General features: G+C 39.5%; 3 protein-coding genes across 3 annotated transcripts in view; 2 read left to right on the forward strand and 1 right to left on the reverse strand.

Moving 5' to 3' along the window:
- The first annotated feature begins 7666 nt into the window (after positions 1-7666).
- Positions 7667-15758, forward strand: chrna2b (cholinergic receptor, nicotinic, alpha 2b (neuronal)). The gene is made up of 6 exons (XM_062436793.1): positions 7667-7733; positions 12605-12756; positions 13034-13078; positions 13264-13373; positions 14218-15385; positions 15633-15758. Exons 1-6 carry the CDS (start codon positions 7667-7669, stop codon positions 15756-15758), a joined length of 1668 nt encoding a protein of 555 aa, XP_062292777.1.
- A 2376-nt stretch (positions 15759-18134) lies between these two features.
- On the reverse strand, positions 18135-37371 carry ptk2bb (protein tyrosine kinase 2 beta, b). The gene is made up of 31 exons (XM_062436906.1): positions 37247-37371; positions 31892-32127; positions 31345-31523; positions 31134-31221; positions 30713-30792; positions 30328-30390; positions 30040-30094; positions 29774-29914; positions 29528-29602; positions 28292-28393; positions 28014-28131; positions 27827-27866; positions 27565-27599; positions 27377-27421; positions 27183-27280; positions 26880-26961; positions 26698-26798; positions 26381-26496; positions 25128-25228; positions 24561-24650; positions 23606-23810; positions 22642-22750; positions 22483-22542; positions 22273-22395; positions 21962-22114; positions 21686-21721; positions 21263-21287; positions 21086-21120; positions 20566-20700; positions 20332-20412; positions 18135-19120 (listed from the first exon to the last, which is right to left on the reverse strand). Exons 2-31 carry the CDS (start codon positions 32087-32089, stop codon positions 18905-18907), a joined length of 2985 nt encoding a protein of 994 aa, XP_062292890.1. The 5' UTR covers positions 32090-32127; positions 37247-37371; the 3' UTR covers positions 18135-18904.
- Positions 37372-65355: 27984 nt separating this feature from the next.
- bmf2 (BCL2 modifying factor 2) overlaps positions 65356-72089 on the forward strand; it is a 10427-nt gene continuing 3693 nt past the window's right edge. The window contains exons 1-3 of the mRNA XM_062437682.1: positions 65356-65454; positions 68202-68444; positions 69774-69991. Of these exons, the coding sequence (XP_062293666.1) occupies positions 68225-68444; positions 69774-69991 (438 nt within the window). The 5' untranslated portion in view covers positions 65356-65454; positions 68202-68224. The remainder of the gene's footprint in view (positions 65455-68201; positions 68445-69773; positions 69992-72089) is intronic.

Raw genomic sequence — 72089 nt, forward strand, 5'->3', positions numbered from 1 at the left:
TCCCTCCTCATTTCCCCCACCAGAGCCCACAGATGTGAAGTAGATTACACCCCCTCTTCACCCCTCCTTTTGCCAGCCCTTCTTTCCACTGCAAAGAAAGAAATCATTCAGTTTCAGCCTTTTTCTACAAACATCCCCCTCCCTTACCGTCCCCTTCCCACAGCAGACAGGGGCACACAGACGACCACACTCTCCTGCCAAACCCTGATTGTGTGTGCGTGTGTCTGCATTTTTTTTCCCTGACATGAAGAAGGAAACGGAGTGAGTATTTGTTCTTTGTGCTTGTGAATGGTAGTCCTGAACCCTTTGAATCGTTTTTGCTTGACTGAAAAAGTGGAAGTGGCAGAATTTAGCTGTGAAAAATAGTTTGGTAAGTTTGTCTTTTGGATTTACGAAACTTTTAGTGTGAGTTTAATGGGAGGCAGGGGCTTTCTTGTCTTGCACTGCATTGGCAAAAGTACTTGAATTTACAACCAGACTACTATTAAAATTGTATGACCTTTGTACTTAATTATATGCAGCTGATTAAATTATTATATATATTATTAAGTTTTAAATATGTTTTTGATGTGGATAGTTGCTTTAAACTTTTAAAGATTTAAGTAAGAACACATAGATGACTTTTTCTGTCAGATGATTTCATACATACTCATATGTATATATATGCATATATACACACACACACACACACACACACACACACATATATATTTATATATTTATATAGTATCTAGCTGTGTATATGTGTGTGTATGCATGTTTCCACCTTACATGGTTCCCTATAATTTAACTGTATATCATCACTGAACCTGCAAGGCGTCTCTGAGCTCTAATGGCTCACTGCCAAAAACCTTGTTGTCATAGTGACATTAAAGCGGTTGAGTGTTGTGACGCCTGTGAAACACACCTGTTCTGACTATGACAAGAGGTGCCATAGGGCCAAGCTTCAGCCCACCACAAATACTCAAATTATCTCTGACCCACAACTAAGGAGGCTGACACTGAGCATAAGAATCAATCAAAGTCAAGATGCATGTTTACAACTAAAAGATTGGAATACACAGATTTGATTGGCAGATTTAGCAAATTACATCATTTATACATTAATAGTTTTAATCACTTCATTCAAATTGGGAAAATTAGATTTCTTCAATCAATCACATTTTAAAAGATTCTCTTTATGGCAATTTACCTTTGTTAGATACAGAAAGGAAATGTGGGGTCAGAGAGGTATGGCAGGCAACAAAGGTCCTTGGCCAGACTCAAACCGAAAACTTAAGAATGTCCATCACAGTTTCCCAGAGCACAAGCTGACATATTCATTTGTTTTGTCCAACCACCAGTCCAAAACCCTACTTAAAAGATTAATCAATTATGAAAATTGTTGCAGATATACTATCCTCTGTCAATGAACTGATCAATAGTTTTCCCTCTACTTTTTTTTAATGATTAAAATCAAGAACAAACAAGAACTGAAATCTCCTAATGGTGTTCTGAGCTTGTGGTGGCAAAATGCTTTCCTTCTGCAAGCGAGCTTCTGCTATTTTAAGCCAAAAGAAAAGTCAGCCTATAAAAGCTCCTTCACAATGACAGAACCTTCACAGCGAAGCCAAGAAAAAAAGGCCACTACGAGCCACAGAGAGTCTAACGCAAACACTGTTTCAACTCAACCATAAGACGCCTGTTTGGAAATTATGCAGCTATTTTTCCAAAGACAAAGGCGACTGCTCCTGCCAATCTGTGATACAGAGAGGAGCATGCATGCCTCTAGTTAGCGGGCCCTCCAGAGACTGAATTAATGTCACTAAATGTCCTTTGAATGTGCCTTTTACTGCTGAGATAGTAATTGAACACAGAGACAGTAAAGTTGTATTTTAATCTCTGTTCTCTATACTATCGTTGCTGGACATGTTGTCACTCTGTGCCATGAGGTTTTCATTTACCAACATCCAAGCGAGTGCAGTAAAAGTTCAGAGTAGTAAAAAGTTTTGGACATGCTTCGCTGCGGCTCCCCAATTAGGGAGGTGTATGACAGGTTTCACATTCAACTGACCCGTAAGTGTGTTTCCTGGACCTTATCAACTCATTTCAAACTTAGTTAAATGTAAAAGATTTGTACACTTGCTGGTGGGTTTAACGATACAGATTGTGGAGCACAATGCAGTGCAGTTTGTGTTAAATAATGTATATTTAAACTGACAAAATATTTATATCCCATTCAAACAATATGAGATGTTTACTGATGCATTGCATACTCTCAAGATGGCATGTGCCACCTCTGGAAAAACTCATTAAATCATTTTTCACTAGAGGGAGATATCAGTCTTCCACACTGTACACATAAATAAAAAAATAAAGAGCAAACTTATTATGCTAACGCCATGATGCAAGGCTCCTGGATTGTGTCTCTACTTGCAGTCAGGTTTGTTTTGAGGGTTTCTGCAAATCCTTTTCTTACAGCTGCTGCAGCATATGTGAGGTCACCATTTAAAGTAATCAGAAACAGAGGGAGGAAGGGAGAGATAGAGAGCAGCCAACAGTTGGTTGTTTTATAGGTTTGGGACACACCAAAACTCATCTTAAAATAAATAGGCAATTTTACAGTGCCCATTCTATCAGCAGGCATGACGGGCATTCATTCTGTGTTTCTCAAAAAAAACAACAACATGGCAATAGGTGCAGGTCGACTGACTGAAATTTTCACTTCAGCAACGAGGAGCAGAAATAGTTTCTAGGGCTAGGCTGCTGTAAAAGTAAACTGGGTTACAGTTTAAACCAAATGTGCTCTGACAGCAGAAAGATCTCTTCAATCCCTGTCGCTCGCAGACCTGGTTTTGTGTTTTTAAATATATTTCCAGATCGAGAGGAGAGACGCGTGGATAGCAGTGTGGAAAATGACAAAGTGACACTGATGTTTGACTGAACACGTAGAGGAGAAGTCACCGGATATGAGGAAAATAAAGATTTAGCAAAAGCAGCTCACTCACTCTCTGCCCTCTCATGTGTTGTCTTACTTCACAAGTGAATAGATGTTTTGAAAGATCCCCAGACAGACAGTTACCAAAAACAACACAAATACTGCTAAAAGGGGCTAAGTCAGCTTTTACAGCCCCAGCATGAGACAACTCAAGCTAACCAACGAGTCTCAAAGGCCCTGGCCAGTATATAACCATAAAACAAACATTTAAAAAAATGTTTACAGCAACAGTGTTGAAAAGCAGTCAAAAAAGCATGACTAAGCAATCGAACTTTCAAGGAAACACACGATTAAGAGGTGTTGATGTGGATTTCCCTCTAGTATAAAGCTCTTTTTTCTTTTTGACATTTAAAGAGTGGTCCAGTATGATTCATAATCCATCTCTGCTACAGTAATGTGGGTCTTGATGAAAGCAAGATCACTTACTTCATTAGTAAAACAGCCTGCACAGCAGTTTTTTTTTCTTTAACTGAATACAATAGATTGCAATTTATTACATTAGGCATACTGCATGGCAGGAAAAGGAAATGCTAGCTGACAAAACACACATTGGTATGAATGATCACTGCTAAAATATGCAGTATGACATTCAAGGTGTCACATTTTTGAGCCACAACGATATTAAAGATCAATAGAAGACATTTCTATACTACTGGTAAGGTACAGTGTGACAGACAGCATGACGGCTGGGGGAATACAAACAATAAATGTCTAAAGGTCATGAAACAGATTTAAGCTTCCTACATTTATTTAGCCTTTGAAAGCACCAGAGCACCTTTTTTTCTGGCATAATAACTATGAGCAATGTTTGTGTGATTCAAATGAATCTGATTAACATGAGAAGATAGAGAAAGTACCATGGGAGGTGTTGTTTGTGGTTCTTTGAATCTAGCCAAATCATGCAAATATTTAAATGTTTGTCCTTCATGATTCAAGGAGCAGAGTGAAGGAGCATTGATTTAAAGAGGTGATAGTAGACAAATGAAGGTCTGTGCTGAGTAGTCCCTCGGTGCTTGAAGGCTCTGCAGAAACAGACTTTGTGAAGAAATGTACAAAATGTTTTGAGACACTAATTTACATTTCTTTTATCTTAGCATCTTGACATGTTTGGTGATTACCACAAGAGACACTGAGTAAATTAATTCATTTTGAAGGATGTAATAATTACACTTATGTCCATGGCTCTGTGTCATTGTAACAAAATCTGCTTAGCAGCACCTCTGAAGCTCATTAGTTTTTTGTTACATCTTGTTTGTTTAATCTGTACAGAAATGAAACAGGACAAACAGCAGATAAGAGTTTTTTGAGGGATTTTCTGTCAGATTATTTCTTGTCTTGATTTAGAGAGGTTTGGAGGTGCTTGTAGGTGTATTTTGTTATCTTTCAACACAGTCAGGCTTGCTGTTTCCCTTTTTCCAGTCTTTATGGAAAGCTAAACTAGCCGGCTGCAGGATTTGGCATTATATTTGAACTGATTGATATGAGAGTTTTATTGATCTTCTCATATAACTCTTGGCAAGAACGCAAATAAGTATATTTATTATTATTTCCCAAAATGCCAAACTGCTCCTTCATCTTTTGACGTCATGTGTAAAAGTTATACAGTCACTTACCTCCACATCTTTCCAGGTTACCATGTGGCGTTGTTGGATGCCCTTCATATTGGCCTGGGTATCCATGGCAACCCCAACACTCTGCCAAAGTGGGGATGGTGATTGGGGTTCAGGCTTTGACATTTACTCAGCGATAATGGCCACCAATGACACAGCCCAGGCAGTTCGTGATGAGCCTGTGAAGATGAGAAACAACCATGACTGGATCACATCAGCAGCATTCTCCCCATCGCCCTCACCGTCACCCATGTTGCACTACGATTCCCAACCGGACGAGTGCTCGGTCCACTTCAGCACCAACACAGCTTCAGCTCGAAGGCTGAAGGCTGAGAAAGAGGAGTTGGCCTATCTGCAGGCCATCCAGCATGGAAACCGGGCTGTGATGGAGAACCTGGTGCAGTTTGTGGGGGCGGAGCTGGGAGATCAGAGCTACGAAGGCGTGATCAAGGAAAATATTGTTGGCATCCAAGATGAAAGCAAGCACTGTCATGAGGTGGTCGAGAAAGCTGAAGTAGATCTAGAAAAGCAGCTGGCGGGGGATGTGTTGGACGCCCTCACTGGGATGCAGAAGTGAGTGCAGCAAATACATTTTTCCAAGTTAATAAGTCTGTGCACAGACAGGTCTGTGCTTAAATTATGGCAAAGAGAAGTAATATTTGCTGTTCATGAGATAGTTGGCAATTTCTTTGAAGGCTACAGTTTTTTGTTATTTCTGCCAGCCAACTCACATGAAAAGAGTTTAACATGTGAATACAGAGATGTGATGAGGCTTTGACAACAAGGCTTTGACCTCATCAGTGGCTGCAAACCTACACCAAGAGGGAACTGTAGGCACCTTACACTGTGAAGAGAATATATCTTCTAAGGTGGCAACTAACGATTACTTTCATTATTGATTAGTCTAACAAAAGTAGACAAACAGGAGCCATATGTATTGTCCCCCTTTAAAATGTACACTATACAATATAATGTCCTCAACTTTTCCATCATTTACTCTTTTTCTCTCCACATCTTTCATTTTTCTTACTTCCTATGTCTGGGGTTTCGTCCTCCCATCACTCCACCTCTGATGACCTGGACTGTTCGTCTTCGGGAGCAGAATTAGAGAAGAATCCTTGGCGTTTGAAAACATGCTTCGTGCTGCCACAGACATCGCCAGCCGGCTGGAGAGCTCATCCCAGGCCCTGCACGCCTCCTTCGCCAAGCAGCTGAAAGACATTGTCAAAATCCGTCGTTAAAGAAGCGCTGGACAGTGTTTACACGATGCCCACATAGCATCCTCTTACTTATGAAAGATGTTTTGTATCTGTTGCGAGATCCAAAATAATAAGTCATTCAAGGGAAATAAGACCTATGGCAATTATTTTACCTATACAGAGATATAACTTGAGTGTCATGATTGACCATTATATCAAAAATGTACGAGTCAACACAGTTTTAAAAAACAAGCTTTGAGAGAGCACAGACAACTAATAATTGTGGGATTAAGTCTAAATTTATAACCCTATAACCTATAAAATATTATTTTCTATCCAGGCATTAATCCAGGAATTTGGTCAGGTCAAAAGTGGCAACAGTATGTGGTGCAGGTTTGAGCCAAGTTGAGTGTTTATGGACAAGTTGAGCGTTTATCACACTAGATTGGCCTTCAGAGCCCAAACATAATGACTCTGTTAGTCTTCTCCAGAGGAAGCTATGGATCGGCCATCTGGTTCCAGGGCAAGGATGGAGGCCAGGATACGTTCAGGATGGCTAGTGTGTTGTTTTGTACTAAAAAAGGAGAAGATGGACACTCAGGCTGACATTGGGCTGAGCTATGAAGGGATATTTCTTATTTGGGGGGAAGATATCCAATCATCTGTTGATAAACGACAAAATATTGTATAAACTATAAGACAATTCCTGTCATTAGGGGGGAAAATGAGAAAAGACACACATAAATGCACCATAAGGAAATCTGATGAAGTTTTACATCCTGCTGTTTGAAACAATCTAAGAGAATCTAAACGTGTGTACAGCTTTAAGAAACAAACAAACGTGTCAGTTGGCTTTAACCATTCAAAAATGTGAGTCATGCTTTGGTTGGTGTGTCGAGGTCCATTCTTAATGTGCTATTCTCTCACAACCCTGCCAGGACTCATGGGATAAATGGCTTTTATAATTGCATTCATAAAATGTGTATTATTATGAATTTGCAATATACTGTATGATGTGTTTTATGTTTCATTTAATAAACAGCAATAAATAACAAACCAACATTATGTTTCATTGCTTCCGCAGCTTCTACTCATCTCAATACTTTAAGGGGAATCTAAAAGTTCACAATCATTTTCCATTCAGCTACTCTGCCCTCTAGCTGTTTTACACAGAAAGGAACAGTAGTTGAGCTGCATGTGTCACTCATCACTCATTTTTCAGTGTTTTACAGAATAAATACTGTATGTCTTTATTGGAGCAAGCAGGATCTAATACAAATTATTGAGAGAGAGAGAGAGAGAGAGAGAGAGAGAGAGAGAGAGAGAGAGAGAGAGAGAGAGAGAGAGAGAGAGAGAGAGAGACAGACTGTTACAGTATAGGTACCAGATGAAAGACACTAAGTGCTCAGATGTGTCCTGTCCTCTCAAGGTGGATGCTATTTTGCGAACCTAACAGACCAGAGTGGCCGATTAAAATGGCTCCTACTTATGGAAAATAACTAATTTCGTATTAAAACTGGCCATTCAGCACCGGATGATGGATAGCTCTCCGACTTCGTGCGCGGACCGGCTTTTGGAGCGCGGAAACAGAAGGTATAGTACCCGCTCCCACCGGGTCTGAACAGGGCTGACAGTGAGAAGTGTGACACCTCTATCAATGCAGGGCTTCAGGGGAAAAGACAGCAAAGTTATTGGTCATAATCACTCCTCCCCGCCCACTCATATAAAAGCAGCCGTAGTAAGTGGTGTGGTGAACTTGTCCTGATATGCCTCCCAGCTGCGAAGATGACACATTTTGCTCACACATCAAGCTTTCAAGATAACGTTGTGACAGCGGACTGCGTGCTCTCCGGTGAGGTTGGACTCTTTACAACCAGAAAATGGGACCCAACCACCTGTTCCCTGTGAGGACGACTATTCTCTGGTCGCTACTCTTATGTAAGTCAGGTAAGCAGTTTTTAAAAAATGTTGTCTTGGCTTCACAAAGAAGAAACATGTCCGTTGAAAAAACTAATAATTTGCCAGGGAACAATGCTTATTCTGTAATATACGGCAGTCCAAGTGTTACCACACATCTTTTCAGGTTGCTGATAAACTGATGTGCTGATAAACTTCGACTTTATATAGGGCAGAGGACCCAAAAATAACCAAAATTCGCTACCTGTCGCTCCTCTCACCTGTGCGCTTTCTCCCAAAATTCACATAATTCTTTTCTCATCTTTAGGTAGGCCTAAATCACCTCGTGTGGCCGAAAGATGTGTTTGTTTTTTACACCTTAGTATGATGCCCTACCAGTAGTAATGTTCTCTTAATACAGGACTTTGGCAGCCAAAAATTTGCTCTGAATTTACATTTTTGTCTCCATTGCATATAACTGTAGACAACGCTCTTTCTGTCACTTCAAAAACAGTCAATTTTTTAGTTTAACTGAAGCTAGCTAGCAGAATACTGAATGTGTAAAGTAAGGCTAAGCAATATATCGATATTATATCAATATCGTGACATGACACTGGATATCATGTTAGATTTTGGATATCTTAATATCGTGATATGCATGTGTGTCTTTCCCTGGTTTTAAAGGCTGCATTACAGTAAATTGGTGTAAAGGTTTCCAACTTCCAACGGACTGTTCTAGCTATTTTCTTTTACCCACTACATCAGTATATCCACATTACTGATGATTATTTATCAAACATCTCATTGTGTAAATATTTTGTGAAAGCACCAATAGTCATCCCTACAATATTGTCGCAACATCGATATCGAGACAATTGGTCAAATATATTGCAATATTTGATTTTGTCATATTGCCCAGCCCTGGTGTAAAATTTATGTGGGAGTTTTCCTTGACTGTGTCAATTGAGAAACGGCCAAGGAGATTGAAACATGCGTATCACTTTACTAAAATCGCACACAAGTTCCACAAAATGACAAAATATACCACTTAAAATGACTATAGTGAATCTTGATGCTCACAGATTTTCACAATTGTTACAATACATAGTAAATACCAGAATTAAATTCATGAACTCCACCATTAAAGTGTGAGAGTTGTAGAGCTGCAACAGTTAGATGATTTATCAATTAATTAGTTCATGAAAAATAAATGGGCAGCTAGGTCGATAATCGCATAATGTTTTTTGTCATTTTATATGCAAATATGCCACCAATTTTGCTAGTTTAAGCTGCTCAGATGTGTTAATTTAATGCTTTTCTTTGTCATTAACTATAATAAATTGATCATCTTTGGAGTTTTGGACTGTTGCTTGGATAAAACAAGACTTCACCATTGACTTTGGGAAATTATAATGAACATCTCTCACTATTTCGGACATTAACTGATTAATCGATGAATTGAAAAAATAATAAGCAGATTAAACAATAATGTAAATAAGCAGTAGCTGCAGCCCTTGAGAACTGGATTCAGCAGCTTTTACATGGACGTTCTTTTTTCCACTCAACTGCAAGCACTAATTGTATGCATAAACTAGTGCCTGCCATGTCTTTTTGTAAAATGTGTAAAAACACAGCCTACACTGAGATATTAAATGTAGCTTTACGTCCTCTCCCTCCATCTCTTCAGAAACAGTGCAGGTGCATTACATTCCAGTTATTTTCTCACTATTGTGCTGAGTGAGTTCAGCTGCTGAGTCTTGCAATTTTATTAAACTCACAGAAAATTGTTGCATGTTGTTTTTTTAGTCAACTTTTTACTTTAAGTATTTGACAGTCTAATTTCACCGAGAGCGCCTCTGGCCTGAGAAGCTGCTGACTCGATCATCCAAACTGGTCAGTGTTTCGTACACCTTGCCAAAAAGATACTGGCCACAGTCCAATATGCACGCCCCAGTGTTCTGGATGTTGGAGGTGTCATCTCATTTCAAGTCTGCGCTGGCAGGAGGCTTTGATCTATGGCACCCAAGAGCCTTTTTTCAAGCCCCACATCTGGTCCTTCCCAGATGCACAGACAGATGAACACATGCTACCCGACTGTCAAGAGAGCCGATTGAAGTCTCTGGTGCATGCTTGTTTGCCAGAATGAAATAAGCTCATGATGGTGGGAGATGAGCACAAGTGTACCTTGAGCAAATTAACCGTGAATTCACATACTTAACCATGTCTAGTACCTTTTTACTACCACTACTAAAACACTTTCATCCCAACTAAATAGTCACTAAGATACACAGACCTCCTTTTTAAGACAATCATTTAATTGGTTTGTTTGGCAATGCATCTGCCCATTGGGCCAGCCTTTCTCTGATAAAGCCCCTCAAGCAAAGCTATTAAAATGGACAATAAATCACCTCAGCAGATTAACAGATTTGCATGTATGCCTCAGGTTAGCACTGTGCAGCATTGAGACCCTCACTTGGTTACCCTCCATTGGACTGGCCTACAGTTATGGGTTATAAAGACTTGTCAGTGTGGTATTCAGAACCACAACTCACCTTTGGACAGGTAATGACGTGGCATTGGCTAAGCAACCATGACTGCTGCCAGATGTAGGTAGTCCAAGGTCTTGTTTTAAGATCCTTGATGGAAGCACACTTCATTGGGCTGTGGTATACCTTTACGCCGCCAAATTGAACTCCAGAGAAAGTGAGTGTTAATGGCATATAAACCCATTGGCATCTCAATAGATTTTTTTATAGTGATTTTTAAAGGTTTGGCTTTGGTTTGATGCTTTCAAATTACCTTAAAGTCTAGAGGAAAAAGAAGAGGATTTTGTTTTTTTCACATTCATTATGAAATGTTATCCAACTGTAAAAATATGATTACGTCATGTTATAGCAGGAGAATGAGTGACTAATGCGATTAACATGTAGGCCTACTGTATACACCAGATCCCGAACAATAAACTAGGATAAATAAAGAGGATTATTAAAATTTTTAATGAATCTGATTATTGCTTTTTTTGTCTAACACTCATTAGTTTTCACAGATATTCAGATAAATATCACTTAAAGAAATGCAGCAAATCCACACGTTTGAGAAGCTGGCACAAGGTAATGTTTTGCTTGAAAATGACTTAAACAACCTGTCAGTTATCAGAATAGTTGCCAAAGAAGTTTGCACAAGTCAATTAATCAACTAATCATTTTATCTCTAGTATCTGCTTTAAAAATCGGTATAAGTCAGGCTTTAGTACACACACACAGACACACACAAACAGACATCCAAGCACACACTAATGTGATTCTCCACTTAAAGTGAAAACTGTCAGTTAATTGTTTTATGCATCAGTTGAAACACAGAGTGACAGACAGCTCAACAATAAACACCTGTCATTACTGAGAAATGAGCTCACCTCCACTTAACACTCGCAGGTAATGATGTGTGTAATTGACTCTGACTACACTGATGGAGGGGGAAACCGTAATCCCCAAGGGAAGGGATTCCTGTCTATTTCCATGTTATTCATTCTGCAGAGAAATAATACACTGAGTAAGGTTGTATGCAAATCTGTCTAGACTGCATTTTCAAAATCAATTTGATTAAGCCACCTCTCACAGTGAAGCCACCTATAACAATAACACTTCAGAGATCAAGAGATAGCTGAAATGGTTGTTGATCCCGATTTGTAGAGAAAGATACTTCCTCGATCTCCACCTGCTCACCTTGAGAGATTTTAGAAAGCGACCCACATTGGGAGCTCAGATCAAGAGATCAAAAGATTTGCTAAGAAGCGAAAAAGTCGATGAGATTTTTCCAAGAAAAGTCTTGGATGTTCAGAGTAGGCTCCTGTGATTAAATGTGATACATTCACAGCACCAAAAGCCACAAGCCGCAGCCTGATTTGCTGAGAGGAGGCTAGTGGAAACACGGATGGGAACATGGATATGATTTCTACATACACTGCAACTTCCTCACTCCTGTCCTCTTCTGCATCACTCACTCTCCATTTGATCTTTACTTTCTCTATTTATCATCAATTGACTGCTGAATGGCAACAAAACTCAAGAGTTAAAAGTGGGCACCCGACCCTCTGGTTGCCATTCTAGGGGCAACAAGTGCCCTTTCTTCTGTTAATAAATTTGAAAGAAGAGCAGTTCAATTTGGGATGGTGATTGCTAAAAAGCTGATTTTACGAGTGTGGAAAACGGACTCTGTGCCTACCTATAACTTGTGGTTGGGAGAATTGTCAAACACTTTACATCTGGAGAGACTGAGATTCTACAATGAAGATAAAGGAGATAAATTTGATAAAACAGGGGACCCAGTACTGAATTACCTTAAAAATGTGAGCTCATAGACACTGGCTATTGTACAAAACCTCACAGTGAGAGTATGACCTTGTATATGTCTACCAACTTATTTATTTTACCATTATAATTTTTTTTTTTCTGTTCTTATATTCTGTCTATAGTAGATACTCATTTTATGACCATACAATATCATTGTAGTGCCTGATGTGCTGTGTTCTTTACATTTTTTTTCTCTTTTTCCTCTACTTATTTTCTCTCTCTTTTTTCTTTATTTTATATTATTTGTCTCTTTTCTCTATATTGAAAATCAATAAACATATTTCAAAAAAAAAAAGTTAAAAGTGTAAAAATGAATTACATGTCACATTTGTTCTAATATCAGTCATTTTAGTTTTGGATGATCTAAATGTTCATAAAACTTTTTTTTCAACAGTTTTTGAAAACAAATATTGCACAGAGAAATAACTTCAAGACTTATTTACATCTAATCTCGAATTTAATTTGTAGACTGTTAAAAATGTGACCAAGTTGTATCTGTTTCCTATAAATGTTTTAATATTGAAATAAGAAAATGGACTTTCTTTTATATTAAAAATTATGATGTATCCGCAGTTTTCTGTCATGAGAAGACCCACTCGCACGCTGAGGATGAGCTTTTCAAGACGCTGTTTGATGGTTACAACAAATGGTCGAGGCCTGTGCCAAATATTTCTGATGTGGTCATTGTCAAGTTTGGACTGTCCATAGCGCAACTCATTGATGTGGTGAGTCTTTACATTTAACTCACACTGTAACTCTATGGGTTTTACACTATGTGAGCTTTTCAACAGTAAGCATGTTGTACACCCTCTGCCCTGTCACAGCAGAAGCTGTTACAGAACACATCCATCAAGTTATTGAAGTAAAGTTGCTGCAAGCTATATTTGACTCTGCTTTGACAAACCTCCAGCAACTCACATACTATATATTCTTCTGTCTTGAACCCCGAGCTGACAGTCTTGACTCTACCTGTCTCTCTCCTGCTCCCTTCGTGTATATTAGGATGAGAAGAACCAAATGATGACAACCAATGTGTGGCTAAAACAGGTTAGAAAAAAACACATTGATTTATCTGTTTCTTCAATCTAAACAATGCTCAGTGATGATTTTGTTTTCCTATGAAAGCGTTTGGCAAAATATGAACAGCTGCTCTATCAGATTCTGTATGACATGATTTAAAAAGGTATTACAGGAACCAAAAACACCTACTGTATATTGTGTTTATCTTCCAGGAGTGGAACGACTACAAGCTTCGCTGGAGACCGTCTGACTATGACAACGTGACGTCCATAAGAGTGCCATCAGAGCTCATATGGGTACCGGACATCGTCCTCTATAATAAGTGAGTGAACATACCAAAAGTCAACAATAGCATAATCATATTAAAGAAACCTTTTTTCATTAGCAAAACAAGCCAGTGTTTCTGTTTACTGTACTATAAAGTTGGTAGAACTTTTTGGATATTCCTACTGTTCATTTTATTTTTTTATTATCATAAAATACTTGCTTTTTGCGCTCTAACATAAGTGAAGGGTTTACAGTGACTCATGTAAATGGATGCCTGTTGACTGGATGATATGTGGTTTGAGGATGGCGCCATCTAGTGGACTTCTTCACTTTCTGCTATGATTTTCATATTTTGACATTTTAAGACCGCTCTGGTTCAAACAATGATATTGCCTAAACAGTTCTTCCTGCCTCAATTCGTAAACTACGTTAAATATTTCTATTAAATTTTCAGTTTAAAATGTACTGTGTAATCCTTTTGAGAAATCTCATCTTTCTCCTAAATTCACCTCATGGTAGTCTCACACCTAACTCCACAGTGCTATGCGAGCGCTGGAGATTAAACCAAGGTTGATAATGGAGTTCTGCTCCACCAAGCCTGTGTAATTAAAATCTGTAAGTGAAATTAAAAAGTCGTGAGACTGATGAAATGATAAGGACTCATCATTACGTACAGAAGCTTTTACCACCATTAAAGCGATGAATGGAGAGAAGTTTGCTGAAAAATGTTAATTATTTTCACTGCTTGGTTTCTAAAAAGATAAGAAAAAGGGTAGTAAAACTCGTACTGCAGGATATGACTGCTTATCTTTTTTCCTAAATCAGCCTTTGTTCTCATACATTTAAAACAACGTTTTCATTTGTCACCATCACTCATACGACAATTTCTACCCTTCCAGTGCTGATGGTGAGTTTGCAGTGACTCATATGACGAAGGCTCATCTATTCTACACGGGCAAAATTCGCTGGGTCCCGCCTGCCATTTACAAGAGCTCCTGCAGCATCGACGTCACCTTCTTCCCTTTCGATCAGCAGAACTGCAAAATGAAGTTTGGCTCTTGGACCTATGACAAGGCCAAGATCGACCTGGAGCGGATTGAAAACACTGTGGACCTGAACAACTACTGGGAGAGCGGTGAATGGGCCATCATCAATGCTGTGGGGACTTACAATACAAAGAAGTACGACTGCTGCCATGAGATCTACCCAGACATCACCTACTTCTTCATCATCCGAAGGCTTCCCTTGTTTTACACCATAAACCTCATTATCCCCTGTTTGTTGATCTCCTGCCTCACTGTGTTGGTTTTTTATCTGCCGTCAGACTGTGGTGAGAAGATCACCCTGTGTATCTCTGTGCTGCTGTCCCTCACTGTCTTTCTCCTCCTCATCACTGAGATCATTCCATCCACGTCCCTCGTCATCCCGCTCATTGGCGAGTACCTCCTCTTCACTATGATTTTCGTCACCCTGTCCATCGTCATCACTGTCTTTGTGCTCAATGTGCACCATCGCTCTCCCAGCACTCACAAGATGCCCCGTTGGGTCCACTCCGTGTTCCTGGACCTGATCCCGCGCTGGTTGTTCATGCGACGACCTGCGCCAGATGGCCGGCGACGTAGGCTGTTGCTGCTCCAGCAGGAAGCAGCAGTAGAGCGGCGGCAGGGCCGGATAACCGGGTACAAAACCAGCAATTGCCTCAGCACCTCAGCTAACTGGTTAAGAGACGGGAATATGTCGGAGGACCCTGAAAGAAGCTGCTACGAGGATTTAGAGCTGGGAACATTGACGTCATATTTCTCCTTCCGTCCACCTTCACCCAGACCTCCAGGTTCAACTCCACCGCCACTACAGAAAAACCCACAGAACAGCCAGACCCGGCAGGAGGGGGCTGGAGGGACGAACAGACAGTTAACGGGGACCAGAGTAAATCCCACTCAGCGGCCAACTAAAGTTGATAATACAGTATCAGACTCAGCATTCCTGCTTTCACCAAGTGTTATGCGTGCTCTGGAAGGAGTACACTACATTGCAGACCACCTGAGGGCCGAGGATGCAGACTTCAGTGTGAGTATCAATTTTTTTTTAAAACATCTGTTATGAGGGGGGTACTTGAAACACAAGTCAATAATTTGCATCACTGTTGGTCTGCAAAGGTTCATGATTTACTTCATCCTTCTCAATTACAGTAACTTCCTTAGAGTATTTGGACCATGTTGCTGTCCTGTATGCCACATCGTCTAAACGTGCTTACAGCTTATACCAAAACTATTTTCTTTTGTTTTCCCTCTCTGTTGCTCTTCATTCCACACAGGTGAAAGAGGACTGGAAGTATGTCGCCATGGTGATTGACCGCATCTTTCTGTGGATGTTCATTATTGTGTGCCTGCTTGGGACCATTGGCCTCTTCCTGCCTCCTTGGCTAGCTGGCATGATCTAGCGCTTGTGAGGAAGAATTGAGTAGAAGGGGGAAAGATTCATAATCATCATCACTGGGTGATGTTTGACATTTAGAAATGTAGCTGAACTCTTCAAGACAGGGAATGTTAGTGGCCTCAGGGCTGTAATGACCTCCACATACCACCAAACCAAAATGAAATGAAAAGATAATTTTGTTATTTTTAGATTGTTATCATCAATGGGGCATTTTGTGTACAGTGTTAACTTTGGACCTCTTAGACTCAGCATGTCAGGCTCAGCCAACCAACTTTCATCAGTATGTTTGTTTGTTCCTCTTAGGTATTAACATACATTTGGGTCACAGAGATAAACATCAGTTTCTCTAAAAGATAATTAATCTGCAATGTTTCAAAAAACCCAGAAGGTTGTTTAAAAACACTCTTCTAACCATCTGGATGGGAAAAAATATATCAAGAATCTTTCTGTATCAAAACAAAAATGAAAGCCCGTCAGCTACCTGTATAGGAAACAGAGCCACAATTTTGGAAACAAATTAAAAAATATTTTTATCATGCAGGGGACATAATTTCTTTTGTCCAGATGGTTTGAATATTCTTCAGGGATTCTGGAAATACTGTCATAACAGCTTTAAGTGTTTTCAAACGACCTATGGCTTTTTAAAACTGGGCCGGGTTGATCTTTTCAACAAACCTCTGTGAAACACATGCTAATACATGGTGCCCTGTTGATTATCAGGACCTCTGTGACACAAATATATACCAGCACGTTTGAGAAACAAACTGGGGCTAACATTAGCATGCTAACATTCCTTTAGAACACACGATTGTATATAAATACGGACGGGTCTCCATTTCCCACCGCCATATGAAAGTGAAGTCGAAATACCACCTGTCCGGCAGCTGCCATCTTGCTTGCATCACGTCATTTGGTGCCAGAGTTGCAGCTGTCAATAACTACTTAAAAACAAACTTATCAGAAAATTGAGCACTTGGAAAAACATCCTTGTGATATGGTGTGATAAGACTAAGGTGAAATGAGAGAGATATTCTTTGGGAAACATGGAGGGGGCGGGACTTATGATCAACACTGCAGTGAACCACCAGGGGGCGAACGAGATATTTTGGCTTCACTTATGGGAAGCTGTCATGACGTCTATCTTTTACAGTCATCATCTATAGCATCATTATTAAATTTTGAATGTTAACATGCAAATGTTCAATCTATTATCTCTTCAGCATGTAAGTTAGTATAACATGCTATAGTGTTACAGTAATGTGATTGCTAACATTATTTTCTGTAACTTAATATGAGAGATACAATTAAACAATGACATTACAGTAAACCATAAATAGGCCATTAAAGTAACAGTTGGGATTAGAAACTGCATTGTGATGTTGCTGGTTTACTGGAAGTTGGAGGGTGAAAAGACTAATTTCTAAATTGTCTCTTTTATAAAATGGATTGTTTAAACTTCCAGGTGTGAGAGGTCACTGGGTTCAGTAAAGGGTCAATAATGGTAGAACTGTCACAGTGACAGACTTAAATTCAGCCACACTGCTCCAGCTCTTTTTCTTTTGCAGACAGAATATAATATTTAAAAACCACATTGAAATGCTGGGTTTGTATCAGATTGAAAAACTTTAATTTCACCTTACAGGTTTCTCAACTTCACAACAGTGACATGCTGTACTGAGAGTCTATGTCGAACACTGGATACAGTAATTGGGGTCATTTGTGCTGGTTTGGAGATAATTGACTTTTTTTTTCTTACTTTTTTTAACAGGATTATCTTTTTGGCCATGATTAATCTTATTTTTGAATGACCATACTATGTAATAAATACCATGATGAAAACCCTTGAATATCCTGTCTCATTTATTAAGTGGTTTGAGAAAGACCTTAGGGTGGAGATTGTGTAATTCCTGCTGTAATATAATTTTAAACAGTTTTGCAATCACTCCCTTTTCCCCAGAATGCCATACAGCTGACCTGTGGCATCTCATTTGGTAGTTATTAATGTCCCTGTAACATCCAAAATTGGCCCTTGAGAAGTGATGAGAAAGGACCGACCAAGTTTTCTGGGGTCATCACAACTTTCTGTTGCCACACAGACATGACGGTGTATTATGTATGTGTACTGTACATTGACACACACACACATATATATTGATACACCCATGCTATAGTGCAGCAGGGACAGACACAATAAAAACATCTTGTCAACTTTCCAGAAATGTTTTGATAGATTTTGGGAGAATTTTCATCTTGAATGTATCAGATTGGTCCAAATGAGTATACAGGGATAATTATCGATACTTTATATGAAAAGATTTGCTTGAGTTCATTGTGAATAATAATAATAAGAAGAATACACATTGAGTTGAGTAAGGAAAAACTTCTGCATTTGCATACTCCACAAGAGATGTTTCAATAAACAGACATTATGAACAGAAATTGAAGAACTATCGCATACATCACGATATTTATTTGTCACTTGAATTACGTGCTAGAATTTCATATTTCATAACGATGATAAAAGACATAATATAAAAAAGTTTTGATGCTTTCAAATTGAACAGTGTAGCTGAAACATTGCTGACGATTATTATTCATACCACTGTCATCTTCATCTCACATTTTAACGTAATGCATAATGGTCAAACATGATATATGTATACATACATGAAACACTTGTGTTTTGTCATCTTTACACTTCAATCAGGATTATGAAAGTAAATGATTTGAATTACATGACTTTTTCTTTTCTCTGTTGTATTACGTATTTGTCATTCAAGAAACATTCTTGTATTTACAAGGGTAATTTATATTTTTGAGCAGATAATTTAACTCATTGTACGCAATATGATGCCTGACATACAGACCATCATGTAAATCATCAATTTCAATATAAACTATGTATACACTTATTTTGTGAGGAAATGCATCAATTTTCCCAGTTGGGTTTGTGCACTGAGTTGTAGTATCATATTTATACTTAACAACACACGTACAGGCATGATGAATGTCCAGAGAACGTACAGCTGCTGCAAGGTTCATTTAAGTCATTTGATCACAACAAAGATGTTCGACCATGTGCAAATGTAATTTATGACTGTCAGATGATTTAGCTTGATATGTAAACTGAACATGTGAGTTTACAGTCTATTAGGGGGCCACAGGCTTGGCTAAGTTGGCCCTGACCCTCGCCTGATCCACTGCATCCAACATGTTCTTGCTGTCCATAGCGAGATTGTGAGCTGCTGCCAGCATCTGTTTCTTACACTCCTCCTTCAGAGAGGTAATGGCATTCTGCTGGGCCAACCGCATTTTGCTGATCAGTTCTGCCATGTCATTGTTCAGCAGCTTCTGGGTGCCCTCGATCTGCGAGGATAGTAAACAAAGAATTGATCACTTTTGAAAATTCATGCTCTGACCAGTATTTTGCTGCTATTCACTGGGTCCCCATCAAATTCGATCCAATTTAAAGTTATGTGATCACCTATAGCGCTTTACATGACCAGGCTCCTGCCTACATTAAAGATCTATTGCAGCCCTACATCATCAGCAGGTCTGTAAGGTTGTCTGATCAGGGTTTGCCGTTTGTTCCTAAAATGAGGTTTAAAACTAAAAGACTGCACTTTTGAAGTTGTGGCAGCTAAACTTCAGGACTCTCCACCATTGGATTTAACATCTTTGGAAACTGTGGACACCTTTACACAGCAGCTCAAGGCTCATTTGTTCAGACTTACCTTTGTGTAATATTTATTTATATTTTACATTTTATTTATTATATTTTATTTTTTATTGTTTTATGTATGTATGTACATTTTTGCTTTATCTCCTCTGTGAAGCACTTTGGGACGTCTCTGCCCTTTGAAGGTGCTAAATAAATAAAGTTATTTGCTACTTACTTGCAGCAAAACAGGGTTCAACCACAATAACATTGTAGTAAATAATATGAACAATATAGTGCAATCAAATCATATAGACATAAGTACTATCTTCATGAACATTATAAATGTCCAGTTATATAGTATACATTGATTCCACTCTGCATTATAAACATTTGCATCACACTGTCAGTTGTTCATGTCATTTTGTTCATATGCATGTACATTTTGTCTTTCCCATGTTTACATTTCATCTGGGGTTGATTACATACAATAAGCAGGACGTACATTATATTCAAAATTACTTTGAACCCCACATTAATGAAATGATTAATGATTGCCCTGTAGAAACAACTCTAATATGCAATCTATGCATATTAGAGGGTGGCTTCAGCCAGAAAAGAAAACATGAAATGAATGAATCAATCTTTATATAGTTTTTGTTTTTATTCTTTATTGTTATCTATTTTACTTCTTACTTGTTTATTTATTTCTTACTTACTGTTTATCTGTACTGCTGCAACACCTGAATTTTCTCACTAAGGGCCAATAAATGCTTGTCTTATCGTAATGTAACCTTGTAACTGTAACTTTTTGTTTTTCTGACAAAAGGAGGGAACAGCATGGAGAAAAAAATCAATAAAGAAAAGAAGAGAGGAGATGAAAAAACTGAGCAAACAAGCTGCAGACAATATACTGTACCTCAGTCCTGACAGACTCATGGAGAGTGGGCAGTATGTCATCCACACTGCGAATCAGATCTCTTAAGGCCATCCCCACAGACTGTGAGCAGAAATCAATGCAGAGAGTTAATCAGTTTTATAACTCGGGAAGTTTGTCTTCAATTACAATTCACACACCTTAAAAATTGCTGTTAAATAAGTAAAAATACTGTAAAATTACAGTCAAAAACAGAAAATATCTCTCTCAATGTACCTTGACAATAGTGATATATTGATCCGGCTGCAGTTCAGAGATGTCATTCTTGAGTTGGACAACCACTTTAACCAGGTCCATAACAAACTGGTAGACTTTGTCATCAGAACGGTCTAGCTCGGCTGTGGGCGCAGGCTTCGAAAGAGAGAATAATGTGTTAAAATCCTCATCAACATTACACAAGAGACTGGAGGAAAATATTTAAATGAACGGTGACAACAGTGCGCTTTTAAATTAAGGGGTCACTTCATTTTTCGGCGTAATTTAGACTTTTTTATCTAAAACTCAAATCTAATAAAAATTTAATAGTCTTTTCTTTTTTTTTTAAAGATTTTTTTTCAGGCATAGACACCTTTATTTGATAGTTGCCAGACAGGAAACATGGGAGAGAGAGGGGGGTGTGACATGCAGTAAAGGTCCACCGGCCGGGATTCGAACCGGGGTCCACTGCGTACGTGGCATGCGCTCTAACCACTCAACCACCTGCGCGCCCAATAGTCTCTTCAATTGATATGATTACCTGTGCTGTGAGCCGCGGGGGCTTCTCTGGCGGTGCTGCAAGGCAAAAAGATGAGCAATATAAAAGACATAGGAAAGGAGAGGAAAGAAAGACAGGGGGGTTTGTGAGAGATAGATAATGGTATTCAGAATCACTTGAGATAAAATGAAATTTTGTGAATTTCCTTAGAGCACTTACCATGTTCAGCACCAGCTTCAGGGGACTAAAAAGAACAGACAAAGAGAAACCTCATGAGGACCAGAAAATAAATCTGTCACTGTCAAAATGCTGCTTACATGTACTGACAATAATGCACAAAGGTACAGTAATCCCACATGCTAATTTTTTTCTGAAACTATTATTTTCATTATATTTCTGTGAAATAATCAAGCTCACTTTCCTGTTGTTTCAATGTGTGCTAGCTCCATTTTATCTGCACTGGAGTCATATGGACTACATACTTGTCCAATGGGAATAAGAAAACTATGCCACCAAAAAAGCTGGGCTAAGAAATGTGAGGTACATTACCAAAACTATTTGGCAACAATGATCAAGTGTTTTATAGTCTGTTCTTCCTCTAATCTGACTCTGAAATCACAGTGTGTGTAAGCAGACACCTACCGCTGGGCCGCCAGTGTCCTCTGGTCCCATGGGATCCTGCAAAAGAACAAGCAGGTTTATTTTATAGAATAGGGACATGGATCCCCTCTTTGGAACTGTTATCAGGGGGACATTCAAATTAAGACTAGCGGAGCCTCGAGAGTGAACGAGTGGGTTGACATTGTTTAACAATGCCTCATTCCAAGTAGCTGCCAGGGCTACATTGCATTTGGAAGCAGGGGGACACAGAGACAGAGAGAGTGGGTTGACAAAAGTTACTGATGCTCTGTTTCGCACCAGGAGTTTCTCCTCATTCTGCAGCCACTTTTTATCCTCCATCATCTGCTCTTTCTGCCGGCGGAGAGTGTCCTGCATGTTGTGTCTCTCCCTCTGCCACAGCCGCTGGGCGTCCTCCTTGCTGTTTGGTTCCACTCGGAAGAACTCGCCCTCCTAGAATAGTATGAAGGAACACACAATGTTTTTTTCCATCTCTAAATGCACAAAGAAATTTGCTTTAGTATTACATATGTATGAATCTTTCACTTCATATGTGGACAAACTATCAAATATTCATACATAAGCTGAAAGCTTTATGCTAAGTTTCTTACCCCCATGCTGCGACGTCGAGGGGACTTGACTGGCAATGCGAGAGTGCTCATGGAGTCGACAGGAGACTGATATTCACTTGGACTGGCCAGGTCAGGTGAGCTGGCACACAAAGCCTCGTTCAGCTGCACGGATACACACACACACATATGCAATTATTCTTGAACAGAATACAGCTAACCAGCATCTTTATAAATCATGTGCCTCTGTACCTGAATGTGCAGACCAATACTGAGTGTGTTCCCAAACCGCCCTGGTTTCATTCTTGAAGGCTACAGCAAAAGTCAAGATGTCAAAATAATATATAAGTGGGATACTAGTGGGATTTTTTGTTACACGTGAAAGTTGTTTAATTTGACAGGGACTCGTACCTTGGGAGGAGGCTCACTGATGTGGAACTTTGTGTCAAAAAATTTTGTGGAGCGTGCTCGGTCCCTTTCTCTCTCTATTTCTTGCTCCTTCTCCATCTTGTGGACATCGCTGACAGATTTCAGACAACACATTAGATCATGTTTTATTAAGAGAAATACAAAAGCACAGCTTACAAGCTGTGTTGGTTATTATTAGCTACTGCAAAAAATCATTTAAAATTGATTGACTGTTAATATTGAACATTTGTTATTCAGTGTTAATTTTTACATTTAAAGGAACAGTTTGACATTTTTGGACACACATTTATTAACTTTCTTATATCTGTCTTTTAATATAAGACTACAGCCTGCAACTAACTCTGGCTGTAGACTGCTTACAGCCAAGACCCCATTGTTGTTTTTACACTTCAGTTTGTGTACAGACAAAACAAACAACATTAACATTTTAATTAGTGAGCTTTACAGGTGCTGGTATTCCCCTGTTCTTCCAGTATTTGTGCTAAGCTGCACCAGCCAGCTGCTGACTTATATCAGACACTCTCGGGAAGGAAACAAATACATTTTCCAAAATGTTGAACTGTTCCTTTAACAAATGCATCAAACAAATGCCCCTAGAAGCATCTTTGCAGAAGCTTCTAGGTAATAAAACAGCATAACCAACACTATGAAGCCTTTGTCCTTCTTGTTTATGAGTCAACAGAGATTGGCAATTCGGATTAGAAAACCATTTACTTAAGAGAAAACATTTATTTATGTGAACTGTAGCGCATTATTTAAACACATCCTGAGATCCAACTCCAGCTCCACCTAACTTGTAAATGTGTTCTGATTATCCTAACAGACTCTCCACAATGTTAAAAGAGCTTCAATTCATTATTCTGTGCAAGAGTGAGTGAGAAGAAGAAAAATGGTAAGATATATGTATTTGGAGCATGGCTCATCTTATATTTAAAAAAAGAACTACCTGATTTTGACCACCAGCTCAGTGAAGTTGGGTCTCTCTCTGGGATCGTATGACCAGCAGCGGGTCATGAGCGAGTAGAAAGCAGGAGGGCAGTTGTCTGGCTTGGGCAGCCTGATGCCCTGCTCCAGTTGGTTGATCACATCTCTGTTTTCCAGCCAGAAAAAGGGCTGCTGCCCGCGACTCATTATCTCCCACACACACACAGCTGTGGTGCAATGCAAACACAGAGAAACATTAGGAACGGCCACAAAGCTGATGCACAGAGGCCTGTGAGGTCATGAGGGCCGGCACAAGTTAAGACAGTGACACCACATACAAACTAGCTTTTCTGCATAACTACTAAATTAAGACGTGCTTATATGGGGATAATCAACATACAGAAGAGCATTGCTTTGGAACAATTTACTTCCATCAATAGCCATACTTATTGATACTGATCAATAAGTATGATAACTGATATTTATGAAGGGGAGGCATTTTCACAAGCCATTTCTGGCTTCCAACCTCTCGTATTTTCAAAACCCTTTCTTTTTAACTTTGCTTATCTGAATTAACTGATTTATTTAGATGAATTGTCTTGTCTACCATCACAGTGTGACTACAAGATGATGCTGATACAAAAGTAAAGACAAGAAGAGATACAGGTTGTAATAACAGCAGCAACAACAGCTTGACTACTGAATGGTACATTTATCCCATTGGACAACCTGTATGTGTTTGTAAAAATGTATAGTAAGTGTTTTCTAATCCATCACCTCTGACATGAATAACCATGACCTCAATGTAATTCTAATATCAGTATAAATAATACTTCTCACATCATAAAATCACGTAATGGAAAAAAACTGTGCTTGTTAATGATTAACTACTCAACTGCCTGTTGTTAACTGTGAGTAAGTGAGCTTCCCTGTCTTATGTCCCAAGCCCCTGACATGCTAATGAATCACAAGCTCACCAAACATCCAGACATCACTAGCGGAGGTGAAACGTCTGAAGTTGATGGACTCTGGGGCCATCCACTTGATTGGCAGTCGGGTAACAGACGCTGCAATGAAATGAGAGACATCAGTACTTGTCAGTCAAGATATTCAACATTCATTTAGTAGGAGTATAAGGAGGTCAATTTTCCAAATGGAGCAAATACACTACTTGATATTCCCTGTTTCTTTTCTATTGTGATTGACAAGGATGTATGTCAGACTGTCTTCTCCTTTTTATGGACAGTATGTAAAGAAACAATGTTGAGATACATTTCATTCTTCAGCTTCCTGTGGGAGGTTAAAGCTTGAAATCAACAAATAGTTGCATCTCTGTAGGCAAAAATAATGACATGAATTATTCATAAAAAATGTGTTCAGCATAGTCTTTTATGCAAAGATCTTCCTTCAGAAATATGTTGAAATCTATCTAGCCATATTTATTTTTCTTATATGATTCAGTTTAAATCGGATAAAATGTGAGTTGTCACAATTTATAGATTTAGATGACTGTGAAAAAAAGTACAATATTTGTTTTTAGTTACCTTTGTAGTATTCTTCATCCTCGATGTATCGAGACAGACCGAAGTCTCCAAGCTTCACACATTCTGGACTGGCGACTAACACGTTACGAACCGCAATGTCTCTGTGACAAAAGAAAATGTTTATGTGGGTAGAGATGTAGCTTAAACATGATAATTAAAGATAATGCAATCAGATATTATAGAGGAGCCTAATGTGCATATTATTACTTGGTCTTTAGTCCTTGCTGACTGATTTGAATTGTGTCCATTGATTACTGCCGTGCTGCAGTGATTGCAACGTTAAATAATACAAAAGGCATGTTGACATTTTTCACGCAGGCAAAAACTAATTTCCTTTGTCTGTGTTTTCTCTTCACAGGAGATTAGTTTCACGAGTGGCTGCTTCGCTGCCTGAAACCTGTTGATAACATTCTGCAGAGATGCCCCTCTGTTTTATCTCACATCAGCTTTTTGTAATGTCATGTCTTTGTACGAATATAACGTTTCAGTAAAACATGTTCTATTGTCACTACCTCATAAGGCAAAAGCTTCACTTTACATTTAGTAGTTTTAAGCTGGTTCCACATTGCTGATTTCTCAGATAAATATGGAAAATTGTGATTTATTCTACCTTCCTCTACTGACAGGACTATTGAGCTGTTTTGTGAAGTTATTTCAAGAACACGGTGTAACTCAGTATCATTTTCCCACAACCATGACAAGTGGTGTTTCTTTGGGAGTCACCAATACATTTTACTGCAGCAACAAAAGAGCAAATGTATTATATGAAAAGACAATTACTCCCATGTGAGAAAATATGTCAATTACTGCAAATACAACCTAAAGCACAAACATCATCGCTCCATATAAAAGCAGTGTGGTTAGTATGTCGACTTCCCACAGAAACTTTGCTAAACTATGTATATAAGGCATTGTTTCTCTAAACATTTTATGGAACTTATAGACAATTTATTAAAGTTTACTGACTAATTTTCATAGGATTTGTCACCTGTTTCATGCAAAATTATGAGCGAAAAGTGGAATATTTACATATATGAAGCCTAGTGATAAACACTTCATACATGCTCTGTTCATTTATAGAACAAAAATATGAAAAAGCACCTTTCTACATTTGTCAGTTATTGCCATTTGTCGACTAAATGCTTAAAAAATGTACATACAGGATCTTCTGCTTTAGCAACTTTTACTGAGATGGAAACAGCATATAATAACCCCCGTGAATAAAACACATAAAAACTGAAGGAGGCATTCACCTGTGTACCATGTTGACCCCTTCGAGGTAGACGAGGGCTTTGCAGATCTGCAGGCTGAACAGCACCAGAGTGATATTCGTCAGATTGCTCTGGTTCTGAGTTAGGTAGTTCCCAAGCTGTAAAAATGTCAAAATTTCTGTTAGATTGGACCTTTTGTTGTGCTGAGATGCAACAAATTCAAATATGTGTCATTTAAGAACTGTGATTTCAATGGGCTGTGACTCTTTTTTTGTGTCAATCCTGTTGAGCAGAGTCATTTCCTCTCAAACAACAAACAGTTCAACTGGATTAAAAACAAAAACATGATTGTTCCTCACCTCTCCGTACTGATAAAGCTCCATGACAATCCACACAGGGTCCTCCTCTATGATTCCAATTAGTTTGACAATATTTGGATGATCCAGGTTCTTCATAATTACTAGCAAAGGTCACAAATGATCAATGTTAGACTTAATTTTCTCATTGAATCATTTCCTATTACATATTTCCCAAATAATACCTGCTTCACTCATGAACTTCTCCATCACGTCAGGTGAACAGTCTTTGCATGTCTTCACTGCCACATTAGTCCTTTCTCCATTCTGTTCAATCAACAAACAAAAAGAAACTGAGAAGCTCGTGGAGAACTTGCATGAGCATCTATCCAAGGTAAATATATTGTACTCAAAAAGTGAAAGACAAGTCAACATTTTATAGTCTAGTTTCTTGATTCAGAAACTGTGACTTTTGTTTAATTGCTTCATGGTAAATCTTTTTATACTAGTATTACTGATATATTCTTCAACTGAAAAGATAAACTTACTGCTTTTTTGTAAAATCCATCGTAGACCTCCCCGAAAAACCCCTCACCAAGGATTCGTCCCAGAACAATGTCATCTCGGTCGATCCCATATTTCACAACTGCAGATGAAGATTTGTTGAATGAGATATGTCACAGCTCAAAAGTACTCACCATTTTTATTCTGCAAATGACATGAATGAAAACTTCCAACGAACCTGATTTGGGCCTTTCATCGAGAATCTCACAATAGATATCTGACCCTGAAAATACAAAAGATCACCTCCCATCAATATGCTTTTTCGTTAAGATAATGTCACAAAGACTTAACTGCTAAAATTGTAAATGAAGAAATGCAGTATATTGTAAAATAGAGGTGGTAGAAACAATGAAAACTGTCACTCACCCATACTGTTTCTGATGGAGGATGAAGTGTCTCTGCTGCTCCAAAGAAGAGACAGAATGAGAGAAAGCTTAGGTCATAATTTATCATGTTATAGCTCCTCAGAGCTCTGGCAGAATGATTCAATAAAACAGCCTCTCTCATCAATCTCTAACATCAATAACTTTTCATTTCATATTAATACCAGAGGGAATGAGCACAGCATGGACGCCAGCAGCTGTACCATAAGCGAAAAAGGTTGTGAAAGAGCCAAAAATCCACTCACCCTGTAGGAATCTCAGGGAGGGAACTTCGTGCATTGGCATCTAGGAGATATTGGTTACAATTTAGTTTGTTTGTGAATAATACATTTTAAAAACTACAATCAAACACTATACTGTGACTTTTATCCACAGTAATGTTGAAAAAAGCAACAGGGGAAAAATGGCTCAATCACTGTGATTCATACACACCTTTATTTGCTCTGTAGATAACAGAGTCATCTGTATCATTTTCCAAGCGGCAGTACCCATCAATAAGGTCCATCATGTTCTCTGCCATAGGGACCGTGGCCACATTGACTGACAGACGCTATCAGAAAGAAAACACAAAAGCATGACACTGTAGGCTGCTGTGACTCATCAAATTTCCTGTGCAAACGGTCTCTATAGTAAATTTAACTAACTTCTGATTCTTAGCAGTGTGCAGTGTTACTGTATAATAGGTACTGTAGTGCTGTTGTGATACCTACTTGTCTGACCCCCTCTATCTCGAGGTTTATGAGAGCCTTGCCGTCGCTCTGAGATAAGCATTGTATTCTCTTGATCTGCTTGAAGTCGGCTAGAAACACGGGCTGAAAAACAAGGAATGCTATCACTGAAATCATGATGGACTGATTACATGTGCAACACTGTGTTAGGTACATAATGATGTAAGTTAACTGAAGGATGCTAACAAGATCAAGCAATATGATCCAGTTCCTTCCAGAAATTACCTGTCCCACCAGATTTTCAGAAAAGAGCTAATTGCTTCAGCAATTATAGGAAAACTTTAAAGGTATGGTCCAACATTTTTAGGAAATACACTTACTCCTTTCTTTATGTGGGTGGGTAGATATGTATGTATGGTAGATATGCCAACAGCTGCTTGGCTTAGCTTAGCAAAAAGACTGCGAATAGAGAAACACCTATCCTGGCTGTGTCCAAATGAAACAAAATCAACTTACCAGCACCTCCAAAACTCACGAATCAATTGCCAAGCAAACATACAATACATGCCTGAATTTTGTTCACAAGCAATGTGTTTTTCTAATGAATTGAGTGCTACATTCGTACTGCAGTAGAGGAAAATGATTGGGGCTGACACATGGATGTATAAAGAGAATTGGATACAGCGTTGGGGGTGGGACTATGTATTACTATGAAAGTTGCTCAGTGGCGCTGGTAGCCAAAAAAGTTCAATTTCCAAGAACAAAATTACCCGGAACTACAAGATCAGTGGGCCCATAGAGCAGGCGTACAAACGACTTCTGCCGGCCAAACCAGCTACTTCTGGTTTAGCTCTCTGTCAGCTCTTCTAGATTTTCTAAATGTTGACATTTTTGGCCAGTTTGGCCATTATGTTCAATTGGCTTCAAATCCCGGCGCTGTTCCTAGGCACTTGGTTGGACAGGGTTGCAGGCAACCAGTGGGACTTCAAGAACTAACTCGACTTTTGAGACTTGAGGTAATGGTAAGTTGATTTTTTTACCTTTGAACACAGCTAGGTTAGCTGTTGTCCTTGTTTTCAGTCTTTATGCTAAGCTAAAGTAGCTTCATGGTTGCAGTGCAAATACTAACTCTCTGCAAGGAAGCAAATTGGTGTATTTCCCAAAATTAACAAAAATCCTCGAACTAGTCCAGATATATTAAATATACACAACACAATGTATTGTATGACGAAAAGTCAAAGCTCTATCAGAATATAACTAAATCTCCATCATGCTTACAGCTGAATTCTTCTGTGTGCGTTGGCGAATGCCTCTCCCACCGATGACCAGCTCCACCGACAAACTCCAACCTTGCTGTTTATACATGAAAGTGGTTTAATGTTTGTTATATTAATGTAAACAACAGCATATAAAAGTTTGGACCTCCTGCATTTTATAACAATATCTTTCTATAACTACCATACAATTTAAAGGAAGAGACCCTTTCTTCCTCAGTATCCTGCTGAACACAATGTTGCTACTCACCACCAATTCACATGGAAAGACCTCCTCATCGTAACTGATGAACTCCTGGAGCGTCTCAAAGAACTTGACCATACAGTCATCCTCCTTAAGTGTTGCGTACTGTTGAAATGTTTGCTGGATCAACTTCCGTAGCTGCTTGGACTGGAGCACAACAGGGATATTTTAAACTGTTTTATATGAATACTCGGATAAAGATTGGGAATACCTTTTGAAGCACACATATAAAGCCTATAATAAGAATTATAATCACAGTTGAGAAAGTTTACCTTCATGCTGTTAATCAACTGTTGAGGAAAGAAAAGGTCCAGGCCCACCTCTTTTCTTCATTTGTAAAGCAAAATTCAGCAAAAAGAAATTGTGAATGAAGATATGACTCATCAACTTTAAAATGAACTAAGAAAAACAGCATTGCTTTCAGCTTAACTACGAGGCATTTCTTACATTGTCCAATTTGTTTTTGAAAGGGTTTGATGAGCTTTAGATCACTGAAATTCATACGAGGTCATTTATCCTTCAAGTAAAATTAAATCAAGAATAAGAGAATAAAAACTTACTCTAGCAGCTCAAAGTTAGACTTCTTCTCTAGACCCTTTGCATTCATGTCTTTGTAGAACCTCCTGTAAAATGTAGAAAGCAGACAAGTGAGCAACTAATAAGTCATATTGGTTTACACACCCAAATCCTAAACAAATAGTAAATGTATGATCCACTACTGCATAGTGATAATTTGGAAATCATCATCATCCTCATCATCATCATCATCAATCAAACTATTATCTAAACTAACAGTGCCACAACACAAAGATTGGACACAATTCTGTCAATTCAACCATCTCAAGTCTCCTCACTCATACAGTATCACTGCAATCTTAAACAAATGAAGATGAATTGTGTAATCAGCAAGAGAGAAAGAATGCAGCAAGGAACGCAGTGACTCACCTGATCTCCAAACAACCCAGCTGCAGTGCCATCCCATCACTGACCTTACAGGCATGAAACTGCATGTAATCACTACGCACCTGTCATAAAACATAACAATGTCATAAAAATACAGCAACATAGGCTTGGGTGAAGAGGGGATAAAAGAGGGGGCTCTGCATGCATTCCTAAAGGGCTCCTGTGCTCAGAGTTAAAATGGAGTAGGTGTTGTCTACCAGCCTGACAGTCTGGAGTTAGTTTGTGAAAAAAAGTTTTATTACCCAAAGGAAAAGAGCTTGGTGGTCAACTTAGTTGGGGTCTAACACAGGTGTCCTTCCGCTTCAGATGGATTAAGGTGAAGTTAAACTTCATACCAGCTTAAGATATATAATGTAATATATGTTGTAACTTTTGAAACATAAAATACAATGTAATTTGTTACCTGTTGGTAAAAATACATCAACGTAGATCTGTCATCTTTGAATTTCTCCAAGAAGTTGACAGGAACATATCTGATACGAAGGTCATACCTGTATTCAAAAGGAAAACATCCACAAAAGTTTAACAAATCCCATTCACGGTATCTAATAGTGTAGTTTTGGTAATATTGAAAAATGTAAATATTGACAACCATCTTAATAATCTATCTGTACCTCCACTCAGCTTCCACATGATGGCTCTCGTAGCGTTGCTCTACCTCTCCGACAGTCAGATCTGGATGGAGCCAGTGAAGCTCTTCTGACTTCAGGTGCTTCAGCATAAGACCATAGCATCCGGCATGTTCAATATTTGGCCCCAATCTGCCACAGATCAGAATTGAACGAATGATTGCCTGGAGGAGACAGAACAAATTGTTAATTTTAAATGTCATCCTGAGGTTTTAGTCATCCTTGCAAAATATTTTTACTTTGTGGTTGATACTTTCTTCATCTAAGGGCTAACAAATTGCTTTGAAAACTGACAGGAAGCACTTGCCTGTTAGTGTACACAAAAAGACAGAATAAAATTATTTGGGCACTGATTCAGGAACTTTTTGTGTCTTAAGAAGGCCAAAAGAAACATCTTCTTTGGCTCTGGTACAAAAAAAACAAAGACACCAAATGCCTCAACCTTGGCAGATTTGTAATATATAGTACCAAAAGACAAAAATCAGGTCTGACATCTTGACTCCCTTCCTCATACTTTTTAGATTACTCTCACCCTTATTTGCCAGGAACTGTCACATTTGACCAGCTTGAAGTTCTTGCCCAAGTTGTTGTTGGTGCAGAAGCACACTTTGAGGATCTTGATCGGCCCTGTGTCCTCAGTCAAGAGCGATTCATTTCCGGACTCAGTGTCACTGTTTCTTGGACTGGGCACCTTCCAAGACAGGGTGTCCCCGGACATCACCTCATACATTCTCAAGGTTGGGTTGGCACTGTCATATCCACATCATCCTTCCCAGAGAAAAGAGGAAGTTTTGAGTTAAGATATAAAATGAAAAGTGAAACTTGTCGGATCCGTGTTTAGGTTCTTAAGTAGTTGCAGTCTTTAACCCTGAAAGTGCTGGTTTCAAGATTGCATTCCAAGTAAAGCAAAGATTCAACAGTATATAATTAGAGAAGGTTTACTGTGTCTGTAACATAAGAGTACAAGCTGTTCTGTGATGTGCTTCATCATACTACTGTCATGCTACGCTTCACATTCAGGTTGTGATCTTGCGACTATGACTCACATCGTTTCATTCTAGAGCCGCTGATTAAATTCCTTTGTAATCATGATTTCAAGTGAGGGCCTGTGTGATTCATGAAGAAAAATTTGGTCAGTGTAGGGACTTTTATCATCTATTTCAACAGGTAAAACCCCTTTATCTTGTCTTTTTTTAAATTAGGGTTTTTAGATTTCAAAATATAACTGCCTCAAATGTAAAGTGGAACTACTACCTGTTTACATGCAGGATGACAGGAGCAACAAAAAGTCATTAACAGAAACTACAACACCTTAGTCCATCCAAAACCACTGATGACTAACTTACACATGGTTCCTAGCTCTGTTATGCAACCTGTGTTGATTTGTTCTATGTGTAGCAAGGAAGCAGTACTTCCGTTCTTCTTAAAAGGAATGATCCCAGATTTTAAATACTCTTATTTGTTTAATTGCAGTGATTGGAAGATCAATAACACTCTCATGCCTGTCCGTTCAATAAAGCTACAGCCAGCAACTGTTTAGCTTAGCTTAGCATCAAGACTAGAAACCAGGAGTGAAACAGCTGAATTCTTTGAAGTCAGCTCGAAACACAAACTATGATGGGCGGAATACTTTTGCAAATCTGTGTAAGGTACATAATGATTGATGTTCAATCACCCGAAGGATGCTAACAGGGTCAAGCGATGTGATCCAGTTTAGTCCAGACATGAAATGCTGTGACAGAAAAATCTTGCCAGAATTAGTTTATCCTGCCAAACTCTCAAGAGAGCTAATACATTATAAGTTATGGGATAACTTTATAAGGTATTGTTTGACATTTTAGGAAATATGATTATTAGCTTCATCATGTTGGTGGGTAAAAATGAAGCCTGGAAAAAGCTAGCATGGCTTTGTCCAAAAGTCTCAAAATCCTCCTTCCAGCATCTGTACAAAAACCAATCCATAGGACTTGAAACTTGGGAAAAAAACACCTTTGACACAGAAAAGTACAATGGAACAGTCATTCAAGTCCACTGAGTTCACTGACAGAAACACACTCAACAAATTATCTTTTCATTAAGTTTTACTTTATGTAGTGTTTGTGTAGTGAAATGCGATGTAACAACTTTGTAATGGCCATTTCCATTCAGTTGATTTGTGCTTGATACAAGTCTTTTCGAGCATGTGGTATTCCTGGAGTCTTGTTGTTACAGTTTTTACACTTTAGTTTTTCTACAAATTAAACAATGAAGATATTATTTAATAAGATTTATAGGAGCTGCTTGGTGGATTACATTACCTTCAGGCACAGCCAGGCTAGCAGTTTCCCCCTGTTTTCAGTCTTTGTGCAAAGCTATGCTAAGCAACTGCTGACTCAAGCTACATTTTTACTGTACAGATATGAGAGTGGAAACAATCTCAGTCTATGCAAGAAAGTCAATAAGCGTATTTCCCAAAATTGCAAGACATTCCTCTAAAGAAACAAATAATACCTCGTAAGAAGTTGCAGAAACAAGAGATTCTGCTACAACCATTTATGTAGCTTTAAACAGGTTACTGTAGATAGAACAAAATTAAATTACAGCCACAGCTACACACCTGGAAACATTCACATCCAAAAGCTGAAATCCTGCACACACTTTGATTGAACTTGAACTTTCCTGTTAAACCTAAAATTGCAAGGGGCAGCAACTGACTCCTTGCAAGTCTAAGTCTCTGCACACCCTCCACATGTTAATATTCTGCCATGTCAATCAAAAAACTGTGGGCATGTTGACTCAGCAAACAGAGTTCAAGAGACTGAAACACTTTAAAACAACCTCGACAACACACCTTGCTAAGACGAAGAGATTTCTGCCAGTTACCCACCTCACAATTGTGTCCATCAGAAAAATGCCCCTTGACTGTCATAACCTGTTTTCTCATAAATGAAACTCCATGCTGTGAGTCCGCTGTGAGGGAGCTCCACTAATCTGTGTTAGTTTCTCTCAGGGCTTTCCGTCGCTGTTGAACAGGGTTGTGTTTTGTTAGCTTGAGGCCATGAATTCCCCAGCAGGGCCGTGTGGGTGTGTTTGTGTGTAAGTGTGTGTGTAAAGAGAGAAAAAAGGAGAGAGAAAGAGGAAAGATGAGTGTGTGGCATGGCTTGCATGTTTCACCATCACCTGGGTGTAGGCCTGAGGGGGGTGGGGGGGTTTAAGGAAGCAACGTGTAGAGTTTAAGATTACTACTAAGAAAAAAAAACATAGATTACAGTACGTGGAGCTTTAGATATACAAATACATTCCTTGGCTCATGTGGACAAAACAATGAGAAACCACGATGACTAAAACAGTAAGTATTATACATCATTTCAAATACTCAAAAGCTTCTTTTCCAAAAACTGTGTCTCTGATGATAAAAAGAAACCAGGAATGACATAGTAGACAGTGGTGGATTTAGGCCTCAATATCAAACATGTAAAACAACAAAAAAAACAGAAAAAACATCTAGTCTGAATAAAGTTAGACACTGTGGATAACACTGACTGTGGCAAGGCTTTGAAGATGTTTTCTCAACTGTTGAACCTCTGTGACCTTTAGTCTTCTTCAGGTAGCAAGTGAGTGAGACTTGATTTTTGTCTAGTTTTTAACACGTAAACACTAAAACCCAGAACAATGGAGCGTACACACAGACTGGGTCTGGTCTAAAGCTATGAAAACAACCAGTTTTCTGGGTTTTAGGTGACTGTGGTGAACATTTTTCACCATTTTGTAGACCAAGCAAACAACTAGCAGATAAATCGAGAAAGAAAATAATCATTAGTTGCAGCCCTACACTGCATGCCTGGTCAGATTTGTTGTCATATTATTCATTCATCAGATATTTACAGATATAAATCATAATTTAAGTAAACATTCACAGTTTCCATGTAAGGTATTATATAGCTGCTTGTGTTAAGATAACATTTGAGATGTTTTGCTAACATTGTTGAATACAAAAAAGGCGCTTGTATAAAAAGAGTAAGGTTTTGAGAATATTTTTGTTTTGTATTTGTACTTAATGTCTTGAAAATCCTCAAACAATACTCACTTCTGTGCTCTTCTGTTTTAAACATTTTTGTTTCATTTATCTCGTAAACATTCATTTCACTGAACTCATTAATGTATTTTAAGACATATAATTTAGTTTTTGTTGTTTGTAGACAATAGTCTACCATTTACTATATGAGCAGGACAGCCTTGTCAAGCAAAGCTCTCATTAAAAGCAAACAAATATTAGTTTCAAAGAAAATACTACAAAAAAGCCTCTAATTAAAACCACAGACCGCCATGAATCCTTTTCTTGTGCTTGTTTGTAAAATCACTCTAGTATTTTTTATTTTATATAAAGTGAACAAAAGCAACACTTTCCATGCACACAGTGCTGCTGCCTCTCTCACACGCTGTCATGCTGGCACTTGAGTTGTTATGGTAACAACTGTTCCCCAGGGAGATTTTTATCAAAAACTGAGCCCAGGGAAGAGCAAACTAACTATTTCAACACCCAGCCACAACAGACGCCGCAGCGGGACAATAAATGGGAATATTCATCACCCAAATGTTAACCTAGATTAAGAGTGCCTCTGCAGATTATTGCTGCCCTCCTGACACCTCTGAACTGTTGGGTCTTGTTGAGAATGTATGTACTGGGTCAATGTCAAGAGGAGTGAAAATGTGAATGACAGGGGCTGTTTCAGGGTGACAGATTGTGAAAAATGAGAATGAAATTCCACAGCAGCTGCAAAAAGAGAAATGAATTCATGCATAAGCAGAAGAGTAGAGGGTGTTTAGGCCCTTAATCATGAGGGATTTTTAGTTTCTTTTACTGAATATTAACTTTTGCATTATTTGGTTTGTCCCATATTTTAACAAGCCTTTAAAAGTGACACATTTCTAAACATACAACTGGCTTTAATCTAACATGCAAAATAGGCCCAAATACGACCCAAATAATACATGGGTCCTCATATACCTGCTGCTTGTAATTTTCTACATCAGTTTATTCAATCAATTAACAAAGTTTCTTTACTCTTTCAAGTCTTGGCTCTTTCTCTGTTGTCTTTATTAGTAAACTGCACAGTTTCGTAATGCCTTTGTATGCCAGAATCTGTTATGACATGCAATCCTAACAGGACTAATATCCTTTTCATGTAGTGGTGTCATCAAGTGGTTTCTCTGGATTACAACAATATGGGAAAAGCAGAGCAGGTGTGTCAGACTTTGAGAAATACTACATGCTCAAAGTGGGGTTTTTTTTTAAATCAGGCAGCATTTTGTTGACAAAAGTCTGTGTTTCTGAGATATAAATCTGATGCTTTTATAGCCGCTGTATCGGCTAGGGGGAGAAATACTTTTGTTGTTATTCTAAAGCCTTCTTCTCTGTTAGGTGCTTGTCAACACAGGCAGGCATTCAGATAGGCCTGCTCTCTAAACAGTGTTTTGCTGAGGGTCTGCATATTGCAGCCATGACCCCAGGCACTGGAATGTGGCTGGCTGCCTCTCCACCTGCACAGACTTGCTTTGATAATGAACTAACTTCTCTCTCCTGGGGAAAATGGCAGTTACTTTTTCCCCCGTTGTGCCATTATAATCAATTCCTCACACTGAAAATACTGCTAAATAAAGGCACGTTTTACAAAGTTTTAAAAGAAGTTGGGGCAAAATGGTTAAACCAGTTAAACCCAAAACAGCCTTTCAGAGGATCTCGTGTATTGAAGCAGGCAATTACTGAAACGTAGGCCAGTCTATTTATCTTAACCTCTATAAATATGGGCCTGTTGCAACATTACCTGTTATAACTTATTCGACTCAGCTCAGCAGAAGTTGGAGATCCCTGCGCTGAAAACAAGCATTTACACACCTGAAGTCTTACCTGATTCAGAGTGAATTCCTCTAAGACAGAACCCCGGACAGAAAGTGTTATTCCCTGCGGAGAGTTCAGGCCTGACAGCTCGTGTGAGTCTCTTAGTCGAGCATATGTGGCAGGTAGCCACTCCCTCACCTCTGCAATCCTGCTTTAAGGTGGGCCTATACTTCCTTATTCACCATACTTATTAACCAGGTTTATTATGCCGGATATCCTCCCTTTCCCCCCCCCCCCCCCTGCAAACTATTTAGAATGTTATGTTATTTGGTTATCTATGTTATTTTGTAGTTGTTGTCTTGCAAGCGTTTACTTACTAGCTCAGAAAGGAAATGGTAAGTTTCATAATAATACTAGTTGCAAAACGACAAGAAAAGAACGTGCATTTCTTCTGTAAAAAAAAATCACGACTTTTAGTATATAAATACATTTTACACACGCACATTTGGTCCCGCCTTTAAGGAATTTGACATAAAGCGGATTGAATTTTGCTGAATGTGGATTTCAATGTTTTGATCTGTCAGATAATCTTTTAAACGTATTTCAATCTTCACTGAAAAATACTGGCGTTATAATGATGTAATTACAGAAAGTGAGCAGCAGAGGGAGCTGCAAGATTTAATAAGTCAGGTCTTGGGTTTTCTCAACAGGCCTCACCTTATTTAACAGTGTACATAACATGGACTTAACTAATAATATAAGAATAATCATATATGTTTAACCTTCATCCTATCAACATATTTAACATACTAGGACTACTGACTGGGGATCTCAAGAATAAACTATAGTAAGAAACAACCATCATAGCAGAATGTTATTATTATAGTTATGTTGTTATTATTATTTCAGGAAAGTTTCAGTTCATTTGCATGTTGTATAAAACAAAAATATATACTTACAGTCTTTCCACAAAGCCTTCAAATTGACTGGCTTATATATTCATAATCATTTTAATCACATTACAGAATTTTACACACATTTTGTTATTAAATGAACAGAAATGCTTTCTCAATTAAAAAGTTAATCATTTCAGTTCAAAAAGTTCAGCCCCAAAGATAGAAGATCTAAAGTTGATCATTTATTTAACTAAAAAGCACACACTGTATCCATTTTATATTTAGAAATACAGTTGTCAGTTTTTGTAAAAGAAACAACCAGAAATAATCACAAACTTTAGTCAAGGCTTGTTTATTTATACAGCACATTTTACACATGAGGAAATTCAAAGTGCTTTACATTGTGCAAAACTATAAAATGCATAACTAGATAATACTAGGTAATTAAAAAATAGAGGAGCAATAAAAAGGCAGCATAAAGGATAACAATTATGACGTTTCAGCAGCTTTAAAATGTAATTAACAGCCATTGCAAACATACATTTTCAGTTTAGATTTAACAGTAGACAGCATTGTCTCTAGACTGAGATCTTCAGGTAGTTTGTTCCAGATGTGAGCAGCGTAGAGACTAAAATCAGCGTCACTATGTTTTAACTTCTGGAACCACAAGTCGTCCTGAAAGAACAGTGAAGCCAAAAACCAAAACAATGAGCTAAAAGAAGATAAAACGCCCCATATAGGTGAGGGGAACTGCAAAATAAAAGTAATACTTCTAGGTCATTCACTATGGGTGACTTATCTCACAATAGTCATGTGATCCATTTTTAATATAATGTATTTAATATGTTCTGCTTTTTCAGTCTTGGTTTGGACTCTAGCAGCAGCATTCTGGATCAACTGATTCCTGAAGTTAAACAATCTTTTACATCATCAGAATACAATTATTTTGCCATCTGTATTGCCTGTTTTTCAATTTACAATCAGTTATAGACAGGGCTCGTTTTTTATTATATGTGGCATCAATGCAACACAACCACCAGCTATGAAATACATTCTCTCACTCTCTACACAGATCTCTTGAGAGTGTAAGAAAAAACACATAAATCATCCAAAAAGTTATCTTTAGCTGACATATAATCACATTTTTTATACAGTACATGTGCACCCTATATGTTGTCACCAGCCTATTGGTGGAGTCTAACATGTTTTGTTGTAATGAACATCTTCATTAACAACTGTTTTTGTGTATAATTCTGAGCACGTATATAGAAAATGTGGGGGGGGGGTTTTTGACTTGTCACAAGCATCTTTATATTCACTCGTCCTTCTTTTCCCCCACTGTAGCAGCCAGTGCAGCTTTCTTTGCCAGAGGGTTTGGCATAGCTGTGTGGAGCAGTGACAGCTGTAAGCGAGTTCAAGTCTGGGGCAGAACAAGACCAAACCACACCCACTATCCAGCTACAGAGCACAGTGTCAAGGGCAAGAATCCACAACAGGTGCCCGTCAAGCTCAGATTTGTATGCACCCAGACAGTAGCAGGCACAGTAAGCTTTAGCAGTTACAATGGTTTCACTGTTCACTTGGCTCAATGTGATCATTACACAGACTGTCTTAGACCCCAAAATTCCCAAATCATCATCACCACGTCCCCTTCCTCCTCCATTTGTGCCCTTGCTATATGGGTGCCATCTCCCTGCATGGAGCTGTGCTGGTTAAGTTGGTGAGGTTTAGGCATGAGATGGTTTGGGTAAGACTATCAGGGCAGGTCACAGAATCTGACGGGTCACCAAATACGGGGTAACACCGGTATTTAGAAACATAAACTTGGGGCACACAGGTGGTCCTCCGGCATGCTCGTGCAGAGTGTCTCTCCAGGGAGTCTGAGGTGTTGAGGGAGAAAAGTATCAGATATGTTACGGCAGTGTGCAGGAGAAGAGCTAATAATATGAGACATGTTGTTCTACTTATTCTAGTTAGAAAAGAAAACATTCAAGCAAATCAGGCTGTCTGGAGTTTATATGTGTATAGACAAAACAATTATTCTCAAGTGCAGAGTATTAGATCATATATAAACGTAAAAAGCAATATTACATTGTAATAATATCAATATTATAAACAAATGTATCAACTAGAATCCTCTTTCTGAGTGTCACATGAATGCATTAATTAATTAATGGTTAAGCAGTATTTTTATGTTGTAGCTAAATTTAACTTCTTTATGCACTGTGTGGTACTTTAATCTATAACAATTTTATAAAAGCATAATTTTTTGTGTGTCTTCATCTTCAATAAATAAAATCTTGGTCTGCGGAGAAAGTTTTAAACACAGGAAACATGCAGGGGATAAAAAGTACAAAATGTCCACTCAAAATGTAGATGAACAGATCAAGAAAGCAGCATAAAATTGATAAAGGGCTTTATAGTTTGCCGAAATGAAGTGCAGCACCTGAGTAAACATCCCCATGTAAATTAATTCAAATCCTTTACTTCAGTATAAATAATAATACCACAGTGTAATGTCTTGCATTCAAGGCATTCAGATGAGTGATGTTGAAGTTAAGACGGCCAGGAAGAAACACCAGTTTAGGTAGAGGACGAAGATGATCAGATTTTATTCCTCGGCCAGTTTTTGTGACACTGCTGCGATCATGTGTAGCCTACATAGGATCGGAATCTGAAAATCAGAGCCATAGACAAAAATATCAAAAAATATTCTCAGAAAAATGTACTCAAAGTAACAAGTACAGCCTGATCGATGTATCGCTCAACAAATATTATTGATATTTTTTTAGTTATAAATTCCTATAGTCATATAGGCAACATTTTGTGATATTTCATCCTTGATCCAGTGTATGGAGTGACTCATTTATTTATTTGTTTTAATAGTTTTTGGAAAACAGTGGAGCTCTATGGAAATGAGTAACAACATATCAGGGGTTGGCTTCATAGTCAAAATATATTAGCAGGATCAATTTCTTGTAGTTTTTTAGCTGTTAATGTGATTTGTTGACAAAGAAAGAAGAAATACATCAAGTGTTACCAGACTTGACCTTTAATAGTGTTTATTAATGATTAATTAATGATTTGTTTTTAAAATCTCAAGTGTTCACTAACCCTAGTTATAAGATAAGTGATAAGTAAAGTAGAAGTGTAAAATAGTAAATACTCAAGTAGGCTATGACACAAAAAATAAATGTACTCAGTTACTCACTTACACTGTTTTTCACCACTTCTCAGGTGTGTGTGTTTGTTTATCGTTTGTTTTTCTTTGACCAGCGTTGATGTAGCAGTTCTGTCTCTCTCCACAAGAGGATTCATAACACAAATTATATGTGTCTGTTATTTTCAAAAGCCTTAATGAAGGTTTATTCTACCAGCGTGACACGTTAGCTCAGCACATCTGATGGTGTAGACTACCCGAAGAGTAAATATTGCGGTCTGGGTTTGAATTATCTTGACTTGGCCCTATTTTAAGAGTGTGTTCTTTTAAGAGGGATGAAGTGTTATAAACGCTCTGATGTCCGAACACCGCACCCTAATGGCCAGTGTCCCCACCCTGAAGCCCTCTGTGCAAATGGTTGATGTGGAATGCTTTGATCTTATAGGTCTGCTCCCACCTCCTCCTCCTAACTAGAAATCTTTACCCCACCTTCTGTGTCTTTAATAATGTCAGCAATATTTATCTTTCCCTTGATGGTCATTAAGTCCACATTCTTCCACCACCACCACCATCACGTCTATTGAGTAATGGTTAGCAATGACTTGTCCGTCTTTCTCTATTTGTTCACCTTTTGACTCGTGGAATGTACACCTGCAAGACAAAGAGACCAGAGAGCTAAGTGCCGGAGGAGAAAAAGGGGGAATTATTTGCTTTGGGTAGCAGGTGTGTAGGTCTCTAGTGTTAATGTGTGTCCTGTAGAGTGGTGGTCATTGAATCCCATCCAAACTCAGCGGGAGTCCACAATGTTCCCCGAGGTGTGAAGTGGTCCGGGCCAGGAGTGGATTATAAACATGGGCTGCATTACAATAGAGGTGAGAAGCAGCAGGGGCCCCAAATTACAGCTTTAGCAAACAAGACAAAATGCACAAGAATACCCCCCCAACCCCCCATGCATATCCCTAAAGAGGCATTTTGAATAGAGGGCCATTGTTTGAAATGATATACAATAGAGCCTTCTGGAGGAAAGAGTAAAGGTCACAGTGGTGGTTAAATCAGTCCCGCAGTTAAAAAAAAAAAAAACATCACAAAACTGCTGGTCATTAAAGACAGGTTAGAGTAGTAAAAAAGAACAGGTTAAGTAACTTTGTTAACATTACAAAAGGCTATTTAAGTTTCCACAGACCCCTTAAATGATGTGGAAATTGACCTATCAATGACAATTATTGGTTGAATAAGTGAACATTATGTGTCTCAGGTTTCTTTAATTGTTATAAGATTACACACAGAAACAGAAAAGGGACTATCATCTTCTCAAAAAAAAACATCATTATGATTCAGGTGATTAAGGTAAGAACATTATTAATCCCACACAGGGAAACTAAAGTGAACAGTAGAAAAGATTCATAGTATACATACTTTCTTTTTTTTTTTTAAACTACTAGCCATTCATTATGAGTTTCTACTATACAAAAATGAAGCAGGAAATAACAAAAGTAAAGTACTAAATACTATAAACATCAACATGAATAGTAACTATAAAGTGTATTGAGGCACAAGTAGTCATAAATTGAGTACTAAACTTTCAAAGGGTAAAAGACGCTTAACAATGGAGGGTCATTATTACTATATAGATATGGTAGTAACAAACAATTACGTAAGAGCCAAATAGAAACAGTGTCTTCAGGGACCAATGATGTCACCAGTTATATAAAACAAACAACCTGGGTCTGGAAGAGTGATCCAAACAGAAAAGTTGTGAGATGTAAAACCCAAACGATGAGCTAAAAGATGCTAAAACTTTCAGTATAGCTGAGTTGAACAACAACTTCAGGTGAGTGTATCACTAAGAGTGGCCTCTCTTATAGTGCTATTCTTAAGATAAACATTTTGAGAGGAGTTTTAAACTAAAAACTGTGTAGTAACCATTGAATGTGTGCTTTGAGTAGTATGTATAATATGGCATGGCAACTCCATGAACAGTGAATGGGGTGTTGATTTATTTGACCCATAACATTTTTGTGGGATGACTTGCACTCAAATGAGGTTTAAATTCCAGGCCATACACCTGTTATCCTGAAAATACGAGAATATAGTTATTTTTGGTATTGTAACTTAAAACGTTCTGGTTACATAAAGTCACCGCCCTGTTCAGACCTTTATTTTACTTTCCAGTGACACCACAGGGTCAGTGGTTTCTCTCAGCTTTGTAGTGAAGAAATGCAAGTTCACAGATTAGAGGACGTATTTAATTCAAATAAGATGTGAGATGAGTTTAGAAGACATGACTCATTTACCTGTCACTCCCCCGCCCACTTTGACACAGTCTCAACAAGGCATTCATGGTATGTCATCCAGTGTGAGTACATTCAGGGAGTGTTGGGACACGTACAAAGGGCAGTGATGGCATGGCTGGCATGCTTCGTGGATTTTATGAGAGGCAGCTGCTGTGGGCATCAGATGGTGTAATAACATGACAGAGGTCAATCCTCACAGTGGTGTACTGAAACACATGATGGGGTCAGGAGCAGTGGCCTAATGGGTTGGGGGGAGGGAGTTGTGTGCGACTTTGCACAGCCAGACATTGCAAATCAGGCCATTATATTTCTGAGGCCTTACAGCACACACTCATTAATGTTTTAAAGGGATACTTTAGACATTTTAGATGTAATCCACTTGCTTGCAGAGTTAGATGAAAAGACATTGAGAGTTGATGGGTAGTTACAAACAAGAAAAAAACATCAGTCCATATCCTTTTTAAGTCTTCTTAGTCCCAAGTATACCATCACAGGGGTTCATCTTTGTAAAAGTGTCCATCTTCATTCATAGATGTGCCGTCATATACTCCATTGTATATTTAGTCCATTAAGAAATGTTTGGTGAAAGTACTTTCTTCTAGTTTATTATTATTCTGGCAACCATTAAGAGACTTTGTAAGATATATCTTTGTTCTTTATTGGGTACCCTTTTAGGAACTCCCCCAAGCATAAAACACTCACTCACTCACACTCAAACACTCGATCTAGTGGGATATCCATGTTAATGATTTTTTTTACCCCTTCCTTTATGCTTTGCCAGAATCCCTGTAGTACTGGACAATCCCAGAAGATATGAGAGTGATCCCCTATCATTCCCCACTTCCTCCAGCAGAGAGAAGATATTCTTATGATTAATATTACTCTCTTGTTTCGGTGTTACCCGTAGAGCTAGCCAGGAAATGAAATCAGGTAGCTTAGCTTTGCTTAGCATAAAGACTGGAAGCAGGGAGATAAAGCTACCTTGGCTCTCTTAAAAGTCCATAAATCACCACCTCTGATACTCACTAATTAATATCCATATCATTTATTTTGTGAGGAGCAAGTTGTGTTTTTTACAGAGAGTTCGCCACTGGTCAACAATACATAGTTTAGACTGAGCCAGGCTAGTTGTTCTCCTAGTCTTTATGCTAAGCTAATCAGCTTCTGCTTGGAGCTCCATACTTAACACACAGACATGAGAGTGTATTATCTTTTCTTCTGACTCTCTGCAGTTACGTAAATAGATGTATTTCCTTAAAATGATTAGCTTTTTCTGTATCAAAGGGTCCAAGAGGGCTCAAGATAAATTTGCAGGTTTCATGGTCAAAGACTTATGCTAAATACCCAAAAGGGATATTAAATATTTGAATAACCCAAATTACAAAAAACAAATAGACCTGACCAAAACATATGCAGTAATATGATGTAGTTTGTAATGCTTTGAGCACCACCAACGGAATTTCATTCATCTCCATTGTACTGGAGTGAAAGCAGAAAACCTGGATAAATAAATCCAAAACAGTCCGTATGGCCAGTAACCACTAGAGGTAAGAGATAAAATCCCTTTTGTCTTTGGTTTAACTCTATCACACCTTCACAGTTTACATGGCTTACTGTAGTGACATGTCCCTTAAAGCTGAGCTGTCCCTGAGCTGAGCATAACCAAACATACCCCCACTAAATGATGTAAATGCTATTAAAGTATCACTGGAGTACTTTCTGTCATTGAAAGAATGAAGCATGAAAGAAGCCATGCAGACAAACATCCACTCATGCTTCTCCTGAAAATGCTTTCTTGTGCACACTCACTCACGGCTGCATGCACATGCACACAAACAAAACACAGTCCCTCCTTCACCACACACCACCTCAGAGAGAACAGAGGGAGGAGGGGCGAAGAGAGGATGATGTCACCCCTGCAAACAGCTAAGCCGAGGCTTGAGATAATGGTGACATTTCAGGAAAGGTGATGTCATTCTTCCACTGCTACCTCCCCCTCCTCCCTTTCTTTCCTCTCCTGTCCTCCCCTTCCCTCCCTCCCTTCCTCCACTCCTCATCATCAGTGCAGGTGGCTGTCCAGGCTCTTTGAATCCCAGCGCCGGAGAATTAGCTTTTGAATAGGCAGAGAGCATCCAGGCAATGTGAGCCCAGCCACCTCGCCCCCCTTGTGCTGTGCTCATAGCTGTGATGTGTGAGACTCGTTTAGATGTTTAGATACGGTTATGCTCTCTTTTTTGCTGTTTAACAAGCATTTTTTAAGGATGTCATCTTGTACATGTGTGTACATCACTTTTAAGCATGTGCCAGCATGTGTATGTTCATGCAGCCTGCGTGTATGCATGTGTATGTAGATGGGATTTCTGCCTGCCATTGCAGATGCCCACTGAGACCAATCAAGCAGAGAGCTGCCACGCTGCAGGGCTGGTTGGCACTGAGTCCCTGGCTGAGCTCCTCCCCCTCAGGATCTGCTCATTTAAGATTTTCCTGACTTCACACAACCCCCATTTCTCTCCAGAAATGTATTATGAATTACAGACTGTGGTTAGGACTTAAGTGTTTCCATCCTCTCCAAAGCCCTGTGCTGGCTGTAAAAAAATACTCATGCTTTGGGGAATTTTAATTCAAAGAGGATTCAGTAACAACACATTTGTGCAAAAAGCATAAACAGCCTATATATCATCAACAATATATATTCAGTGATATAAGAAGGCAACTTTACTTCCCAGAAAGTTTAATCCAACGATTTAACTGGGCATTTGCATATTATGGAGATTGGGTTTAACCTACTTCAGCTCACTGGAAAGATTGCTACAGATAGTGATGCTTCAAAGTCCAGAGGCTGTTATACCTCTAGTCTCACCGCTGAGCTCGAGGCTGCTCACCGGCAGTATTTTTATCCCTGAAAACTCACCGCTAGTGCACTGCACTTTTACTCTGCCAAGTTCTGGTATGCTGTCTTTCTTCCCCTGTCGAGAGGACTCAAAGCAGCGTGTGTGAGCTGTAAACAAGTTCCCACCCCCCACCCACACCGCCACACACATACACATACACACACACACACACACACACACACACACACACACACAATAACACACACACTCAGGCTGTATCTGGGCAAAAAGAGCTTTCTGAAACCATAAGCATCTGTCTTATCATATGATTGCATTTTGTATGTCACACACTTGAATCACGGGGCACAGAAGGCTTCCCTTCACAACTAGAGGAAGTCAGCCAGAAACCAGAGCACATGTTACAACGGCAGAAAGAATAACTGTCCACAAATATGTGTAGAATATGAACACGAGCAATAACAAGGCAGCATGGCAGCTAAGCACTGCTGCATGATGAGACGTATTATTCACTCCTTACCATACACAAACTAGCTGTAAAATGTCATGATGTAGCAATGATTTATTTTTAGTTCTGCAGTTATTATTCTTGTAGTACTTCCTTTGATATGTTCATATTTAGATTTTACGATATATTGCATTCCACAGCAGCAAATAATGCAAGGTAAAATATTTTATATTCATGCTGAATATCTGTGGGAATATTAGCATGCATGTGAAGCTAAAATGCATTTTAAAGAAAAATAGCTTGAAAATATAATGTGTTACATAACAGTGATATTGAATTTTAGCCAAAATCAGCACATATGTTGAATAACAAGGCTGCAAGATGAGCTTTCTGTAGAACAAAGCCTTTTTTCAAAGAGTTTTTCCAGGATGCATGTTTTGAGATTTAGAGATTATGTGAGGTGTCAAAGAGCTAAAGTGTGCTTGGTTAAATCGTGTTCCAAGGGGTTGGCAAATCAAACACACCCACTCTTATACACACTTTTTTTCATCTCATTTGACCTGGATTTAAGATCTTCCAGCACCAAACAGAGAGTTGCACCTGTGCGTAGTGCAAGATAAAAGCAAATTACTGAATAATGAGATGTAATGTGGTGTTTACATGCCAGCAGTCGTGTTGACTGATGAAAAGCTGTCAGTCTCCAGTCTGAGGATTCATAGAAAAGAAGACAAAATATTTACTGAACTGAATACTGGAAATAGCTTTTTCCGAGTGTTGACAGAAAATGAGAGTTAAAACCATTCAGTATGAAGTGCCATGAGCGCGGGAGTGGCTGGCAATGTGTGTAGCGTGCAACACTGTTTTATATGATGTGAGTACTTCACCATTCCACCGCACAGTTCTTACCCCAGGGACCCTTTTCCAGTCCTAGAGTGCAGAGTTAAGTTGATATACATCATTTTCAGTTTGATTGCTTCACCTGATGTGTGACATGTATGTTGGTGACTAACGGGATGTAGCATCAATTATTTAAACCCCTCCAATATACCTTATGTGCTCTTGAGGTATTCATGGTGAATCATTCATAACTTGGTGGCTTTTGACACATCAGACTTTCGACCTTACACGAATACACACATTTGAGTTATAAAAACTGTGGATGATATGAAGGGGAGAGGCGTGACATGTGATGGGAAGTTGTTTTAATTTGCCAAAACAACAAACAGGTGCACTCGCACATGAATTACCCCGCACTCCTGTTTGGTAAACACACATTCAGATGTAATGACAGATGGCATTCACAATCCAGGAACATTCATCTGTGATACACAAGTAATCATGAACGGATGGTCCCCCAGGATGCTGCACTGTCAGGCTGATGGACTCATTAGACACGCATCAATGTCTGTACAGGAGTGGGTCTGTTTCTTTCACCCTTAGGCTGTTTATGACACAGTTTCTCCACACTGGATGGATATTAGAAACACTAATTAAGATGTAGAGATATGTTCTGGCACCTGAGGTACCTCAAACTAAATGCTCCCAGGATCCTGCAGTCAGTTCCACATTAATAAATCACAGCACAGGTATGGTGCTGCTGAGAGAGCTGATAATCAATTCAAGTCATAGAACAGAATAAACATTTCCAATGAATGGTTTAAGTTTTAAGTAATGGCCTTATGTATTGTTAATAAATCAATTATTCATGTTTTATAGATCAGTGGTAAGACACTTATAATATATAGGTTGAGGAAACTGCTTTAAGTGGTCTATGTCCTCCTCCTTCTTTCCTCTCCCTCTTTGTGTTGATTCTTTAATTTAACTTTATAGAAAGTTAAAATAACCTGACCTTTTTTAATGAGTTACTAACATTAACTGCAGACTTGACAGCTCATGAGAAAGTGATGAGGTTATTAATGAAGTGGCATTAAGTTCTCACTATAAGACATAGTAACATATTTGAACACCTTTGACAAAATAATCTTAAAGTGAGACTGTATGGCTCCCCTTTAAACAAGTATTACAGTATGGCGTCTTGTCATCATTGTGAGGTTGCTTGGTAACCAGAGGAGACTCCAGGAAGTTACTAGCCTGGGTATACCCATACTCTCTACTTCACTCTGAAGCCTGATTTATGCTTCTGTCGTTGACCTTTCGAAGTTCTGCGTTGAGGGAACGCGTTGCTCTCCAATTCACCGCCATGCTGCTAGGGGGTGTGACTGTGTGTGTGTGTGTGTGTGTGTGTGTGTGTGTGTGTGTGTGTGTGTGTGTGTGTGTGTGTGTGTGTGTGTGTGTGTGTGTGTGGTTTCAGAGGAATCATATCCGCATCCTTGTTTATCTTCCGGTCACAGTAGCATGTAGCATTGCACTATGTGCGATAATAACAGTAAACACATACCTTTTGCTCATTATTAATAATAATGGCGGTGTTGCAGGAAGAAAGACCGCAAAAAGTAACTGCCGGAGGAACTGACGTTTTGAGCGGACCAATCACAGCCCTTGCGGTCCGCGTTGCTGTGATGCGTAGTTAGGATTTTTTGGAGGTGCACGTCAGGCTACGGCGTAGGGGTCCGCGTCGACGCAGAGGGCTACACGTCGTCTGACGCATAAGCATAAATCAGGCTTGAAAGTTAGCATGGCCACCAAGACAACATTTTTGCCTGAGCTAGGGAACCAATCACAGAACGGGGAGGCGGGCTCAAGACGATGACGACCGATGAGCGACTCTGTTTACATCCAGCATGGCGGACACGGAGGTGCAGCAACCGTTTGAAGTAGCAGTAGATTGTGTGCTAAATAAATTGGAAGGCAAGTTCACTTTGAAAAGAGAACAAAAACTTGCGCTACATGATTTCCTTCATAAAAAGGATGTGTTCGCTCTGCTCCCTACAGGCTCTGATTACGTCTGATACGTCATTGTGTATCGTTGATATGATTGGCTGTAAGTTTGTCCAGTAGCGTACAGAAGCGTTTGATCAACATTCATTGATCCCGCCTCAAATACGAGGAAATGAACGGCTCATCCCCAGACCCTATCTCAATCTCACATGAGATTGAGACGCGGTCAGCCAAAAAATAGTCTGGCAAAACCATGTTGTTTCTTACAATTTTGCTTTTGTATACACCTTGAAGAAATTAGACATAATCTGTTAATTAGTTGGCTTGACAAGGTGCAGGTAGGCAGACTTTTTAAAAATATTTTACAAATCCAGGCTAGCTGTTTCCACTGTTTACAGTCTTTATGCTAAGCTAAGCTAACAAGCTGCTGACTGCTGAAATGTATCATATAGACCTGAGAGTGGTATTGATCTTCTAATCTAATTTGCAGCAAAAAGCAACTAAAAAATCCCAAAATGTCAAACTATTCTTTAAGCTCCAGGTCCACTTGTTTTTCCAAGGCATTGCGACAGTTATGGTTGAAACCTCTAGTAAACCTGTTCCTAACGTCAAGAATGAACTCAGATTTGATCAAACTTTGTTTGATTAAAAATTTCTGGCTGATTGTCATGGAATTAATAAGATGAAGTAGATCAAATTAGAATTTGTACTCTAATTTAGGTTGCACAGCCACCATATTATCAGGTCATGACTCCATTCAGAGGCCACAAACTCTGTGACCCAAATGGTTTCAACCAACAAAGTAACACACATTCCTGAGGTGGATTTCCCCTGACCAGGTTGACAACACGCTTCAGGAATGTAGTGATGCACTGGTTTGGGCCCTTTGCACCCCTGACACCCATTGTTGGCCATCTGGGCTGTAGCCTTTCCTGTGAACTCCCCCCCGATACATGCACACGGGTGATGTTTATGAACTGCAGGTGGCTCCTGAGGGGTCATGGGGTCCCAGAGGGAGACCACAGAAGAGCCGCTTATGGGATGACATCATTTAATCCTGATTTGCCTACGCCTCAATCACCACAGGAGCGAAGGTCGTGTATGTAGGCATGTATGAGTGTGTGGGAGGGGATCGTGATGTCATTGTTTGCCTCTGCTGCCCCAAAGTCCTGCCCTCCCACCTAAAAGAAAGGCGAACATTTTTGCAGCTATTTCTGTCCACCCGCATGCCTTTCTGCTGACTTTCTACTGCACAAACATTCCCCTCCTCAGCTAATTCAGGGCGAGCACTTCAAAGCCATCAGTCTAAAAAAAATTCCCACTCTGACTACCTGTAGGGCTTTCAAGGAAATAGGAGTCAGCTTGTGGATGTTGTGGCGGTCTTTTATGTCCAGTCTGGACAGATGAGGTTTGCTTCTGGGAATGAAGCTGCCATGTAAGAGTTTTAGGAGTAAAAATATATAACCTATACTAAAAATAACACCAAAGGGACACAAAATGAGACTTGAAATGTTTTTGAGTTTACTAATGAACAGTTCTAACAAATGACAAGATCAAATGTGACAGACAAAAACATGAAGATCGTCAACTTCCACTTGTCCCACTAGTGCTGTTTATAGAATGAATTTGTAGCATTAACATCAGGAAGTGCAAGAGTAGAAGCTCTTTTCCCTCACTTCCTCAAAGACCACGTGCAATAGAAATGCAAATGCTGGTGGTGACATAATGGCACTTTACACTTTTTCTTACATTTGGTCATTACGAGTAAGCAAGAATGAAAATACAAAAACTTACTCAGGTTGTTTTTTGATTTACGAGAAACTAGATGAGGTTTCTGATCTCATTGAATGCCAGAAGGGACAGTAACACAAACAAGGTCAAAGGTCATCTAATGCATGTGACCTCAGGGCTCTCAATCCTCCTTCAGCAATTAAACCATACTTGTGACTTAAGTTGTGGACTTATGGGCATCCAAGGAAACTAAATTGATAGCTGGATCTTATGAGTTTGTTTAATTCTCCATTAAACATTTTACTAGGTTTACTTTTTTTTAAAAGCAGCCCATTAACAGCTGGCATCATCGGGGACCATGTGCTATATCTCCCTTCATGGTGGCAACAAGCAAGACTCCGCTTTGTGTAAAAGACACTGCAATTAAGTGATGGTGTCATCCGTACCATAACACTTTTCGTGGGTTGTTTACACGTTTTCTTTTGATCTCACAGTAGCAGTTGTGATACCGGAGGTGGCGGTGGTGTTTGTAAGGAGGGGTGGGGCACATGCTTATTCAGAAGGATTGAGCAGACTAACAATGAAGACAATCATTCAAGGACCAGTATGCAAAATGAGGCGTGAATGCTACTGAAGAGCGTGTACGCTACTGTAACCAAGCAAATGTAATTTATTTCAGCACCTGCCGTGACATATGCCACAAATTGGCTTGATGTGTGTAATGATTTTTTAACAGTGTTGATTATGAGACAAGATGGCTCTTTGGTATTATTTTTTTTTGACATGCATGTATATTCTGTACTCTACAGCTTTGACATGTGCACACACACCATTCTCCAGACAGATTTATAAACAGAAACATATAGTCTATCTTTAGCATTCGTAGAAAAATTACTCTGTGGTTCATATACACAAGAATTCAAAATCATCCTGTCTTAATTCATGATTTTGCACAATTTCTCAGAAAGTAAACATGCATCATGTTGTTTTTGTTTAATTTTTATGACAACTTTAAACCAACAGAGAAAGTCCCCAAAACTCATTTTTTATGTGATAACCACACAAGAAATGAGGTCATCTCCTCTGTCAAGTCACTGTACGGTTACTAAAACAAATGACTTCATTGTGGGTTTGGTTACGCTTGGCCCCCCTGCAGTGTGAATGTGTGTGTGTGTGTGTGTGTGTGCGTGCGCGCGCGCGTGTGTGTGTGTGTGTGTGTGTGTGTGTTTTGCAATAATTGGGTTTTTGTGATATCACTAAGGTCATGAATTAAGGTCATCAGCAACCGTTCCCCATTTTATCCTTTCAATATATTCTAAATGATCATATGATGACTCCAAATTACTGAAGCTGTTGTGACTACTATTTAACGACACCATTTATTAACAGCCATGTGCCATTTATTAACAGCCTTTTTTCTATAGTAAAATGTCTACAAAGAATCTATGTGTATTTTGTGTGTTGCTGCAGGTGGTTAAAAACTAATTTTGTCCTCGTTATCTTTTGTCTGTGAAAAAAACCAAACTCCATTACAGTTGTCCCTTAATAGACAGCTCTACCTATCTTCTGATCCTTGTAGTACACAAGACAGTGAAATGTATTTCGAAAAGCTAAAAGCTGCTCACGCTGTCCTTATTGCACCATGATCTGTACTTTCATTCCCCCACTTTTAAAAAAGCAGAGGCAGTCATGCCGACAGTTGCCTGTCTTCAAAGTCTCTTTAATGGCACGTCAATTCCTGCTTCCCCTGGGACTGTGACTGAGGGAAGATGAGGAGGTTGTCTGTGACTGCTGGCTGTGGAAGACCAGCCAGCTGTAAGTCACATCCACTTTGCCAATTCTCTCTCAAGTGGGCAGAGACATATTCGCTTTAAGCAAAAGCAGAGCAGAATCTGGTCTGGGACCTTGGTCTTTGCTGATGTTTGGCCCTGATACTCTTGTAATGTGAGGGGTTTACAAATCTAATCTTTAACCCCCAAAACTGCTCACAGACTCATCAGGACTGCCACGAAAAGAAAAAGAGCTAAAATCGGTATGATTACGTCACAACTTTCTGAGCGGTACCACAATAGCCAATGAGAGAGAAATGTCTACAAGCAACCGTAAATATTCTAGCTCTTGAGGCTAACATTAGCTAGCATACTACTTTTGACAGATATTAAGACTGACAGTCAAAATCTCACCTCCAGTTCTCGCTGAAGAATAAACAACCTGTGTTGACCGCGTTTCCCCAACCACTTTTTCATCCAGACTTCTTTAGCCTTCTGCTTTTGTGTTGTTGTTGTTTGTTTGTATGTTTGTTTTATCACTGCAAAGAATTACTAAAGCAAGTTGTTGCACCATGTCAGTCTCCATTTTTTACATGTGCTCTCCAATGAGATCACATGAGATCATGTGATTGCTCCCTCTAGCACGATAATCTAAATAACATCCTGTAGTGTATGATGCACCATTATTTTCAAATCTTGTAGTGTGTGCACGTTTGAGATTAGAGAGAAGAACATCTGTGGAGTTTCTCATTATGTGTGTGATGCAACCCGATTTCAAAATCAGTTAGGATTTAAAAAAAAAAAAGTTAAACTTTAAAGTCTGAGCCCACCTTTAAGGCGCTTTTCCACTATACAGTTTTAGCACTACTCGGCTCGACTCGAATCGGTACAGTTCCAGGAACGACCTTTTCCATTACAAAAAAGTACCTACTCAACGTGGGCGGGGTCGTCATAGCATGGCTCCGCGAAACTGCTGTGACTTCGTTTTACACGAGACACAAAACACATAAACAATAGAGGACACTGAGGCAGTGGTGTACTTGCTGCTGTATGTGGCTTTTTGTCACACACAAAGCAAGAAAATTGAGCCGTATGGCTGTAACGCTGTTGCCGGTATTTAAAAATGCCGGGTTTGATTCTTGTGTGGGACGGCTCATGACTCTTCCAGCGACAACTCTTCTGACCAATCAGTGGCCAGCAGCCTGTTGACGTCACATTTAGTATCGGCTCGGCTTGCTTGGAACCTCACCAGAGCAGGTACTAAAAAAGTACCAGGTAGCAGGTACTTTCCCTAGTGGAAACGCAAAAAAAACAGAGTCGAGTCGAGTCCTGCTGGAACTGTGTAGTGGAAAAGCGCCATTAGTGAACTCCTGGATTTAAGGCATGGCTGTCACAATGATGTCTAGCTGTGTGTGCGCTCCTGGATCATGATCGTTTGATCCACACACAAAAAAGAAACACTCTGACTCTCTGAGCATAAGACAATGTTTCCGGCTATTATTGCTACTCAGGTTCCTACCAGGTATATTCTATTATTAACTAGGCTGAGGAGAAATCTCTTACAATTAAAAAATCCCTGCTGCAGTAACATCTTCATGAATATTTGATGCCATTTCTTGAAAATTCTAAGACAAGTTTTGAAAGCTGCTCATTAAGTCATCATATTTTATGCGCTAAGCTTTAAAGACAAAATGCATCATCTCCTGACTTGCCTACACTGTTCTGTAGCTTTTATCAAGGTGTATCCCTCTACTTCATGTTTGTCAGATATGACATGGCCTGAGGTGAAGTAACATGTATTGAGGGTTTTTTTCAACCTTTGAAAAAAGCAATATTTGGAGTGCAGAATAGCCATTCCTCCCACACCCAGTGAATTCAGAAAAAACATGAGTTTGAGTGACTGCGAGTTGCCGGAATGTGCTGGTTGTCGAAAGCAGGTGGTCCTGGCCACACATGTGTTCGTTAAACTCTCCACCTAAAACAGAGCCACATCTGTTGGAATTGTACAAGTTGTTATTATATACCATCCTGGCAGACAGACAGCTTCATCACATCTGCTGCCCATGAGCTGCATGCAGCAGTGACAGAGAGCTGTGTATAGCTCAGTAACCTAAACAGCAAAGCCCTTGGGAAATGAGGAAGGAGGAGTAAAGACAGTAAAATTTATTTGCTGCTCAGTCATGCAACCTCCTCCTCCTTCCCTAAATTGACCAGAAAATAGAATTTCACAAGCATATAATACCTCTGTGGTAACGGGATCACTGAAATTGACAAATTTCTGCGTAGCTGCTGCTCAGGGGTGCTAAATTGCATTCAGCATATTCTAACATTTGAGGTGTGAAGCATGGTGGGTGTTAGTTAAAATGCTATTCATTGTGACACCAGTGTGCTCTGACTGAGCTACTGGATAATGTCTGTCGAATTAAGACAACCAAAAACATGCCCTGGACTGACACAGCTTGGTTACTGCATATCTGTCTCCATTTCCTTCCTAGACATTCTCCGGCTCTTTATTTTCCAAAGAAGACTGAAGGAATCAGGGCTCATGCTGTGAGCGTGCGTGGCTCACTCGAGTGCCATTGCTTTAATGTGAGGAGTGCTTGCGACTGACGATGTGGGCAAAGTCTGTCCTCAGATCTTCTGAGGCACCCGTAGATCAGAGGGCGCCTGTCACACCTCCAGGCAATCTCCAGCAGCACAGAGGAGATCCTTCTGAGCCGTTGACCCCCCTGAGATCCACCAGGGCTGCCCAGGAAGCTGTGTGAATGTGAGAGTTTTCAAAGAAAGGAGCGGCTGCTCAATTGATTTCGGTTGCTGTTCTCTAAACCATGTCAAAAGAGGGAGGTTGTGAAATTCTACTGGTGCTTTTATGTTTGCTAATCCAAGACTCTGTAATTGATTATGCTGATAAATTATTTTATAAAAAGTTGCTATGTAGGTCAGAGCTGCATAAAAAACACAAGGAGCAATTAAAGTTACTAAGAGCCCAGCATTTGGATAATTTAAAATTCTCTTTCCATGAGAAGTACATTAAGTTTTTAATTATACCATAATAAAAACCATGCAGTTGGTGTGTCAAGATGATAAAAACAGTGCTGAGCCGTTTTTGGAAGAGTTTTATCCAAATGTAGACCCTGTATAGACCTTTATTTAATGTGAATGAATATTACATATGTTAATCCCTTCCTTGGCATTTCCTGCTATTTGCATAATAAAGCTGCATCCTGTGGAATCAAAACTAAGAGGAAGTGTGTGTTTGTGTGTCAGTGAGAGGATTTCACTGTCTCCTCACAAACCTTTCCAACGTCTTTCATTTTTTATGCTCTCTCTGCCAGTCCTTTCCGGTGTCGGTGATATGCTTAAAATGCTGAATGCATGCTGTTTTCATGGAGACAATACCTTTATATTTTATTTCCTGGAATGATTCCCTCCTGGCTGTGAAGCCTGGCTTGGTGCTCTGCTGTATCCAATTAGCTTCACACAGACAGCAGAGGTGATCCTCTACAGGCCACACAAAAAAAGTTGAATAGGTCATTTCACGGATGAACACAGTGTAGCGCTTATCCCCTCCAGAAACCAAGGATATGTAAATCTGTATAGCTTGGAGGAATGACGTAATGCAAAACAAAAATATTCAAAATCATGACACATAGAGACTGATGAAAGACGGAGCCATGTATTGAAAGGGTGGATTTACAATCCCTTAAAATGCAACTTTAAATAAGGTGAGTCATCTGATGCTCCGGGCCATTTGGAAAGGCCCTCAAGGGTTGTTTATCTTGTAAGTCATCCCCTCTGACATTAATGAGGCCCTGGGAAAGAGGGAAAATAAGATTGCCGACCTTTAACACGTTAGATAAAGGTCTGTGTAGGAAATAAAATAATTTAGTGCTGACCCTTTTACAGCAATGTCTGCACAATTTCTTGAGGTGCTGACAGTTCACATTTCAACTTTGAAGATCAAACCTTCTGGGCTGCAAAATAGCTTACTATGCTTCTTTTAATCTCAACTGTACACATTGTGTGGACTCTGTTTAGCTCCCACCAGCTAAGATTAATTTTGACAGTGGGCATATAGTGGAAACTCACATCTAAGATTTCACAAAAGTACATTTCCCTGTGAGAAATCCTCTTGTGATGACTACTTAACACATTGTGATCTTTGTCTCATAGTTCCTCAGGCTACCAAGGACCCAGAGGATCTCTAATAGTAATTCATTTGGGAAACAGCTTCTGTCATACACAGCAAAGTATGCAGTCAGGTTAAGTCAAATGCATACATACACACATAAGCACATACTGTGGAAAGGTAAGGCTGTGAACAAATGGAAAAGTCAACATTTTTATCAGGGGACTGTAAGCTACTAAAACCTACACTAACATGTTTTTTGTTCACTTTGGGGCAGTTGAAACAAGCCATAAACATAACACTGACATATTATCACCCTTAAAGTTGGCAAACTTGTTAGTAACAGTTGCCTATTTCCATATCCAATAGATACAGGGCAATGTTAGCACTCACTCAGGGTTGTTTTTCTGACCAACTGATTAAGGTAAGTCCAATAGTTTTTTAGCTCTGTTGTTGGTCTCCACCAACCCATGAGGGAAATATCTGGCTATTTAACTGTTAAATACTCCACTACGTTCACTAGCTAGTTGCTAACTTTGTCTGTCTGGTGTTTGGTGCTGGGCAGCTAATGTTCAATGAGTTTTAGGCGTTTTTACTGAAAATGACGTTAATGAGTGAAATTACTTTTTTGCAAGTTTATCACATACACTTATAAACTAATACAGTTCAATACAACATCCCTGTAAATTAATCCTACCTTCTGAGAGGCATTTCTACACTTTAGTCCAGAGGTAGACAAAATATTAGAAACACCTCTCAGTATAATGTAGTACAATTCAACAGCACCACAAACTACACCCTCAAAAACAACCTACACCCCAGCACTTCTGCATAATTTGACCTCTGCATCATTATAGTGAGTGATAATTCCTTCATGTCGTTACATGAACAATGTTCTTTCTAGCAGGTATAATACAGTACAAAAAGTGCATTGTAGCATTGGTAAAAAGCTTGAAAATACTTATTACCTCCAATTCAGTATCTAAAATGAAACATTCAGCACAGAATAAATAACACACCCTTTGGCTTGCAACGGTGCAGCAATTATTGTGAAAAGTGAAAACAAATTCTGTAATATAAGTTTAGTTTATCTTCCAACCCAAGTAAACTAATTTGTTAGGGAGCTATGACCAATTTCTGTATTGGATGGTAATGTTGTTTTTGCTAATCATAGCTGTATAATATTCCTGCCTCAGTGAGTTTTTGCCTGCAGTTATGTTAAATTAGGCAGTATGTATGGCATGCTAAATTCACAGAATTATTTGAGTCCTTTTCTCCCCCTACTCATTAACTATTCAATGTGAACTCCTGATCCTGCAGGGTATTGACATTAATTCCCCATGCTACTGGAGCAAGCAGTTTGCAATGTTTAAAAAAAGACTTTGCCTGGGCTGTCTTCAAAAGCTAAGTTTTTAAAAAACAAACTAACCATTTGCCAATTTATGTATTGCAACTTGCCTGGAGAACAGTCCTGTCACATGCTGCATTATTAAATGAAAAGCTAATTATGCTTTTCACTGGCCCGTGTCCATTACAAGCAAGACAATAACAAGCTCATCAGCAGTGACAACAAGAAGACCACTTGTGTTGTTTAACAAGTTGTTGATCACAGGCTTAAAACTCGCACTGACATGATGAGGTGGACTTGTTACTAGGATCTTGTTCTGCTCCTGCTTGTCTAAACCAATCCCATTTCAGTGGTTCAGTCTTTGCCTTGACCTTGGACAGTGGATTTCCATGAGGGCAGGGTGGCCACTGGAAGTTGAACGAACCCTCTGAGGGTGGAGGAAACAGAGGACCTAGTGCTGAGGCAGCCAGAGAAATGTATGAATGACTGCAAAAGAGAGCATCAAGCCAATCAGAATAAAGAGGAAATCTGTAAGCCAATCATAGACTGCTTTTCTTCTCTCACTCTAGCGTCTCCCTGACTTCTTCTCCTGACTGTTACCAGGTCACTGTGCCTGCCCGCGCCTCTGAATAATCTGTTTCATTGGGTCAGTGTGCCTCTCACGACGCATCTGACTGGCTGGTTGGGCCTACGCGGTTGCTAGGGAGCTCAGCCAATCGCAGCAAAGCGGAAGTTTCCCCTCGGTTTCTAGGCAGGTTTCACGTGCTGTAGATGTTTTGGCGGGAGTGGGAGAGCAGGAGCGGGAGGGGCGGCTGCAGGGTGAAGTGGAGCATGTGATTGTGTATGCGCATGTAAGAGCGAGTAGGTGTGTGTGTGTGTGTGTGTGTGTATGTGCAAGTTGGATGTGCATGTTTGCGAGCGCGTGTTCATTTTGCCCTGCCTCTTGCTTTCTGATGCAACATCGAACTGTGTCTCCTGGGCTACTAGGGGACCTTGTTATGTTTTTTTTTCTTCCTGTCCTCGCAGGAAATGAGAACCAATTGCTGTGCTGTTGCCATCGGAGCGGGGAGGTTTGTTTTCCCTCCACTTTCATCCCTGGTACCTCCCCATCGACAGTTACCGTAGAAACAAGAGCAACTCCAACTCTATTTCCATCCATGTCTCCTTCCTTCAACGATTTATCGTAGCTTTCATTTTTTAATCCACTGCACAGCACCTACCTACCAACTCTTTAGCAGCATTTAGAATATTCAGTATCTAGTTTTAAGAAGTATTTAGAAAATGGTGTGACAGCTTTAAAGAGAAACTGTATAAAAGCAGACAAAGAACTGCAGATGCACATACTGAGGTACATTTTGTACTGTGGAAACTGAACTTTTGAGCTATGCCAGTGCACAAACTGACAAACAATCTCTGTGTTTAGCAGCATATTCTGGACTCACTCCCAAACCCTAAAAAACAAATGCAGACATATCTTTCACCAGCATGTTATCTTCCCCACCCCCACCCCCTTTTGAACCCCTCTGTCAACAGAGGGAAGCAGTTCATCACATCTGACATGGGCTTCCCAAAATCCTGTTATTGCCACTTGAGTGCACACTGGGATGAAAGAATTAAACTGGAGAGCAGCGAGTGAGTGGAAGACAACCACAGTGCATCCACTTCATTCTCACTGGAAAACACAACAAGGAAGGATTGAGCAACTTCGGACTGACAGATAAACTCACTTATCGGTCAAAAACACAACTACTACTGCTAATTAAATAGGTAATTCTTATAAGTCTTTAGCAAAGCATAAACAAGAAAACTGATTTAGGAAGGATCTGAACACAGCAATCATACTCTGGTGCGGACCGAAATAACTGCATGAGAACTTGTTAATTGCAAATAACGGGGGGCAAGTATTCAGAATATGTACAAGTTGATGGAACGGTGATTATGCATGTGTTTAATTCTTCATTCTGGCTGATACATCATTTTGATAACAATTTGTATTATCAACGGTTTCAGTCCGATCAAAAACAAATTCTGGAGGGGTTCCTTTGTGGTGTAGAAGTGATCCAACCTTGATCTGACCCAACTACAAGGCGTGTGCTTTGCAAACTGGGTTGCAGATAAATAAAATCAACAGTTGCCAGCAGCTGTAACTGGAGAATTCAACCTTGACTAGCAACAAAGTATGTTGTCTTCTTGATATTTGCATGGATATTTGGGATAATGTCCCTCTTCAGGACCTTATTCTTGTGTTTACATGTATGCTCCCAGCCTCCCGCCCTCAGAAACATCTAACCAATGAGCAGAGTGACTATTCTCATGTGGCTTTTAGTGATTCATTTTGATTCACGTAAGTTTCTTTCTGTGCCAAACCATGGAGAAAATGCAACACATTTGACAACTTATTAACACAAATGACACATGGCATCCAGAATACGTATTTATGTTAATTTTTTAGGTTTGTTTTACAACCTGGTTGCTATTCATGTAGTTGGGACCATTATTCCCATCCACGCTAACTTCAAGTAGAAATTTGGTCAGTTTGGCAATCTTAAACGACAGCAATGTAACAACAATAAACTGTGGCCATACACTGGCGCAAGTACACCAGCATATGGGATCTAACAAGTGACTTGATTGTTGTAAATGATGCTGAGCTGCTGCTGCAGCTGCTGCTCAGCAATCATTAAGTGTTCATTTACTTCAACATTATGCCAACACAGCTGGAAACGTGAAGACAAACTGAAACACACGACAAGATTCATTTCCAAAACCTATTCTGTGTTTTGTATAGGATTACATGTATTTTATGGCATTAAAGTGGTGTCACAATCCACAGAATCCGAGGGAAGTGTTTCCTTCGGGTGGTTATGGGCTTCAAATGTGTTACCTTTGGATGAACTCTGGGAGAGCCGTATTCATTGGCTGAGCCCCTGCTGTACCTGTGGTTAAAATCAAGAGGTGTTGACAGAATAAACAGGAGGAGGAGGGGCGGAGGCGGACAGAGGTTTCCAATAACCTGCAAAAACTTGGCATCTCTGTCACGTAATTTCACAATCAATTTGTGTGAAAAACAGCCTCTTTAAACAGGGATCTGTGTAGATAATTAAATGGGAAGACGATGGAAACCATAAAATTGTGATGCGAAGGTACACGCAGTAAAGGCACAAACAGCGATATAGTTGTTTGGGTGTGGAACGGATTGAAGATTGAAGACAAAGCGTCTGGACGTCAGGCACCATTAGGGAAAAAGCCACAAAGCAAATTGTATCATTATACAGTGAACTTTGAAAAATTTCAACATCTAGAGACTTATCACCTCTGCTGGCAGCATGTAGTCAGAAATAACTCACTATGGAGAATATTTGACTGCCTCGCTGGGGAAAATTGCTCAGATAAAAATGGGCTAGGACACATTGTCTGCCACTGCGCCTGACACATTAGAGGTAGTGGAAGTTTCAGTTTAGATGACAAGTTCTGAGTTCAGCAACAACACAAAGGCTGTTTTCCCTCTTCAAAGGGGTTGAAGCAATGCACTTGAAAGCAAAAGACAGCAAATGACTTAAAACAGTGTATGAGATTGCACAATGCATGACGTTTGTGTTTCTGAATCTCTAGCATTGACAGCACATCATGTTATGTTCCCTGTGAAAACAAGGAGAAAAAAAGCAAGATTTGCAACACAAATGTGGTTAACAGCTCCGCATTTAAAAAGAAAACAAGACTCCTCCAAACCGCAGTTTAACTGATGAAAAACTACTGTACACCCCAGAGTCCGCTGGCAATGAGATAACTGACTATGATTGAAATGCACTATTCTTGGAGCTATTGTTTGGGAACACTAATTAGTTATTGATAAAGGGAACTCGGGGGAGAAAAAAAAAAGCAATGAAATGTTTATGGGCGATTCGATTTTTTTTTTTTCATTTCTTTGTTTTCCAAAAGCAGCACACAGTGGACTAATTAATTTTTGAAATGTTCCACCTATAAAAAGTAGCGTAAAATGCCTGATTACCACATCAAACTGCAACAAAACTGATGCTTTCACTCTCAAATTCCAGTGGGACCTTTCCTCCTTTTTTATTCTTCAAAATGTGCTTTAATGACAAGGTATTTATTAGTAATTATTCTCACAACACAGATGTGTCCTTCACATGATAAAATATCTAAACAGCAGTTGACAACACATAGAATTATATAATGTAGTTTGACTTCAATTCTTTATGTTGCCACTATGAAATACAAAGACCATCTCAGCTTTAATATGCATTGGATCATAGATGCAGCTGAAGAAGCAGTATTGGTTGTATTAGCAATGTGTCAGTAGGTCAAATTTAACATTTTATTCTATATTGTTAATGCAACTTGAATGCTAACACTTCTTAGGCAGTGGAGATTTAATTAATGTAGCTGCAGTCAAGCTGCATCCAGTAGTGAAAGGGGCTTCTGTTGAGCTAAATAATTGAAATGGGGTTTATTTTTGTCCATTCCTATAAATTCAGTCTGCTTGAATGATCATTGATTGACAGCCGATGGGCTTTTTTGAGCTTTAACTCTCCCAAACACACAAGAGAAAGAAAGAGAGAGTGAGCAAAAAAAACAACCACAATCTTCTCTTCCAAAATTTGGGTGGGGTCCTTTCGCTGCCTGACTGGAGTGGAGGGGGGTTGGGAAGCAGCAAGCGGCAGCTTAAACAAGCTAGGCCAAGCAGGGCTTGTTTGCTGACTGTCCTAAAGCTGCCAATAAAAAAAATGTGCACAGGAATTTTGTGAAAAGTTGAGAAATCACACTTCACACGTTAGCAGCTGTACTACAGAGGAGTGGGAGAGTGTGACAACATGACATCCTGTATGTGCTGACCAGTGCTCCACGTAAAAGCAACAGCATCTGCTTTCATCCAGAAATGGTCTCCTGGGAAAAATCTGACTCACACAATGGATCAAATAGTCTCACTCTTCCATCCTGGCTGTTTTGCACTCAGTAACCCCTTTTTACAGATCAGGCTTGATTTCACTGTAGTTTTTTTTCTTCCTCATTGAGTGATGCCATGCGTAGGCGTGCCCCAGCCGTGCAATGAGGGTCACCAGCTAAGGCTGCTGTTTATTCCACTGTCACAGTGCATCCATCAGAGGGGGACACCAAGTTCAACATCGGGTGCCCGCAGGGGCTGAACTGAAAATGGCTTTACGCTTATACATTGTTGTCAAGCCAGGAAGCATTTAAGGACACTGGAATACTGCCATGTTATGTTATGCTATATCATGTTATGGTATGTTATATTATCTTATCTTATATCATGTTATGTTATGTTATATCATGTTATGCTATGTTATATCATGTTATGCTATGTTGTGTTATGTTATCTTATCTTATATCATGTTATGGTATGTTATGTTTATTATATCATGTTATGCAATGTTATGTTATGTTATGTTTAATGGTGGAATCAGTATTCAAAAGTAGTAGTACTATTACTGATATAATAGTAATACACTATGTATACATTAATTTGTAAACAGCACTTTAATGTTGTTTTAATGTGCATATGATTGGTGTGATACATACATCATTTATAAGCATATCGTGGATTGTAAAATCTTAATCTGCCAAGTAACTAGTTAGCATAACTTTCATATAAATAGAGTGAAGTGAAACAAGTACAATATTTGCCTATACAGTGTTGTGGAGTAGAGGTATAAAGTAGCATAACATGGTACCACTCAAGAAAGTAAGTACCTCAAAATTGAACATAAGTGCTACACTTGAATAAGTGCACTTAGTTACATTTAAACAATAGTTATGTTAAGCTTTGTGGGTTTGTTAAGGCTCTTTTTTAGATATGATACTCACAGAGAACACATCATTTCTTGCTATCTAATGGGTCACTAACACGGATGTGACAGTTAAATTAGTGAATCTATTTGTTACCTTGACAGTACCACCACTCATCATCAAAACGACCCCCGCAATTGGGTGGGTGCCATAACTCCATCTATGAGCAGCTGAAAGCAGTCACGTGTCTTATCTGGGTTTGTGTTTTTCCCCCTCCACGTGTCAAGATACACGAAACAGAAGGCGGGACCAAAACAAAGCATCTGATTGGTCCAACTCGTGTCACCAGCTTATGGTCTCGAGGAGGGTTGTTCTCTTAAAGGGCCAGCCCAATATTTTTTTTTCCACCAACAACAAAACAGAATGAGCTCAACATTTTGTGCATTTTAAACCTGAAACACTGTGTATTCTTTTTTACATTTTTATAAGGGATTTAGGCATAAAAACCAAAATGATAAATGATTAATTTGGCAATTAAGAAGCTGTTAATCCACAGTGGTTCAATATAATAAAATGCACTCAAGTAAATACGAACGTAAGGTGGTTTACTTGAGTGTTCTCATTTCATGCCACTTTATACTTCTATCTCACTCAATTCAGATGGAAATATTGTAGTTTTTCTTCACTATATTTATTTCACAGCCTTTTAATCAATGAGAGTATACAAATAATATGATTGCTCCACTTTTAATTCAAATATAAAATCATTTTTAGGCAAAGGCTTCATTTTATACTTGTCACTATGCTGTATTTGCATAACACTGTGTAGCTGACCCCCTCTCCTTATTATCAAGGGGCGGGTCTCAGCAGTCGGGGCGGACCGTTTTGACACAGAAAAAAAACAACCTCACTCCAGTCAGCAAACATCCATGAGCGGCTTTAATGAAAAGAGGGACACAGGTCTCAGCACCGGAGTCCGTACGAAACAAGGAGTAACATTAAGTTTGTCAAGATACCACCGGTCACAACGGAAAGCGCGTTTGCTGGCGGTGAGTTTAACGATCGCTTGTTCGAATAAAACCAAATGTGTCGGCGCCGTCGCGTGCTATCGCTATTCGTGGGGAGTTTGTCAACAAATGTGCGGGCATGCCCGGGCAGAGACGGGATGAGCGGACTCAGCGGGACGTTGTCATACGGCAGAGAGCGTTCATAGACGTGTTCCTGCCCCGTTCTTCATACCGGCGAGGCTTTTTTTCTCCAGTTTTAACGTAGGAAGTGAAGAAAGTGACGAAGTAACGGGTGTATTCCATTAGAACGCTGGTGGATTCTAAACGTCCTGGTATTTAAAGAAGAGCCGTTGGTCTGCAGCTATGTTTTGTGTCGTTAACAGTTACACCGCTAACTTCATTAGCGTTAAACACCAGTCATTGCACCAGTGTAAAATGACTAGTCATGTTTTGTTTTTATATACATTTCATGCACTAGTGACTAATATTTGTTTCGAATATTTGCTTTGTTTGGGGGAAGAGTAGGCAGGCGAAGTGTCAGCGGAGGATATTTCACCGTTATTACACTGTCATAAATGTTAATGAAATTGTGGTCGCTGTCACATAAAGGAGAAACAGCCACAAAATCGAGGCTAAATTTCATTTTTAAGCGAGGAAATAAATGATGCCTTAACTGTGGATGTTATTATTATTAAACTCGATTAGTACCGTCATGTTTCGATGTTTGTGTTGCCAGTTTGTGGATGTTGTCCGACTAGGCGTCTTCACGCACCGATCAGCCCAGGGCATTGTGCTCCTGATACGGATAACGATGCAGCTCATTCCCGGTGCTCCTCCGTAGCCCACATGCGACACTACTTCATTAAAATCTCAGTTAGTCATTTCGGAATTGCAATTGCAGCAATTTTGTACCTCAGTGGTAACTTAGAGCCACACCAACAAAACATTATTCACCAAACCGATACAAAATTTTCAGCTGTATTTGCTCTTGTGCTTTTCCAATGACAGATAAAGCTCTGTGACTTTATTGTAGCATGTCAATTTCATACTGATAGCCATCGGATATGTATTCCTGGTTACATAAAGCCTACATAAAGGTGAAATAGGCGCAGAGCTCACCTTGTGTGCTCCCTCAGCCTGTGCCATGCATGGAGGAGAGCCCGGTGCACAGATGGTACAGCAGAGGGAGCCACTCTCTTGTGCAGCTTTGAGCCTATGACCAGCACTGTGTTGACTGCCAGGCCTCCCTGGTGCCCAGGGCAGTGTGGGTTTCTGTGTGTAATTCTGTTCTGTGTGTCTCCCTGTCTATGTTTGTTTTTTTATGTGTCTGACACTATGGTAATCTTGCCAGTCCTCTGTTAACTGCCAGTGGAAATTCAAGACAGGGTTTGACACACAACACAAGTGCACATTTGATCTCAGTTAAACTTGCTGTATAGTTGCTTGAGTAACATTATTTTATGTACAACTTACTTTGCCTGGAGGAGAAGTTGAATATCAGTTACGCACATTTAATTAATTAATTAATTAACTAATTTATCTCTTAAATGTCCTGGGAACAATTAAGGTCAGAGGCTTTGTGGGTCAATATTGTATTTTTGTTTACTAAAAACAGACAATCAGACAACCAGACAGTGTTTTTCCATTGCTGTTCAAATTTACGGTTCCCTGTGACTCCATATGATATGACATCATGCAAAGGGACACTTTGGGGCCTCCACACTCAGTAAACACAATACCAGTGTATCCAGTTTCAACTTTTGCATTTGCCAGTCAACCCAGCCCATTTGTCTCCACTTACACAACAAAAGGAAAATACTGACAAAAAGATGAAACAGTAGTTCAGATTGTGGCGTGTGGCCAACAAGGAAGAGAGTGTGAGTGTTTGCGTTCAGCAGGCTTAGTTGAGGATGGAGTGAAACTCGTTATCTCCCTCATGAAACGGCTGCTGTGCACAGCACATGACAGTCTAGCCAGAACTTTGGTTTCACTGAGGTTTCACTCACACACCACCTGCTGATGTGTGTGTGTGTGCTGATTGTTTAGACAGGCAGCTCTCCATTGATTGTGTAGTTGAAAGAGAGAGTGGGAATAAGGAGCGTAGGTTTTACTGTTGAGCAGCATAATTGTGCAGTAGGACCCTAATCCCCTGACTGCTCTGCTCTGTGTTCCAGATTAAGGTAACTCTGGGGGGGGGGGGGGGGGGGGGGGGGGTCTCTCGGGTAGATCTTTTGGCACTCAATTACAATTTGGCTCATTATCAGGAACAGCTTGGCAAAATCTGCTGTGGCAGGGTGGCAGATCTGGCGTGGCATTTTTAGCCACCCACTGGGTCCCCCTACACAGGGTGTTCCCATACATTCTGTTGCTACTAATCATTATATTATAAAATGGGACAACCCAATTTAGCTAAATCTGGCTACTTGTATTTTTATTACCTCACTTAACATATGAATTTACATTGGCACATCCAGCTATGCTCCTGACTCAATCCATCTCTGCTTGTTTGTTTTCAGTATTACCTCATACAACATAAGCCTCTTACTAAGCCTTATGGTGACTAATGATTTATTTCCATTTAATGTAGACAGAAACTTTGGTAAAGGGCAGAGTTTCCACGAATAACCGGATGATATTGAGCACACTCAAATAACCTGTGAAGGAAAGATAATAAACACATAGGCATGAATCAAACCCACTCCCACTAATATGTTTTATACTTACACGACCAGAGCACTTTCAAACACTTATTTTAAAGTTTCCATCCCGTGTCTCCTTATCCCCTCCAGGGACTTTACCGCTGAGGCGTCGGATGGATGATGAGGAGGAGGACATGTCACGGCCCATCTCACAGCCCTGGGGAACGCCCTTTAGGGACGTCAAATACGAAGACCGAGCCACGCAGATCGCAGCCGGACAAGCCCTCGCTGGGGTCACTGCTGCCGTGCCCACATCGCAGAGCCACAACAACAACAACAGCATCAACACGCTGCCCTGCAGCTTGCACCGGCAGCCTCGCATACCCTTTCACAGTAAGTGAGAGCGGGATATTTTGAGCCTGCTTACAGTTTTAGAAACTGAGTGTACAGAATTGAATTAAGTCATTCCGTTTATTTGGTGGGATAATCACTGTGAGCTGTCCTTGAACATCCAAATGATAAAAATTGATTTCAGACAGTTTGAGATGAGAGCTACACTCTGGTGTTTTCATCTTTCTTGGTCTGTGAGACAAACTAAATTCCATGTAAAACTATTAAGGCAAAACAGACAGGCCTAGAAATTCATTTTCCTTGTAGCTGGGCGATCCCCCAGTAGTGTAATATGCATACTGAGAATTTAAGAAACATGCTATTCTAAGAAAACAGATTGTTTACAGCTTCTACATATGTTAATCCTCATTACTTAAAACCCAATAAATATGTAATTCAGCTAAATTTGATAAATGATAATCACATTGTAGCCTTTTTTTTCTTTTTGCATTTTGAATTAGCATTTCTTGAAGAGGAAAAAATAAAAACAGACTACAATAATTTCATACATACATAAAGATACATACCCACACTAATACGACCATCAGTTTTAATTCAATAGTGTTTCCCCTTGTCTAATCAAATCAGTGTGACATCACCCTAATTGAATTGAACGAACGTTGAAGTAGGAGGTTGTTTGTTTGTTTGTTGACTCAGTGTCAGTGTGCGAGAGGTACATATTGTTCTGTGTTTTAAGTCATCAATACATAAACACCACTCGTAGTTATTACTCAGTTCATTGTAATCTAACCACTAATGGATGTCATGCTCTTGGCCCAGTGCCATTTCTTCTCCCTAAACAGTCCCAAACGCTCCGTTTTGATAGAGATGTTATGGCCCACGGTGAGGCAGAAAAGCGGGGCATTCTGCACATGATAATATAAAAAAATTGTTTTCCCTCCAAGTGGCATGACTGCAGAAGCGCATGCTCAAGGCAATGAGTAAACTCAGTGACACAGCCCACAGAAAAGCAGCGGTTCACTGAGAACGTTGTTGATTTAATAAGGTGTTTGAGTTTTCCACCTACTAACACTCTTTCTTGTTTGTGGACTCAGTTGTAGTTAAAGTGTGTACCTTCTAATTTGTTCACCCGTGAGAAGATATGATAAAACCTGTTTGAGTGTCAGAAAGCATTACGGCAGCATTGTAAAGTACAGCAAATGCTGTATATTTGTCTAAGCTAGTCATACACAGCTGTGTTTGGGGTAACAGCAAATCAAGATAGCTTGGCTCATTTTAAGATTTAGCTGTTTACTCATCTGACAATAAAAACCTCTCTCAGAATTTGGACAATCAACACGAGTTTTAAGAGGCTTGATATTTTATCTTCAGGCAACGCTGGATTACGCTCACATTTCCCCGCTCAGTTTGAGCCCATGGAGGACCGGGGAGAGAGGCAAATTGAAGAGGAAGAGGAGGAGGGGAGAAGGGAGGAAGATGACAGGATGGCAGAGAGGCCCGAGGAGCAGGCAGGGGTGAGCGTCGAGGCGCAAATTGGCCAAAAACTTCGGGAGATCGGAGACAAGTTCCACCAGGATCACGTTGAACTGGTAAGCCTCAGTCTGTGAAGCGGATTCTTCAATGACATCCTGCTTCAAATGACCAGTTATACAGATTATATGTACATTCAAGCACAAAGTGTGAAAATGTCAACTGTATGAACACACGTGGACCTACATTACCTTAAAGAAGACAGATTTTGGCACCTTTCCTAGAAAGTTCTGCTGCAAGGGACACTGGGTTTATTTTCTTGTGGTGCAGAGTGTAATGCAAACTTCAGACAAAGAGTTTGTGTGTGTGAACTCTTCATGCTTGTCAGCTTTTACCTGATTAGAAGCAAGGTTCACAGCTACCTTGTGCCAGTTTGCAGCTCAGTCTTGGGAAGAAAGGGACGACACATTTTGCCAGCTGGGTTGGCCACAACCCACACAGGATAAAAATAGCCGGAGCAGTGATTCAACCACTTTCTTGGCCACACTGAAGGAAAAATCCTAACTCACTAATAAGGCAGGATTTAGTAATTCCATACATGATATTGAACTAACAGACTGATATCACAACTAGCTGTTAAAAAGACATTTTGATTGATATTGATCCTTAGTTTGGCCTCGTGGTCAAGGTCATCCGCGACATATAAACCACAGAAACAGTTCACGTCAAACTGAGCAGATAGACTCCACTGCCAATGCTGTGTCAGTAGACCTTGTCATTACAGTCAAAGGAATATTAGGGTTAAGTTTCCTGCTCTACAAAGACAGAAGAAAAGAAAACAAATCAGTGAAATCTATTCCTTCCTCTGTCTCTAATTTAACTGTAATTTAAAAGATAAAATCAACTTTCTGTTTGTTTCTCGTGTGCTTTTCCTGAAACTAGACAGTTTTGCATATCAAGTGTTGTGTATACTGAGCAGTCCACATGAAGCACCAAAACTGGGACTTGCCGAGGCTTTAGGGATGATGAAGCGATTAAGAGTGGAGGCTCACTGTTACAGAGCTCCCTGGGGAATAGTTAAGCGTACATTCCCTGTGTAGTTCATGTTCTGTAGCTAATTGTGCATGTCAAGAAATAAAATCAACATGGAAATACGGCAGGGCAACCTTGCAGATGTCTTTAAACGTACGAGATGAAATCCTACAAGGCTGCGCACAGACTTTTTCTGTTCTCCTTCAGCAAGGTTTAGTATCGCAGTGTTTTTGATAACAGGTGAGGGGGGCGACTTGTATCAGTGTTTGCAAAGCAGTTACTGGACTGACTGAGAGTTGACACTAGTCACGTGATCACAAACTTTGTTAATGAGTACAAATACACTGGGAGGGGTATGAAGTTTCTTATCTGCTGCGGTAACTGTTTTGCCATGGGGTCTGTGTGGACAACAAGGTGTGGTTGATTAGTTTTGCAAAACACTCGACTCATTGTTGTGAAGGGAGAAAAGAGAGAGTAGACAAAGAAAAAGAGAAATAAAGAGAAAATGAGACAGAGAGTGAGAAAGAGTGATGCACATGTAAAGAAAGAAGCACATAAAGAGAGCAGGTCTAATCGATGCGACTGTCACGAACAGGACTGAGCAGCATGTCTGTGTCTGGGTAGACTCGGCCGGCTGTTTATATGCTCGTCTAAAAATAGAGTCTGACTCACACACTTATAGACGCAGCCAGTAACATGACGGCTACCCACAATACCTCAGTTGTCCCGCTGACTGTCTCAGTGTGTGTGTGTGTGTGTGCCTCTGTGTATGTGTTTTTGGTTTGCGTGTGTGACTGTGTGACAGAGAGATAAGAGAGAACATTTTCTTTTTTGTCTGTGAGGCGCTCAAGTTGGTTTTATCCTGCAGGATCTGATACTGCTGTTGTAGGAATATTCCAAAGGGAGAATAATGACAAGTGATCCTTTATGATATCCAATCACTTCCCTGCTGCTATTGTTGGGACTTTTTTTTTTTCTTCACTTATGTCTCCAAGCAGAAGTTGCTAGTGTGGGCTAATGTGTGGGTTTTTTGTTTATGTGAAGCAGATTGTATTTGTGGTTTGAGTCTTATCTGTCAGTTTTGACTAGTTCTGGTTCCAACGGGTGCCCATTAAAATGATAATCCTCTCCGACCGTGCACATTGTCAGTTTCCTTAATCGTCAGTGTGCATTAACCTAAAAAGG

This window comes from Scomber scombrus, chromosome 17, assembly GCF_963691925.1.
Source record: "Scomber scombrus chromosome 17, fScoSco1.1, whole genome shotgun sequence".
NCBI lineage: Eukaryota > Metazoa > Chordata > Actinopteri > Scombriformes > Scombridae > Scomber > Scomber scombrus.

What these genes read in the sequence shown, in the direction of transcription:
- chrna2b (XM_062436793.1), top strand. Translation starts at nt 7,667, where the DNA reads ATGGGACCCAACCACCTGTTCCCTGTGAGGACGACTATTCTCTGGTCG. An exon ending in GCTACTCTTATGTAAGTCAG is followed by an intron (nt 7,734 to 12,604) that starts GTAAGCAGTTTT and finishes ATGTATCCGCAG; the next exon opens with TTTTCTGTCATGAGAAGACC. An exon ending in CCAATGTGTGGCTAAAACAG is followed by an intron (nt 13,079 to 13,263) that starts GTTAGAAAAAAA and finishes TTTATCTTCCAG; the next exon opens with GAGTGGAACGACTACAAGCT.
- ptk2bb (XM_062436906.1), bottom strand. Translation starts at nt 32,089, where the DNA reads ATGTATGAGGTGATGTCCGGGGACACCCTGTCTTGGAAGGTGCCCAGT. An exon ending in CTGGGTTGTTTGGAGATCAG is followed by an intron (nt 30,391 to 30,712) that starts GTGAGTCACTGC and finishes TACATTTTACAG; the next exon opens with GAGGTTCTACAAAGACATGA. An exon ending in GTATTGGTCTGCACATTCAG is followed by an intron (nt 22,396 to 22,482) that starts GTACAGAGGCAC and finishes GTATCCGTGCAG; the next exon opens with CTGAACGAGGCTTTGTGTGC.